This window comes from Gracilinanus agilis, chromosome 3, assembly GCF_016433145.1.
Source record: "Gracilinanus agilis isolate LMUSP501 chromosome 3, AgileGrace, whole genome shotgun sequence".
Classification (NCBI taxonomy): domain Eukaryota; kingdom Metazoa; phylum Chordata; class Mammalia; order Didelphimorphia; family Didelphidae; genus Gracilinanus; species Gracilinanus agilis.
The window spans coordinates 139,108,851-139,180,939 of record NC_058132.1 but is presented as its reverse complement, the minus strand read 5'-3'; the positions used below and the strand labels follow the sequence as shown (position 1 = coordinate 139,180,939).

General features: G+C 37.2%; 2 protein-coding genes across 2 annotated transcripts; one reads left to right on the top strand and one right to left on the bottom strand.

The window, feature by feature from the left end:
• The first annotated feature begins 20,772 nt into the window (after positions 1 to 20,772).
• LOC123238864 (proteasome maturation protein) lies at positions 20,773 to 33,914 on the top strand. Its single transcript, XM_044666110.1, has 6 exons — positions 20,773 to 20,847; positions 22,120 to 22,217; positions 23,029 to 23,089; positions 30,018 to 30,119; positions 32,026 to 32,119; positions 33,811 to 33,914. Exons 1-6 carry the CDS (start codon positions 20,845 to 20,847, stop codon positions 33,876 to 33,878), a joined length of 426 nt encoding a protein of 141 aa, XP_044522045.1. The 5' UTR covers positions 20,773 to 20,844; the 3' UTR covers positions 33,879 to 33,914.
• An 8,441-nt stretch (positions 33,915 to 42,355) lies between these two features.
• Positions 42,356 to 60,556, bottom strand: SLC46A3 (solute carrier family 46 member 3). Its single transcript, XM_044666109.1, has 7 exons — positions 60,330 to 60,556; positions 59,794 to 59,980; positions 58,737 to 58,947; positions 51,498 to 52,368; positions 50,185 to 50,268; positions 47,179 to 47,335; positions 42,356 to 43,401 (listed from the first exon to the last, which is right to left on the bottom strand). Exons 3-7 carry the CDS (start codon positions 58,923 to 58,925, stop codon positions 43,329 to 43,331), a joined length of 1,374 nt encoding a protein of 457 aa, XP_044522044.1. The 5' UTR covers positions 58,926 to 58,947; positions 59,794 to 59,980; positions 60,330 to 60,556; the 3' UTR covers positions 42,356 to 43,328.
• Positions 60,557 to 72,089: the final 11,533 nt, after the last annotated feature.

The window sequence follows — 72,089 nt, the reverse complement described above, 5'->3', positions numbered from 1 at the left end:
AATTGCCTATCCCCTTGGAACTGATACTTAGTAAGGATTCTAAGACAGAAGGTAAAAGTTAAAAAAAAAAAAGTCTTAGGGGCCATCTTTGCATAAGAAGTTTTAAAAAAATATTTTGATAACTATGTTTCAATATATTTCCTTGGTAATCCTATGTATTTTACTTTGTGAATTTATAATTATTCTGATAGGGGGCCATAGGATAACTGAGACACAAAAAAAATTAAGCAACAACTCCTTCCACCCTCTGCCAACTCCCAAACTTGAGTCAGCCCCTAAGGACAATATTTTCTCAATTTCTCCTTGCAATGGGAACTTCTCCCATTATTTAGGGCATTATTTACCAAGGCTGATGAACTCCACAACAGGGTTACACAGCTAGGTAGTGTCTGACACCAGATTTGAAAGCAAGATCTCCTGTTTCTAAGTCTGGTTCTCCATCCACTAAGCCACTTAGTTTCTTCACAGACCCCCTTCCCCTCCCAATCTAGTTTTTTCTTGAAGGGGAAGGCAGCCCATTCCATTTTGGAAAACTCAAATCATTACATCAAGCTTAAATATAATTTTTTGTAACTTTGTTCTGTGCTTCTGATTCTAACCCTAACCCTAACATGAACATTCCTCAGATACTTGAAGATTTTTATTATATTCCCTCTAAGTTTTTTCAAGTTAATCAATTTATAATTAATGAACAATTATTAAATGCTTTTTATGTGCCAGGTACTCTAGGGTTAATAAATTTTCATCATCTATCCATCTGCTTCCATATCTGGAGTCTCTACCCCTTATTAACCATCTTTCTTCTATTCTTGTGTAGTGGAAGAACCACTGGTTCTGGAGTCAGAAAACCTGGCAGTAAATTCTGCTTAGAATGATTTCTACTTGTATGACCTTGGACAAGGTACTTACCTAAAATGGGCCTATTTCTTCATCTACAAAATGGGAATGTTGGGGCTCTTTTCCTTTCTCCTTGATTTAGATTTTTAAAATATTTTTCCTCTCCTTAGCATCTATTGCCAGCCTCAACTCATTTTTACTTCAGTGCTCCTAACAGTAGTTCTATGAGACTTTACCTGTGCAAAAAGTAACCCTTTTGTATTTATTCTCAGTTATTTGCTTTATTATCTTTTACGTGTCCTCTTTATGTATGAGTTAGTCCATAAATTTCCTTCAGGTCCACACAGATATCTTTAGGCTCCTCTCTCTTTTCATTGTTACTAAAATTATTTCTGCCTTGCTCTTTAGAATTTCTTTCTAGAGAGCTTTTTAACCCTCCTAGGCTGATTTTCCCTACAAAATATTAGTCCATTTAATCCTACTTGTCCTTTGTCTGAACCCTTTGAAGTTTGTTCCCTCAGAATCTAAGTAATGTTAGACTGTCCCTTCCTCTCATCTTTCTCAAACTTTATACTGGGTTAGTCACTTTTCCCATTGCGCCATTTCAACTTCAGCAATCAGTTCCTTCTTGTTGGTCTGAACCTGCCCCAGAAAACAGATTCTTTTAGTCATTTCCCCTACCTCTTAAAAGGATAAAATTATTTTAGAGGAAGTCACAAATTTATCAGATGCCTATTTTGGGGAGAGAACTACAGTGGAAGTCTAGATAGTTGAATTTCCTCAAAACTATAATTTTATACTTCTCTTCCATGATTATGGTGTTTCTTGAACTCATTTATTTATTCCTTCTGTCCAGGTGCTCTTTCCAGTATGCCCCCACAATACAATAATTTTCTTTACTAGTTGAGATTTACCTTGGTATTCTCCACCATTTCTCCTATTCTGGAGAATTTCTTAGATAAGTATATCTTAATGTTCTTTAAAAGTTATATCAAGGGGGGGTGGGCAGCTGGGTAGCTCAGTGGATTGAGAGCCAGACCTAGAGACAGGAGGTCCTAGGTTCAAATCTGGCCTCAGACACTTCCCAGCTGTGTGACCCTGGGCAAGTCATTTGACCCTCTTTGCCTACCCTTATCACTCTTCTGCCTTGGAGCCAATACACAGTATTGACTCCAAGACATAAGGTAAAGGTTTTAATTAAAAAACAAAAAGTTATATCAAGGGCAGCTAGGTGACACAGTGGACTTGAGAAGCAGGCCTAGAGACAAGTTCAAATTTGGCCTCAGACACTTCCTAGTTGTGAGACCTTGAGTGAGTTACTTAACCCAATTGCCTAGCTCTTCTCTGTCTTAGAGTTATTACTAAGATATAAAGGGTTTTTTAAAAAGTTATATTGACATATTTTGTTTATACATCATTTTTTTCCTCCATATATTCTTCTACCTTCCCACACTAAAGAACCATCCTTTATAACAAAGAAAAAAAAAGTGAGAAAAAAATCAGGTCCACATAACGAACACATTAACAATCTGACAGTATATATACCCAATGTTCCATATCCATAATTTTCCACCTCTGCAAGGAAGTGCATTTTCTTCTCTCTGCCTTAGGGTCAAGCTTGGTGATTATAATCATATAGCATTCAATTTCATTTGTTCTATTTTTATCATTGTAGCCATTGTGTATATTGTAAGAATTAAATTTTAATGGTTTGACTAAAACATATGAAAATTAAAAATAATATGATAGTTTCCAATTTAAAGCATTATTGCTCAAAGACAAAATTACTTTTAATAGTTTTTATTTACAAAAGAGGTGGAAAGAGTGAAAGCAGAGACATACAAAAGGGTAGAGAAGATATTAGCCTACCTAACTGAATATTGCTCTGGTACTCGACTCAGCCAGGACTTGTTGACCTTCAACTAGAATTAAACTCTCTCCAGAAGTCAGGAAGGGAAAACCAGCTATTCATTCACTCAAGTTCCCTCCAAGAGGCAGGTCAAGACCATGACTTGAGGTGAAGGTGTCTCCTGAGGCAGATTTTCTTCCTTGAGCTGACATTTCTTCTTGAAGCTGACTTCCTTCTTGAAATTGAACTCCTTCTTGAAGTCGACTTTCCTAGCCCCAGGAATTCATAGCCTTTTATAGTGGTTTCTTGTCCCTTCCCATCTTCACAAATGCCAATTACAGCATCCAAATTGTCCAGCACTGCCCAGGGGGCAGTGTTTGTGGGAACCACTTCTCACCTTCTGGAGAGGTGAATACTCATCAAAAGAGTTCACAGATTCCTGGCTGATTGAGGTGTGAATTCTCATTTCCTGACTGACTGAGTTGAAAGGGTGGAGAGCTCCTCTGCCTAGTGCTAAGTAGGGTGTTCAAGCTTTTGTTGATTTAATTCAAAAGTAGACAAAGGAGTGTTAATCCTATCTTCACAACCTGGTGAGGTACTAAGTAGGGGGAGTTGTTATTGTTAACCAAAGTGTTAACTCCAACTAGGCAAAGAGAATAAAGGATTCCTTTTTCACAAGTGTAAACTCAGAATAGACAAAGAGAACCAAAAATTCCTTTCACACTATTATGATATGATATTTGGCCACATTAAGGGAAATACAGGGAAATAATCATCCCTAATCAGACCATATTGGGAATAATGTGCTTGTTGCCTTTTGAGAAGGGTATTGACAAACTGAAGTGTAATTCTAAATCAATGGTACAAGGTACTGTAGGAGCCTTTTTCCTACAGAGTAAAGCCACAGTTTTTGCAACAATTATTTTTCACAATATTCAAATGCATTTCTTTGGTTAACTTTTGGCAGGATAAATCCTATACAAAACTATGAAGTTTATTGTTTGAAGAATTTAAAGGCACCCATTCTTTATTTCCAATATGGTAAATATCAATAGATAGAGACTATATAAACAAAAGTTCTTTGGGGTCATCTATAATCTTTGAGAGAGGGGCAGCTAGATGGTTCAGTGAATTGAGAGCCAGGCCTGGAGACGGGAGGTCCTGGGTTCAAATTTGGCCTCAGATACTTCCTAGATGTGTGTCCCTGGGCAAGTCATCTAATCCCCATTTCCTAACCTTTACTGTTCTTCTGTCTTAGAACCAATAAATAATATTGATTCTAAGATGGAAGGAAAGGGTTTAAAAATAGTGATAATCTTTAAGACAATGAAAGAATTTTTGATGATTTTTAAACTATTCAAGAGATTCTGAGACCAAAAAGTTTGAGAATTACTGATCTAGTCTAACCATCGTATCTTATATAAGAAGTAAGAAAGGAAGGAAACAAACATTTTTAAAGCACACCCTATGTGCCAGACACTGTGCTAAGCACCTTACAAATGTTATATCATTTGATTCTGACAACTGTGGGAGGTGGGTGCTATTCTAATCCCCATTTTACAGTTGAAGAAACTGGAGCAAACAGAGATTAAATTAAATATAGCTAGAAAATGTCTGAGATCAGATCTGAACATAGCAATTCTAATTCTAAGCCCAGTGCTCTACCTACCACACCATTTGTCATTTACATGATCTTGGACAATTTACCTAAAATCTCTGAGATTTAGATCCCTCACCTATCAAATGAGAAGCATGGTAAGCATTAGTCTCTGAGGCTTTTTCTAGCTGCAAAGCTCTATGATAGTCTATTTTTGGAATTCCAGAATGAGTCTAAAAATAGATGAGAATTATATTTTTAAGCAACAGGACTAGACTAGTTTAACTCACTAATGGCTTAGTTAGGCTCTTTTGAAATTATAAAATGGGCATTTTGCCTTCTCACATATGGGAAATGTGTGTACCCTTCCTGGGTTAAAGACTGATTTACAAATAATTTAGGTTGCTAACAATCTGAAGAAGAGGTAAGTGGGGGGGGGGGACAGATGGGGGGGCTCAATGGATTCAGAGCCAGGCCTAGAGACGGGAGGTCCTAGGTTCAAATTTGGCCTCAGATACTTCCTAGCTATGTGACCCTGGGCAAGTCACTTAACCCCCATTGCCTAGCCCTTACCACTCTTCTGCCTTAGAGCCAATACACAGTATTGATTCCAAGATGGAAGGTAAAGGTTTTAATAAAAAAATTAAATTTAATTAAATTTTAAAAAGAAGAGGTAAGTGGAATGGTGCTATTCTTTCTTGTTACTCTACTTTCTCACATAGCTTTTTAAACTTTTTTTAAACAGTTCATTTTTTAAAATTATTTGTTACAATACCCAGTTAACTCCCTCCCCACTCCCCTCCACTAGAGAAAGAATTATGTGACAAAAAGATATATTTACATATAAAACTGTCTTACTTATTTTTATTTATCAGTTGTTTGTCAGGAGGTAGACATATACAAGTCATTTTTCAAACAATTGTTTTTTCTGTATATAATGTTCTCCTGGTTCTACTCATTTCACTCTTCATAATTTCATATAGGTCTTTCCATGTTTATTATTATTTTTGCAGGCTTCTGAAGCTTTCTGCTTTCTACCTAAGAGAACTTAAGAAATAGTTTTATTTTCCTCTCTAGGTTTATTTGGTTTGGCTGGTCATCAGATATATATCTTTAACTTTCTTTTTTATGTCAGAAATTTTCTTTTTTCCCTTTTTTATTTAGAATATTTTTCCATGGTTACATGATTCATGATTCCCACCTCCTCCTCCCCATCCCTGCTCTTTCCTCCCCGCTCCCAGAGCTGACAAGCAATTTCACTGGGTTATACATTCTCCTTGTTCAAAACCTATTTCCATGTTGTTCATATTTGCAGTAGAGTGATCTTATCAAAACCCTAATCATATCCCCATCTAATTATGTGACTGATCATATGCTTTTCTTCTGTGTTTCTGCTCCCACAGTTCTTTCTCATAAGTTACTCTTTATTGTCTTGGGTCATTGAATTGCTGCTAGTAGAGAAGTCTGTTACATTTGATTGTGCCACAATGTATTGGTCTGTGTACAATGTTCTCCTGATTCTGCTCCTTTCACTCTGCATCAGTTTCTGGAGGTCTTTCCAGTTCACATGGAATTCCTCCAGTTCATGATTCCTTTCAGCAGAATAGTATTCCATCACCATCAGATACCACAATTTGTTCAGCCATTCCCCAATTGACGGACCCCCCCCATCCCATTTTCCAATTTTTTGTCACCACGTAGAGTGAAGATAAATATTTTTGTACAAGTCTTTTTCCTTATTATCTCTTTGGGGTACAAATAACTTTGCATTTTTTGTGAATTTTTTGCCAATGTGGTTGATATGATTGAAGATCACTGTTTGATAAAATGTTTTGTTTTCTTAAAATGTATAATCGAAAGATCAAATACTACATTCATATACATCTGAAAGAAAGCTTGGATCATGAGCTGGGGTAAAATGTTTTAAGATTGGCATCATTTGGGGAATAAAGTTTTTTGGGGTATATGGACGTAATAGAATACAATTATGTTACTGTTAAGGGAGAAACCAGAGAAAGGTGCCTTAAACAGTAAATATGGGTCCAGGTGGGTGTGAGAGACAGGAATGACAGGAAGGGGCCCACAAGTAGGGAGACTAAAGTTTAACAGCAAAGGGGTGTCTGTTACTGAATTGGCTGTTAGGTCCAACTGCCACTCTGAAGCACCAAGACTAGGCCTATGGTAATCAGCAAAGTAAAGGCAGGAGTTTATAAGTTAAGGCAACACATTTAATCAAGGACAAACTAAGATTAAGGATGGGAATAGGGTTTACTACACTTAAAAGCTAAGGGCAAACCACAGAGGCAGGAGAAGGACTTGACTACACTCTCCTATGATCTAAGCAAGACAGGGCCCAAAGAAAGCTGTACTGGAGTCACAAGGGAAAAGTTCCTCCCAACCTGGTTCCAGCCAGGTTTGATTAGCTTAGCTGAGGACCTGAGGGTGGCTTTACTTGGGATCTCACTGCTAATCCAGGGACAGTTTCAGGATTCCAGGAGTCAATTCCACCAGAACAGGTGATCCAAGGTATCCAGGTAGGGAGAGAAAGTTTGCAATGCTGTCCAGTAGATCACAAACCACTTCCCTACTAGGTGCTACTCTGTGGGTCTCATGTCCTCTGCTGTAAGCCTTCACCACTCTCAGGATCCCAGGGAATCTGGATACAACTCCCCTAGCTCTGAGATCTCCCAGGGTCAGCAACAGTTTGTGCCAACCACCATGGAGTCCTTCTCAGGCACAAGCCACTTCCTGCTTCCCCATTCCATGTGGAATTCTCCAGCCCTTCCTGCTAGGTCCACATTAACTGTATATAAACTAAAACCTAAATAATCCTCACAACATTACAGAATCATTGAGCATTAAAGTTCAAAACAAAACAAACAGCAAAAAATACTAGAGAACTTCTGATCTAAACTTTTCATTTTATTTAGATTTAAAAAATTTTAATGATATCTAAAAATATTATTTCCTAATAATTCCACCACCCCCAGCTTATCCCCATTGAATTCTCTCTTGTTACAAAGAAAACTTGTAATGCATAAGAATTCATAGAAATGTGAGAAAACTTGTATAAGCCAATGAAGTAAACAGAAACAGAGCAATATGCTCAATGACTGGAACAACATAAAAACAAAACTAAAAGTCAACCAAATTCAAATTAATTACAATGATGATGTCTCAGAAAATAGATAATGAATTATTTTCCTCTACTTGGTAGAGAAGTAGGGCACTATGGCAGGGTAATGTTGAACATATGTTCAATCACAGGCACTATATGTTAATTTAGTTCAAGTTGTTTTTCTTTATAACATGGGAGAATTTAGTCAAGGTGGGAATAGTGGTAGTGAAAATATTTGGATATGCCTGTTTTAGAAAACTTCAATAAAACTTTTAAAATATTAACAAAAAGGTATGGGATTAAAGGATCTCTAGCATTTTTATTGTTTTGTTTTGTTTTGAGCTCCAGTATGCAATGATTCCATGAATCTATGATTGGTTCTTATACCCTATGAAGAGACTAATTCCTTGCCCCCAACAGTGTTATGGCATTGGTATTCTACCATGTTTATTCAACTAATCCGGGTACCCCATTACCCAATGATGCCAACTTACTGTGGTATTCCTAAAATTTCATTAATCATTCAGCCTGATGCCAAAACAGCATATTCATTTGGCCATGAACGGGTGGGGGGTGGGGGGTGCGGGAGGCCCCGAGGGTGGTGTCTTTTTTTTTTTTTTTCTAAAGCCCATTGTGCACAATTAGTTCCACCCTGTAACCTAATTAATGGAGTGAAGAAGAATAGCTTCTGGCATCAGTCCCTGATCCTGAAGCAGTGAAAAAACATTAACAAAACTTGGAACATCCACAAATCCAACTGTATGGCTGAGTCCATGTGACATTGTAAGAGGTAGGATTTTCCTTGTCAAAGAAACAGAATCTATATTTTCAGGACATATTTGAGAGCTTGTTTGGCATGTAACTATGCTGACAATGAAAAATATTAAAAGCCGCCTATGTGTATCGTGGCATTTCTGGAGAAGTCAAGGAAGGATGTACTTTAAGGCTCCAATGTTATGTTGACAACAGACAGATAAAGCCAAAAGAGTAAACTGTACTGTTTGTATGGAAACAAGGCAGACCAATACCAGAATTAGATAGTTTGGGTCTATTTCCATCAGCTTTTTGCTTCTGATCAGGATACATCTTAGACATAATTGGCATTTGCCATCATTCAGTAATAGAAAGTTGAACTCTGAGTGATTGCAAACTAGTAATGGCTCCAGAGAACATATCTCCTTCCTCCTAGCAGATAGGACTACAAGGACAAAGAAGTTGAATACTGTCAGACTGGGTCACCATATCTGTTGTCTTTGGTTTGCCTGTTTTTCTTTGTTACAAGAGATAATGTTGGGAAGTATCCAGTTGGGAAGTATAGTTAGGGTAGAAAGTATCCAGAAATGACTATGATATAAAAATAAAAAGCATCAATAAAACATTAAAAATCTTAAATCATAACTATTTTCTCCTTCAGTGAGCATTTCCAAAATTTTTCCTCTCCAGCTATTAAATTTCTTTAGGGCACAACAAACATTTGAAAAACACAGGAAATTAAACTCTTAGTTTTTCATGCTAATGGATAGCAACAGCGACACTGATGGTCTAAAACAGTGGGTAATACAAACATAATTTGTATTGGACTTTACCCCTTACATTGACATTTCCCTGGACTGATGTTAAGTCTATAGTTCATGTTCCCATGTAAGGTCTAGGAGATGAAGAAAGATGGTTTGGGAGTGTACTAAGATAAGAGAGGCTAGTCTTGTCTTAAAAGTTCACGAAATATTTTCTAAAAAGTAGATAATCCACATGTAGATAAGTTGAGAGCTTGAGAAAATGTAAGCTGTCATTAAAGTCCAGACAAACTCATGAACAAGGTCTCTGTAGTGTGGAATACAGAATGTTACTTTGGCTGTGCCTAATGCAATAATAAAAAAAAGTAAAACAAATCACTTCCTGCTCTAAATCCTATGATCCTATGATTCTATGACTTTTGGATTCACAATAACTAGCCTCCTATACACTAGTCCCAGCTTAGCTTTTCATCACTGGGATAAAAGAAATAAATCAAGCTGGCTCCCTTACAGTATCAAGTTCAAAGAAAACTGACTTATCAAGAAGACACTTTTAAAAAGCAGTTCCATTTAAAATCAAGCTCTGGAAAATGTTTCAGAGGAAGCATGTAAGACTTGTCCCCTAGAGTCCAGAGAAAGGGTGTGCCAAAGAAATCTGACATAATAGGATTTCTCCATCCTTTAACACTTATGAGGGGATTTAGAATGAAAGAGGTCAATTATGCTTTATCTTGAGCTAAAAGCCTTGGAACTTCCCTAAAGCCATAGAAATGCAGATTGGTTTAATAGTTAAAATCCTGGTGCATCATCTATAGACTGGACTTTTGGGCCCTCTGAAATTAATAGCTGCAAATTTACTATCATTTAAAAAATATTCTTTGGTTCCATAGGTTTTTGCAGATAAATTCTCCTTCTTAACAGATCAAATTATTCCATTGCTTAAAACCCTTTTATAGGAACAAAATCCAAACTCTTTAGCTTGATCTTCAAAGCCCTCTACAGAATAAAGTCAAATTAGCTTTGCTTCCGTATCTTGCACTATTCCTCTCCCTTAAATTCTATGCTCCAGTCAAATTGGATTGTTCCATGAACACAGTGTGTGCTTTTTATTGTCTATACCTTAGCCTCACAGTTTTTAGGAATGGAACCTCCACATCACCATAAATATAGCTATGGCAGAGTAGAAGAAACTCAGGACTTGGAAACCTAAGATCTGGATCTACCACACCTGTGTGACCTTGGGGAAATCATTTAACTTCTCAGAGCATCAAGTTAGAAAAATAAGGAAAATGAAACCTATATAGGATTCTAAAAAAACAACAACAAAAACCCACTTAAAACCATAAAGCACCCTATGAATGAGTTATTATTTATGCTTGTTGAAATCCCACCCATCCTTTAAGACTAAGCTCAATGACATCTCCTCTATGGACTTTTCCTGTTTCTAAAAGTCAGAAGTTGTCTTTCCTTCCTTGTAACTCTATTAAACTTATTTTGGTACCTCCCACGCACTTACTACGTTTATTGTGTGTAGTTATTTTTGTAACTGTCTTACCTCCACACTAGCTTTTCAGGGTAGTGTCTTATTTAACTTTATAAATTACTTAGCATGGTGCTTTGCTCTATTACAAGTACTTAATGTTTGTTGAGTTAAATGGGGGAACTGAATAATGCTTTTCACTCTAGTAGCCATATAGTACTATTAAACTAGAAGGTTATCAAGATAAAAATTCTTAACATTTTTTTTTTTTTTTTACATCATGGACCTCTTTAGAAGTCTTGGGGGAAACCTATAGACCCTATTCTCAGAATAATGTTTTTAAAAGCATAAAATAAATTACATGAGATTGTAAAGGAAACCAATTATACTGAAATATATATATCTTTTCCCCCCTCCATTCAAGTTCACAGACTTCCTTCAGTTTATCCACGAACCCCAGGTTAAGGACCTCTATTTTAAGTATAACAAATCATTCAAAGTGGGAATTATCTCCTATCCTTAAAAATCTCTGATAAAAAATTCTAATATAGCCCACTTAGATTGCACCATTATATATGTTTTCTCAATAAATGGATGTTGAAATTGAATTTTCAAGCTGCAAAGCATTTTTGGAGAAAAAAAATGAAGAAATGATAACTAGGACTCCCAAAATTTATCTTCTCTAACCATAAATTGAGTCCTCACTACAGCTAGACAATTCTTTTATTCAACTCTTGGAGACTTTCTGCCAACTTCTTTAGAGTGACTTTTCCAAACTTTTCCCATTCTCCTCAGGACCATAATCTCACCCCTTTGGCATTCATTCTTGACCTTATTTTAACCAAAATTAATTCCATTCCGTCCAATTTCTCTCTTTTCCACTTCAAAATGTCTTTGTGTTCACCCATCCTCTCTTTCCCAAAGAGCTGAAAGAAGAAAAAAAGAGGATTGTTTCTATCAATAGTTTTTTTATTAGAACTGTGAATATTATTCTCTCACTTCTTCCTAGATTATTCTCATTTAGATTTTCAGTCTTTCTTCTCTATTGGCTTCTTTCAATTTTACCTACAAATAGACTGAAATTTTGTGGAATCTCAGAATTGGAAAGGACCTTTGAGGTCATTTAACCCAACTTCCTATTCAATGGGCATACCTGGCAAGTGGTCATTTAGCCTCAGCTCAAGCATCTCCAAAAGGGTGTACTGGCATGAATGGGTCTCAATTTTTCTTATTCAGATAGCCATTACTCTAAAAAATCCTCTTTCTCAGTGTTTATCTCCTCAGGCTAACTTCTTCTTCTTTTGTCTACAAGCTCTCCTTCTGAGGAGTCTACACTGACTCCATTTCCTCACAAATCATTTACAACTTTAGAATCTGGCTTTCCACCCATCATGATGGGGGGAGATATATCCTTTCAAAGTTTACCAGTGTCATCCTAATTACCAAGCTCAATATTCTTTTTTCATTCTTTTTCTTGACCTCCTTGTAGTACTTAAAAGTACTAACATTGACCATCCTTTATCCTATCCTGGATTAGGTGATATTGCTCATCTTCCTACAACTGACAACTCCTTTTACCTCCCTCAGTGGCTCTGATAACTACTTCTACTTCCTAAATTTGGGAATTTCTAAAGGTTCTCTTCTTGGCCCTATTTTCTATATTGTCCTTTCAATGATCTCATCTATACCAAGGGCTCAGTTATCATGTCATGGTGGATGACTTTCAAATATCCTCAATCCTAACTTATCTCTTACAAGCTGGTTCTGAATATTCAATTGCTCATTAGACATTTCTTCCTGGATGTTGCATTGGCACTTCATACTCAGCATGTCTAAATAACACATCCTTCCTACTCTACTCCCTCTGGTCTCTCCAATACTATTAATGGTACTATTTCCAAGATAGCATTTATATCAAAGATTTATTCTGGTCATTAGCAGAAACTGATGGAGAGGTAGTTATATCTAATTATAATAATGATTGGAATGATTTGATTTTCATACAGATAATGCAACTAACCATCATGGCTTTATCTTGTCTGTTTTTGTTACTTAAATTATGATTCCTCCTTGACTCCTTCCTTTCTTGCATCTATATCTAACACTTACTCCAATCCTGTTAATTTCAAGGCCTAATAATCTCACACCTGAACTACTGTTATAGCTTCGTAAAATCATCTCAAAGTATCCATTTCTTAACTGCCAATACATCTTGCAACTACTACATTTAAATTTCTATAGCACCTTGATGGTTTTGGGACAATGTTTTAAAAGCTTCAGTGGCTCCCTATTAAATAAAATCCAAGTTCTCTTGCTTGCTATCCAAGAACCATCAGAATCTTACTCAAATTTACCTTTCAAGATTTGTCTTCTATTAATCCTATATATAAACTCAACTCTTTAGTCAAATTGTTTTTTGCTGTTCCTTATATGTGTCCTTGTTCATTCTGGTCCCTCTACACAGAATGCTATCCCATCATTCCTACCTTTGAAATACTACCCCTTGTTTATTGTTATTGGGACTTCTCATTTTTAAAGAAAATGAGTATTTTGTTGAATCTTAGATTTTTAGATTTATATTTTCCAATTGTTTTAGTCACATTACTAATTTTGCCTTAATTTTCACTTTGACATTTCAGTGAATCTATGATCATATTTGATGTGAGAATCTCTTCTTCTATTAGAGAATCATAACTCATCCATACCTTCTCATTTCATGACTCTTGTCAATAACATCTTATAAACTCTCTGGAGGACCTTGCCATGACATCTTTTAATATTTTGTGGGTACCAGTGTAGCATTAGGCTGCCCATTTGTTATCCCTTACTCAATATGACCTTTTCAATCACACATTTTTATGGTATTTTTAGTTTACTTGTTTTATTTATAATTATACTTTAGCTTACTTCTATTTGCATTATCCATGCTAGTTATATAGCATAGCCGGGGAAAAATTATTATTAAAAATGTGGGGAAAGGAATATATAATGGGGTTGCTAAAATTATTACACAATCTCCCAAAAGCAATTCACACTAATCTACTCCTCTTACTCACTTTGGGCAATCCAAACCATTCCTCATTGCCCATTTGCAGGGCCTATTCAATATATATGTACTGATAATCTAACTCAGTTATTGAACTTTATTTTGTAATATCAGTAATAGATAGGGACAGCTAGGTGGTGCAGTGGATAAAGCCCAAGAATCAAAAAGATCTGAGTTCAAATCTAGCCACAGTTACTTACCAGCTGTGTGATTCCTGAGCAAGTCCCTTAACCTCTAATTTCCTTAGTTTCCATCTGTAAAATTGAGACACAATGGAGGATGGCAAACTATTCCAGTATCTTGGCCAAGAAAATTCCAAGGATATCCATGGAATCATGAAAATTCTTCAAAGATTTTTCTTCTGTTCATATTGTTACGCCAATTGCTTTTGAGTGGCTCTTGCTCCCACTGAGGAGTCTGCTATATTCTGGAATTTGAAGCAACTATTTCAGTATAATCAAATAAGAACATACAGAATATGTTGCCTTCTATAGGGAATTATTGTACAGTGTGTAGGACATTCTACATTACAATGGTAAATATTTAGCAAGCATGGTGTTTTGTAACTTGATACTGATAATCATAGGGTTGTTGAATGGTTACATCTTCATGTTACATCTTTTAAGTAATTCTGTGACCTTAATATAAGTTGAGGAAACCAGCATCTAGAAAAATGCCAGTAAAAGCCTTCTTCCCCTCTTATATTTTTATGTGAAAAGAAAATTCTGACCAAGATAATATAGATAAAAGTAGGCATCTGAATCATCAGCTGCCATTATTTTCTTAGTAGCTCTTATTAGGTAATAATATCATCTATGATCTTTCCAATTCTTTGCCTCAGCAATTTAAAAATCATGTTATCTTCAGTATAACTTTTATTCCATCTTGGTCTAGCCTAATTATTCTTCCTAATTTCATCTTTCAGGTGCCCTTTCTATTTTCTCATGTAGCACATTAGCCAAATAAGGTGGATTAATTGATCAACAAGCATTTATTAAGCACCTACTATATGCCAGGCACAGAGTTAGTGACTGAGGATACAAATAAATACAAATATAAAGGTAAAATAATCCTTCCTCTCAAGGATCTTATGCTCAACTAAGGGAGGGAAGTAAATGTTCACAGACTGGTAAATACAGGATATATACAAAAATACACAGTAATGGGGAACAGCAACAACTGAAGAGAATCAGGAAAGGCCTTTTGAAAGAGGTGGCACTTGTGTTGAACACTGAATGGAAGAAGAGTTTCCAAGAGATCAAGGAGAGGAAGGCATGGCAGTCATTGATATCAATGAAAAGTCTGAGCCAGCTCTGAGACACAGTAGGTAGAATGCCATACTTGTAATCAAATGTGAAGTCCAAATGTAGCTGTAGGCACTTTATAATCCTAAGAAAATCACTTATCTTCTTTCAGCCTCAGACTTTTCAGCTGTAAAATGGGGATAATAATAGCAGTCTGGGGTTATATTTGAACTTGAGTCTTCCTGATACTAGTCCTAGCACTCAATCCATCATATTGCCAGCTACCTCTGCTGGGAAAACTGTCTTTCTTACTGTTTTCCCATCTTCAAAATAGGGATAACAATAATATCTATACAATAATTTATTTAGAGTTGGAATGGATTTCAGAGGCATAAAATTATTCAGAAAATTCTTTGCAAACTTTAAGGCACCATATAATTAATATGTTTGTGTGAATAAATATAATGTATTATGCCTAGAATATCTGTATATTGATGATCTTTACATATAAAGTATGTGAAATGCTTTCCATACACAACTTCATTTGATACAATAACCATGTTAATATTGATACTACTTGTATTATTAAATCTATCTTATAGAAGAGGAAACAAGAAACTCAAAGCAGCCAAGTAGCTAATGTTAGGGTCAAAAATTATAGGTTGGACTAAATTTATGAGAAATATGGTTGCTGAAATTAATTACTCAAGTCAGAATGACTTTTTATGGTAGTTTATTTACAAAAGGAGAGAGAGTGAAAGTAAGGGAAACTGAAAAAGTTTAGAGTAAGATATCCAACCTAACACACTAAGTATTTTGCTTGGACCCCTGGCTCAACCCAAACAGGGTTAATTAGTCCTCAGCTGGAGATACCTCAGCCTTTAGCCAAGGGCCTGGTGATGAATAAAGCAAGGGCTCCAGCCATGAAGCCTCTTCCAAGACAGGGGCCTCTCTGGAGGCTAGTCCTTCCAGAAAGCCAGGAAACAGAGTCAGCCTTTTTACTCATCCACATGGTAGTCCTAAGGGAAGGTCCAAGAGCTACTTCACCAATGTCAGAGTCTCAGGTCCATGAAGCAAATCCTTCACCAGCCTCCAACTGGAACTCAAACTCCAAAGAACTCCCTCTCACAGGAAGTTACAACTGCTTTTAAAGACGCTTCTTTGCATCACTTCCTGTGCCTTCCTCCACTTTATGTGGACCAATCAGTCTTAGAATTTTCTTAGGACTGCCCAGAGGGCAGACATTTCTGATTTGTCACCCACTTTTAGCACACATGGGTTATAGACTTCCCCCAGCTCAAGCATAAAATGGTGTGTATATGCTTCTGGTGATTAAATCTAAAAGTGAGCAGGGGAAGAGTTAAATCCATCTTCACACTAGCATAATGTCACACAACTGACAAATGTGACCTCCCACTATACTACATCTTACACTCTCTCTCTTTATATATATTTGTAGGTAGTACAGAGCATAAAGTATTAGATCTAGAGCCAGGAAGATCTGAGTTTAAATCTGATATCAGACACTCACTAGCTATGTAATCCTAGGCAAGTCATTTTGTTTGCCTGAATTTCTTTACCTGTAAAATGGGAATAAAAGCACTTATTCCACAGTTGAGGATCAAACTAGGTAATAATTGTGTAGTTCTTAGCATAATATCTGGAATATTTTGTTGTTTTTCAGTCATTTCAGTAGTGTCTGACTCTTCATGACCCCATTTGGAGTTTTCTTGGCAAAGATTTGGAGTAGTTTGCCATTTCCTTTTCTGGGTCATTTTTTTAAAACCCTTGCCTTCCATCTTAGAAGCAATACTATATAGTGGTTCAAAGGCAGGAGAGCAGTAGGGTTAGGCAATGGAATTAAGTAACTTGCCCAGGGTCACACAGGTAGGAAGTGTCCGAGGTCATATTTGAACCCAGCTCCTCCGGATTTTGGGCTTGGTGCTCTATCTACTGCAGCTCCCCCCTTCTCTAGTTCATTTTATCAGTGAAGAAATTGAGGTCAACAGTTAAGTTGGTTAGTTATTTGATGTTAAGTGATTTGCCTAGGGCAGTGATTCCCAAAGAGGGTGCTACCGCCCCTTGGTGGGTGCTGCAGCCATCCAGGGGAGCGGTGATGGCCACATTTTTTTTGTATTACATTCTATTCTGAGTTCAATAAATAGTTCCATAATTTCCAGGGGGCGCTAAGTAATATTTTTTCTGGAAAGGGGGCAGTAGGCCAAAAAAGTTTGGGAACCACTGGCCTAGGGTCATATAGCCAGTTAAAGTATCTGATGTTAGATTTGAACTTAGGAAGATGAGTCCTCATATGTGTCTATATTGTGAGAGGCAGTATAATGGAAAGTGTCTGGCACATTAAGTGATACATATATCTTGTTACCTTCCCCTTTACAATGTTTTTCTATCCAAATTGGATGATCCTCCTTTTGTTCTTTAAATAGGTCCTATACATTTGGGTCAGCTAGTTGGTGAAGTGGATAGAGCACTGGACCTGAAGTCAGGAAGATCTAAGCTCAAATCCAGTCAGACATTTATTAGCTGTGTGTTCCTATGCAAGCCATTTAACCTTTATTTATCTCAGTTCATCATCTATAAAATGGGGACATACCGGAAAAGGAAATGGCAAACCACTCCAGTATCTTTGCCAAGAAAAGCTCATGGAACATGCCCATGGGGGTCAGGTAAAGAGGACTGAACAATAATACACATAGTAAATAAGAATCAATAAACATTAAGTAGCTTCTATCTTGACCTTAAGGAACTTAAAATCTTTTTTTTGATTCATTTTTATATTTTTTCCCAGATTACATATAGATACAATTTTAACAATTGTTTTTCTGACATTTTGTGATCCATGTTCTCTCCCTCCTCTCCAAGATGAGAGGTAATATAAGTTGTACATGTTCATCATGTTGTGGAAGAATATACATATATTACTTAAGCTAGAGAAAATTTCATGGAGAAAATAAAGTGAAGAAAAGTATGCTTCAATCTGAGCTCAAACTCCATCAGTTCCTTCCATGGAGGTGAATTGTCTTTTTGTCTTGTCTTTTGAAGGTGTCCTGGTTCCTTGCATTGCTAATAGTAGTTGTCATTCACAGTTGATTATTGTACATTATTGCTGGTAATGTATACAGCATTCTCCAGATAGGAACTTACAATCTAACAGGGAAAGTCAGTGCACAAAAAGAAGGCTAAAGAGGAGAAGGGTCGGAGTACTCAAAAATATATGGAGTCAAAATCAAGCAGGGCAGTTGATTGGAAGTGAAATTAGCTGGAAAATTCTGAGCTCTTTATAAAGGGAGGCATTTATTGTTCCACCCTCCCGTCCCCCAAGCAGAGGGGAGAAACAACACGGGGTGCAGAGGTGTTAAATATCAAAGTTGAATCAATCTCCATGATGATGAAATACAATACATATACACCTGTAGAAACTTTTCTATTTTCTAGGAACATAGCTCAATGATATATAGCTCAATGCTTGACAAATAAGAGAATAAATTTTTCTTTCTTAGAGTAAATGAGTTTTCCTCCAAATTTTAAGGTAAATGTACTATATGCTGAAATCCTAAAATGGAAATTGAGAAGGCTCCACATGAATATTTTCCTTTACATTCATTAGTAGATTGATGGAACCACTGTACAAAGGCTACACAGAGACACAATGATAGGTAAAGCTTTTCTTTAAACAAAGGAGGTATAGTATCTATTAAAAGCTTGATGTAATGGAAAGAAAATTGTTATCAGAACCTTGACTGACAGATGAGATGACTGTGGGTCATTCACTTTTTTCCTTAGAACAATAGAGATGAAAGAATCCTTAGAAACCATCCATTCCAACCCAAATGTGAAAAATCCCTTCTGGCCAAACCACCCTGGCCAAAGCTTTTGCCTGTAAATCTCCAACAAGGGGAAGGTCACTAATTTGGGGGGCAGTCCTTTTTACTTTTGCCTAAATTTGCCTTATTGCAAACTTTCATCCCTTGATACTAGTCCTTGCCAAAAGTCATGACCATTCTCCTTTCCTTCCTTTTCCTAAGTCTTTTCTTCTCTAGGCTAAACATTCTCTCTCCCTTTAACAGATCCCCATATAACATGATCTAGAAGTTAAACCACTCTAGACCTTACAATGGTACTATCTTTCTTAGTCCTAGATAGTATGCCTTAATGCAGCCTAAAACAGCAGCTTAAAACAAATTTTTTTTTTGTTACATCAAACTGTCGACTCATTGAGCCTGTAATATGCACAAGTTCTTTTTCACATGGCCTAACCTTGCTTCTCTCATCCTATACTTATGGGAAAGTAGATTTTTATTTCTTCTTCTTGTTCAATCATTTCAGTTATGTCTAAATCTTAAACTAAGGCAAATAAGGTTAAATGACTTGCCCAAGGTCACACAGTTAATGTGTCTGAGGTCAAATTTCAACTCACAAAGATGTATCTTCCTGATTCCAGGTCCTACAACATTTTATCTTATTTGGTTCAGCCCAGTGTTCTAGCCTGTTTTTAGTCGTTTTGAATCCTATTATACAGTATACTACTTCTCCTCAGCTTTTTACCCACTATAGATTTAAGCACAAAAATTGTACCTTGATTTAAGTGATTAATAAAAGTTAAATAGCACAGGGACAAACAAAGATCCTTAAAGCACTCCACTGGAAACATGCAAATTGACTCTGTTTCCTCATCTAGTAAATGAGGTTAATATAATTTACATAATCCAGCTTTGGACTGTATTCTGGGTAAAGAGCTAGTGGCATAAAAATATTTACTGTTACTAGTAGTAAGAAAAATAAAGGCATTAATTTTGTGTTATCTATGCTACAGGATATTTTTCCCTACAATAAATAGTGCAGTGAAAAGCAGCCGGGTCAGTATAGATTGATTAGTCTTGAAGCCTAGAAGATCCTGGCTCAAATGCTGGCACATAGTAGTGGTGGCCTTGGTTAAGTTACTGAATCTACCTAAGACTTTTTACAAACTCCAGGTCTTGAGTGGAAGGCGTTTCCACATCAGGAGATTCCTATTGTGATGAAATCACAGGTTAGGACAAAATCAAACAAAAGGTAGAGGAACTCTGTCACTGTCAGAAGAAAAAGAGAGTTTGATCATAAACAGTTCTATCACCCCCCCCCCCCCCAACTTAACCAAGGTAGTACTATCAAGCTCTCTCCATTCTTCTCCTTTTGAAACCCATTCTTGAGAAATCCTGAGCTTAAAAATGATTCCTTCCAAGCTGTAAAGGTCTAATAAAAAAAGTAGGGCATGAATTTTTTTTTTTAAATTGTATCCTTAGAGGCAAGCACAGTGCCTAGCACACAGTAGAGATTTGATGTTTGTTTACAAACTGACCAATAAAAAAAATTCTGAATTGTCACTTTTTGGAAGATGCTTAGCTAGATCTCCAAAGAATGCCAGGCCCTGAAATATCTGTGGGGTACTGTCTTAACTGAATTATATTATAGCTAGTGTAAATGGAGCTTTTAATCTTTCTAAAGCCCTTCACAACCCTGGAAGGTAGAAACTATTATTATACTATTTTACTAATAAGGAAATTGAGGCTGAGATTCGTCAAGTTACTTTGCCTAGGGCCAATACTATGAAGGCTGAATTTGAACTCAAGATCTTTACTTCAAGTCCAACGTCCTACCCACGGCGCCACCTAGCTGCCTTAAATCAAAACCAAATCTACTTCTACAATTCACTCCCATCCTTCTACCCCCGCTTCCTCCACCCACTGGCGGGCTCATTCCCCAGGGCTCCCAGTTTTCTCAGGCTTCGTCTACACGTAGCACGCGACTAGTTTAAATATAGTTACGAAAGGTTATGGAAAGGTCATAAGCCTCAGCCGCCCGGCCCTCCCTTCCACAGATGCGCAGGACACATGCCCGCTTCGGAACACGCCTCAGGCCCAGGAGAGCCTCCGGCCCCCTCCCCACGGTCCCTGGGAAGAGATAGGCGTGGGAGCCTCCAATCTCAGAATCTCCCTCAGAACGCTCCGAACCTCTTCTTCCTTCCTGGCCCGGTCTGACGCATTTCCGGCGGATGCCGGGCGGGGGGGAAGGGGGAGACGGGCTCTCAGCGGAAACGGAAGTGGACGCGGAGCGGACTGGAACCGAGGTTTAGGTCTGTGGCGGCTGGCGGTCGTATCGAAGATGGTGAGTGTAGCGGCTGCCGCACGCTGGAGCGGGCCCTGATCCTCCCGAGTAGCTTGGGACAATGGTCTTGACCGCTCGGTGCTGGAGCGGCCCGCTTGGTGGCTCTGCTTTTCGTGTCCTCCCCGAAGGATCGCGGGATGGGGCCGGGACTCTGCCGAGTCATATCGGGAAGGAGGAGGAGCAGCGGCTGCCTTGGCCTTGGCCTCCGCACCGACACGGCCTGCGCCCTCCTTTCCCCAGCGGGCCTCCCTTTTGGCGACTTCAAGCTGGGAAGGCAAAAATGAAAGTGAAATGTGAGGTGGCGCAGTAGGTAGAACTCTGGGCCTGGAGTCAGGAAGGCCTGAGTTCAAGTGTAGCCACAGACAACTTAGTAACTGCATGATTCAGGGCATATCACTTGATTTCTATTTGCTTCAGTTTCCCCATCTGTAAAATGAAAATAATAAGAGCATCTACCTCCCAGGATGATCTTGGGCAAGTCACTTAACCTCTATTTGCATCAGTTTCCTTATTTGTAAAATGAAGATAATAATAGCACTAACTCAGTGATGTTGCAAGAATCAAATAAGATAATCTCTTGTGAAGTACCCAGATTTAGCACTGTGCCTGGCCTAGTAAATTTTATAGGAATGTTAGCTGCAGCATTATTATTATTAAATGTTCTGTCCATTTTCTGGGGGGTTGGAGGGTGGGGAAGAGAACCTTCTTTCAAACTCTTCCTCCTTTGTGACAATAGGAAGGGGAATTTGAAAGAGATAAAATAATAGGATTTGATGCCTAGTTAGATATGAAAAATGAAAGGGGGGGGGAATCAACTCAATTTCAGTCCTAGGTAATGGGAAAAGAATGTCATGGAAAGAGGACCTGGACTACTCCAGGCAATGGAGAGCCATTGAAGGTTGTTAAGCAGGATATCCATTAAAAAGGTTACCTGGGGACAGTTAGGTGGCTCAATGGTATGAGAGCCAGGCCTAGAAATGGGGAATCCTAGGTTCAAATTTGGCTTCAGGTACTTCCTTGCTGTATGACCTTGGACAAGTCACTTAATCCCCATTGCCTAGCCCTCAAAAATCAGTATTGATTCCAAGCCCAAAGGTAAGGGTTAAAAAAAAATTTCTTATAATGAAAATTAATTATATTTTATAGTATGTTTTACACTACCATATGGCTTCTAATCATTTTTAACAGTTAACACCATCACCTTTTTAGAAACCGAACACATAAATTTACTTATTGCTCATTTAATAACAACTTACCATTTTCATTTTGCAGAATACCAGAGGACTTGGATCTCAGCTAAAGGACAGTATTCCAGTATCTGAACTTTCAGCTAGTGGTCCTTTTGAAAACCATGATATTCTTCGGAGAGGGTATGTCAGTAGTATTAAAGTTGGTTTTATTGTAATGAAATTATTAAAATAGAGCCTCAACAAGAAGTTTGGAGTTCAGGTAAAGAGAAAGTGGAAAGAAATAAATGGCCAAGAGAGACATTTGTAGGAAAGATTTTAAAGGGTTTTTGGATTAATTGAATGGATATAGTAGAAGAATGAAAGATAACCCCAAAGTTTTGAACTTGGTTGTTTGGAAGAATGATGGCACTTCAAATGGGAAAGTATAAGGAGGTCAAAAAAGCAGGTTAGCTATTCATTCAGAGCTCAGATTTAAATGAGTCTTATGTCTCCTCATTGCAGTTATCGTTTGATTCTCCATATTGGTGGAAAGAAAATGTAAAAATTACATGGTGTAGGTGATTGGAGATGCCTGTTATCTAGTAATGTAGCTAGCTATAGCTTTGTTCTAGCAAGAAATAATTGTTGAGCAAATAATACATCTAAAACTATATAGACCTTTTTATAGAATTTTAGTTTGCCTAATACCACATTAAAAAAAGAATTAAAAGCTTAATCAGTTTCTTATTTAAAATAATGTTATAACTCAGTACTTTTTTGGCAAGATATCAAATCATGGGTAGTTGAAAAGTGTATTATGCATTCATATTAAATACGTCTTCTTATTACAAGTGGTGGGGAAGTCTTGTATCAATTTTTCAGTTTAAGTTGTTTTCTTGAAGTGAATATGTTTAACCTTCAGAAATGCATCCTAAAAATAGTAAGAGTTAAAATGTTAATTTTTAATTTTGCATGCTCTGACTGCTTTAATCTTTTCTATATCTGTTTTCAGTTTCTCTTGTGTCAAAAATGAACTTTTGCCTAGTCATCCTCTTGAATTATCAGAAAAAAATGTAAGTATATAAATGAATTCTTGATTCTCTTATTCTTCTTATAAAATTCACCTATTATCATTTAATTTATTATATAATTGTGTTAAAGCATCTCCACAGCTAAAGAATGGTTAAAAATATTTATTAAGTACTTAACAATACTGGTGATTCAGAAAAAGGCAAAACACAGTCACTGGACTCAAAGAACCCACATTCAGTGGAGGGTAAAGGCAGGGGGTGGGGTTTGGGGCAGAATGTATATAACTATATGTAAGATATATAGATATATACAGAGTAGATGGAAAGTATTGGCAGAAAGCACTGTGGGGGAAGTGATGGAAGGATGGGAAAGCCTCTTCTTCCTTCCTTCCTTCCTTCCTTCCTTCCTTCNAGGAGTTAAAATTTTAGTTATTTTAAGAAGAAACAACGTCATTTCTACAATAAAGTAAGTTCGTAAAACCTTTCGACTCTTCGAAATGGCTGGGGCAAAGATCTTTGTATTTATTTTACAGATGAGGACACAAACTCCAGAGGTTCAATGGATTCTCTTAATCATATCAGATAGGCATCGTCCATGACCCCATTACCCTAAAGGCGAGCCCAGTTGGGGGTAGGCTTGGATGTGGGTGAACATACACTCAGAACTGTACTCCCAAGTCCCAGCTGCTGATTTTCTTTTTCTAGACAACCAGAAGACATATTAGTTCCAAAAAGACACTGAAATATAATAATACCGAAAGGGCTAGTGACTTCAGGCCTTTTTTTGGTACCAAACAAAATCCTTCCTTTTGTGCCTGCATTTCTGTCTCTTTACAGCCTGCCTTCTTTCTTCCATTCTGAACTATTTATTCTGCTCCACGCACCAAGCCATCCTGGCCTCCCCACTTCTGCGAAGGCAGAGCATTCTGTCTTCTGCTGCATGGACATGGGCTGGAGTCTATTTGCATGGACTCTTTCCTCTGCCTGGAAGACCCTCCTTCCTTACATCCAGCTCTCCACATTTGGACTTCCTTTGAGCTTCAATTCCAGGACTCCCTTCTACATGAATTTTTTCCTGATTTGCCCTCTCACCTTCTAATGCATTTCCTCAAAAAACTGTTTGTATTTATCATGTAGACACACATAGAACACAAGTGTACAAATCTATCTGTCTAGCTATCTCTATCATCTGTCTTTTTCTCTGTCCATCCATCCCTCTCTCCCTCCCTCCCTCCCTCCATCCATCCATTTGTCCATCTGTTATCTCTCTCTCTCTCTCCATCATTAGAATGTGGTCTCAAGGGATGGACGCTTTCACTTTTAACTTTATATTATCGCATTTAACTTTTCGCATTGCTTGGCACATAGTAGGCATACAACAAATGCTTATTGTTTGATTGTTCCCATAGTTTGGCTAGCATAAAAGTTCTGCTCTCTCCTAGCTGAGTGATGGGGAATATTTTCCCATACATACAATAATAACTACTCCCACCATTTACTCCATATTCCAGCATGGAAAAGACCCAAAAGAGAATACCTATAACTAGGACACATGCACGGCAAGGTATACGTGTATGGAGTATATGTATCCTGAGTGTATTGGCATCAAGGTAGTTCATAAGTTTGGTAATATAGAATTACTGCAGTTGTGAGGTCTTAAAAAACAAACTTAAAATCAATACTAAGTATCAGTTCCAAGGCAGAAGGGCAGTCTAGCTTGTGCAAGGGCATGACATGACACAGACCCTACTCTAATGAGTCACGATTGACCTTCAAACTACAGGATAGGAGGGGACAGACAGATACATGGGGAAGAGAAAAGGAAAAGGAAAAAGAANGCATGGACTCTTTCCTCTGCCTGGAAGACCCTCCTTCCTTACATCCAGCTCTCCACATTTGGACTTCCTTTGAGCTTCAATTCCAGGACTCCCTTCTACATGAATTTTTTCCTGATTTGCCCTCTCACCTTCTAATGCATTTCCTCACAAAACTGTTTGTATTTGTCATGTAGACACACATAGAACACAAGTGTACAAATCTGTCTAGCTATCTATATCATCTGTCTTTTTCTCTGTCCATCCCTCCCTCCCTCCCTCCATCCATCCATCCATCCATCCATCCATCCATCCATCTATCTATCTATCTATCTATCTATCTATCTATCTATCTATCTATCTATCTATCTATCTATCTATCTAATTCAATTTCATCTGGGTCTTCAAGAAGCCAGAATAGCTAAGAGGCAGAATTGAAAAGGCAGAGCATTCCAGACCTTAGGGGACACCATAGAGGTGGGAATTAGTGTTATATGTGAGAAGCAAGTAGGCCAAAATAGATGTTTTGTAATGTACATGGGGGCGGGGGTGGGGGATGATTGGAAGTTTAGGAAGAAGTCAGGTTTAGAAGAGCTTTAAATGCCAAACAAGGTTATATTTAACCCTGAAGGTACCAGAGAATTATTAGTGCTCATTGAACAAGGGGGTGAGTGACATGGTTAGACCTGTGCTTTAGGAAAATCACTTTGGCAGCAGAATGGTTGATGTTTTGGAGTCAGGAAAGACTTGAGGAAGGAAGACCAATTAGAAGGTAATTGCAGTAGTCTAGGTGAGAGATGATGTGGGCTAGAATGTGAGATCCTGTAGGAGGAGCTGTGTGAGTGAAGAGAAAATGTGAAAGTCAAGAGATCACCCCATGTTGCCATTGGTCCTCTTGGAAAATGAAGGAAGAACAATAGGAAGAGAAAACAATATGTATAAGAGTCGTTATAAAGGTGAAAATGACAAGATCTAACAACATTGGATATGTGGGGTGAAAGAGTAGAGTTGAAGATGATGTGAAAGTTGTGATCCCAGATGCTTGGGAAATGGTGATTCTGTTGACAATAATGGTAATGTGTAGAAAGAATGTTGGAAAGGAGTAGTTCAGGGAGAAAGATAATATTTTGAACATGTTTAGGTTTTTTGAGGTTCATATGGACTCTTAGTTCAAGATATTCAAAAGGCAGCTGGTAATGTGGGAAAGGAACTCAGGAAAGAGGGGGCTGAATATATAGATCTGGGAACCTAATGCATAGAAATGATCACTAATATTACTGAAGCTAATGAAATTACCAAATGAGACAGTGTAGAGAAAGAAGAAAAGAGCCCTAGGTAAGAACCTTGAGGGACACCTATGATAAGTAGATATGACTTGAATGAATATCTAGTAAAGTAGCTTGAAAAGATATTGTCAAAGTAAATTAGGAAAAAAACAGTGTTGTAGAAACCTAGAGAATAGAATATCCAGGAAGGGTGATAAGTGAGTTTATCAGGTGAATTGACAAATTTTCTGAATTGTTAAAACAATATTGCATTGATGCTCACTTTCTACTGACTTATTCTTTGCTAACTTCACTTTAATAATCATCTTTTAATTTATTCAATAACATTAAGTGCCTATTTTGGAATTGGAATAGGAATAAAAACTAAATCTGATTATTGATCTAGGAAATACTTAGAAAAATTTTTCTAACCTGCAAATTGGTATTTTACCTGAAACTTAATTTTAGAGAGTTGCCTAGAGCAGTGATGGGTAAACTATTGTCAGCAGGCCAGATTGGGGGGGGGGGGGGCGCTGCAACATTATTCCTAATCTGACGAATACAATTAGTAGGATACAATACAATGAAACTTTGAAAAAGTTGCCTTAGAAACAGACTGACAGATGAGCATTTCCTTTCCTTTGGTCCCCCCTTTAAAAAGTTTGCCCATCACTGGCCTAGAGCATTGAAAGTTTAAATGATTTTCCCAAGGTCTCATAGTCAGTCCACAGGTATATACAGTGTTCCCTCACCTATTTGTGGGAGTTACTTTCCAGAGACCCCTGTGCTGTGATAGGTGAAAATCTGCAAAGTAGCAGGAGAGCAAACAGACTGATGCTATAGCCACTGAGCCCTAGGATACAGACCACAGCACTGTGGTTGGTCGCTTTTCATTCCATCAGCCAATAGTTGGTAAACTTGTGCAAGCAGTAGTGATATACTACATCTACATATCCATTGTGTACAGTATGGTTTTTATCTGCAAAATCCCATGACATAGCGAAAACTCTGTAATACAAAATTAGATTTTTTTTTCTCAAAACCCCATGATACAATGAAACCACAATAAATGAACTACAATATAGTGAGGGACGACTGTATGCCAGATTGCCCATGTTAAAGGTGAGCAAGAATCTAGGTTTTCTGGCTACAAGACCAGCTCTCTTATTACCTTTGTTATCCTGCTTTTCTGGAATTGCAAAGTTAAAAAAATGTAACAACTTCTGCATTTGAGAAGCTTATATTGGAAGGTAGTCAGGGTTTAGGTCTGCTCTTATATTTTTTTCTCCTCACAGAGCTTAATCTACCATCCCAACTTTAACCATAATTTTTTTTATTGAGTAATCTCTCTACCCATTTTTTTCTATTGAGCTCCTCTCTTAACTCTGCAGCTACCTGCTGGATATAACCACATGCTATCATCTCAAAACCAGCATGTCTGAAGTTAAAATCATACCCCCTCTCCCCCCCCAACCAAATCAATATTTGATGGCCAACACTGTAGCAAAAAAAAAGTCTTTCTGAATTTAGATAGTTTGGTTCAATATTCCAGCTTTGTAGCAAGCTATTTGCGTTTGTACTATTTTGAGACAGCCCTTAAGAACTCAGGGCCATCTTCATGCCACAATGAGACTTTTGAATGGAACAGTATGATTTAACAGTGCCTGGCATATATCATACACTTAATAAATAGCTATAAAAAGACAATCATTTCAAACAATAGAAATATAATGGCTTGATAAAGGCAAGTCCCTCTGCTTTTCAGACCACACATCTGGAGTATTGGGGAGTTTTGGTAACCACATTTTACAAACTCAAGAATAAAACCAAAAGGAAGTAATTAGTAAGATGAAGGAATTGGAAGCCATCACATAAAAAATAGCTGAAAGAACTTGAGAGATTTAATTAGGAAAAAAAGAAGACTAAGGTGGTAATGTGATAACTATCTTCAACTATGTGAAGGACTATCATATGACAGAGGAAGTAGACTGGCTTATTTCAGAAATAAGAATTGAAACTTTCAGCAGGAAGGTCTGGGGAATCTTTAATTCAAATTGTCCAACCATGGAAAAAAATAACTTGAAATTACTTAACTTCCTTCACCAAGAGTGCTTGGCTAGAGGGAGGGTGATCATTTATTAAGACTGCTGAGGGAAAGATTTCTTAATTAGGTAGATTATGTTAGATAACTGTCTGGTCCCTTCAAACTTTGATTCTATAATTCATGCCTCCTGGATTTTGGCATCTCATCATTTGAATTCATGATGCTTAGTGTAGGGACTCTTTCCACTAGCACAAAAAGGAACTTTTCTATGACTCATAAAGTTCTAGGTAGTTGCCTGAGGCAAAGAAGTTAAATGACTTGTCCAGAATCATATAGCTAGTGTCAGAGGTGATATTTGAACCTGACTGTTCCTGATTCTGAGCCTAGGCATTGTTTACTATATCAAAACACTGCTGCTTAATGCATATTTACACACAATATGAGAGATTGCATTTTTGTTAAATGTTTTTTACTCTTCTCAATTTTATTATAAGATCTTGAGGACAGATACTCTATATGTCCTCTCTTCATCACTTAGCATAATATTACATATATTAGGTTCTCAGTAAATATATGCCATTAACATCATTTGCTAACCTTTCAATGGTAGATGTAATCCTGAAAAAATTTGTGTGAAACAAAGTTTTCAGAATAAAAGCCTATAAATATACTATCAAGAAAAGTTTTGTGTTTTAAGGAATCTAGTGATTGGCTTATTTTAAAATTTGATTCCCTTAAATTAAAACCTGTGACCTTGATTATTAGATTCCAAAGATTCCCTTTAGAACCATCTTTCACAATTGTGATATATCCAGTTTTAGAATTCTAAAGACCACCTATTGTTTTGGCCTTTACTGCATTTCTATGGAATCACAAGGGATTTTCCAAGAAGGCAATAATCTTTGTGATTATATTTTTTCATAGAAATTCTTTGTCCAGGACACCGATTATTATTTGGGTACAAAATTTTCCTAATGTTATTGTAGATTCAAAATGGATAACATTTGCAAAATGTTTTTTGACCAATTTTATTTTTCCAAAATTCATCTGAAACTATAATCCATTCCCAGGTGTATGAAATACTTCTAATTCAATGACTACATGTCTAGAACCAAAACTAGAGACCCCCCCCCATATTAACTTTTACTCTATTAGTTTGTTTCTATTTTGTCTTTACAGTACAATACCTGGCACATAGTAGGTATTTAACAGTTGGTTGTTGAGTTGTTAAAGGAATAAATGAATGTTTCTGAAAGTAGTAGAAATTTCTTTATGTAATTCTAATTTGTATTTGTTCAAGAAAAGAAGTTACTATTTGGAAAAGACATGCATAGTCATTTTGCACAAGTTCAAAAATTAGCTGTAATTTAGACACAGTTAAATAGATATGAAGGTATATCCTTTTGTGAAATTGCAATTTATTTATTACCTAAAAACTCATTTTTTCCCTCCCAAATTAACTTGCTAAATATCAAATATTTCATAATACTTCAGACGGGGGGGAGAAGGGGGTTAGGGGTGTTATGGCCTTTGGGCAACAGTCCTCACTTGCTGATGAAAATAACTTCATAATGTGAACAAAAAACCAAATTTTATTATCTTTGTAGATCACAGGTTCATCTAATGCTTTTGTCTAAAGTGAGACTGTAACTACATTTCTGCCAATTAAATATACCTATTTGTGTGTGTGTGTGTGTATAAATTTCAAATTTTTTTAAAGGATTAAATAATTATTTAGCAATTTAATTTATGATGAATGATATATTTAATTCAAATAGGATTTCACATTCACTGATGTCTCTTGGAAGCATACTCAGGCAATGTTTTAAAATGCTTGTCTTTGATAGTTCCAGCTCAATCAAGATAAAATGAATTTTTCCACACTGAGAAATATCCAAGGTCTATATGCTCCCCTGAAGTTGCAGATGGAATTCAAGGCAGTGAAGCAGGTAGGTTTGTTTTTCTCAGATGTGGATGTTCTGCCCTGGTTATTCTTTAAAAGAGTTAAAAATTAAGTTATTTTATATCCAACATGTATTTCTTCCCTGAGTAGTACAAGTTGCTTAACTATTGAAAATAGTTATACCTGAATTTTTAATGCACCTTCTCCTACGGATAAGTGTTGCAGTTCATTCATTGAAGGAGCTTCCATTTATGAGAGAGACAACTGATAGATAGATAGATAGATAGATAGATAGATAGATAGATAGATAGATAGATAGATAGATAGATAGATAGATAGATAGATAGATAGATAAAAAGAAACAAACAAGAGAGGCACAGGCTGACAGGGAAGAGTGGCATTAGCAGATTCATATAGCTGAGGAATTGAGTCAAGGAAACACCAGAGATTCTAGAAGTGGGGTGAGGAAAGCTCTGTCCATTGAACCAAAGAGCTATCCCTTATTTCCTCTCTTGTGACATTATATTCCTTGATTCCTATTTTCCTTACCATTTCTGTTTCCTATCACCAAAGTTTGGTGCTCATATTTATAAGCAGCCCATGTTGAGGCACCCATAGTTTCTGTTGTCTTCAGCCCTTTGCCACTAAGGATACTCTAGAGCAGTGGTTCCCAAACTTTTTTGGCCTACCGCCCTCTTTCCAGAAAAAATATTACTTAGCCCCCTGGAAATTAAATTTTTTTTTTTTAAATTTTAACAGCAATTAATAGGAAAGATAAATGCACCTGTGGCCATCACCACTCCCCCTGGATTGCTGCAGCACCCACCAGGGGGGCGGTAGCGCCCACTTTGGGAATCACTGCTCTAGAGTAAAGGGAATGGAGTGGTATTAAAAGTTGATGGGAGGGGGCAGCTGGGTAGCTCAGTGGAGTGAGAGTCAGGCCTAGAGACAGGAGGTCCTAGGTTCAAACCCGGCCTCAGCCACTTCCCAGCTGTGTGACCCTGGGCAAGTCACTTGACCCCCATTGCCCACCCTTACCAATCTTACACCTATGAGACAATACACCGAAGTACAAGGGTTTAAAAAAAAAAAAAAAGTTGATGGGATCTTAGAGACACCTAGTCATATGTATTTTTGTTTAATAGTTAAAAGGTGCATAGTATCTTAGAAAATTGTCAACATCCATTCTTATCAAATATAATAGGGAGCTAACAAAGAAAGGAGGAAAATTGCGGGGGGAATTGATTTTGCTACGTTTAAAAATTAGTCATTTTTTCCTAGCAAATAGCCATTTGCTATTTATGCCTAATTGCCAAATTGCACAGTAATAATTTGTAAATTATTAAATATGCCTGTTTAATTTTTCTCTTAATTACAAACATGAACCAAGTTCATGCATGTTTATTCATCCTTCATTATTTTTTTTGTGGTTGTTCACAAATTAAATAGTAACAAGATCATTAGTTCTAAGCTGCAACATCTCTTAAAGGGTTATACCTTTTATACATTTAAGGGTGCAAAACAACATGCCTATTAGCAAGTGACATTTTGACTAAAGATAATAGCATTTGCATACACTTGTTTTTCTTAGAATTTGCATGATAACATAACATGTTTTATGACTTTTATCCTGTTGTCAAAGTATAATCATGAAATTTTTTAAAGACTTGATTTTTCTTAACTGTTTTCTCAAGTCTTCATTTTAGAAACAATTTGCCATATTTTAGCTTTTATTTATTTAACAAAATTAAGCACCAATGATGTCGAGTGAGTTGCCATGAATTATGGTGAGACAGTGTACCTTAAGTCAATTCAATATTTTACTTGACGGGTTATAGAACTTTTCAAATGTATTATGAAGAATAGGAACATTTAATGTATAACTGAATTTTTCCTTGTGTTGGAATAATTTTTGTTTTATATTTTTCCTCTTCACACTGTGACTTTTACAGGTCCAGCGTCTTCCATTTCTTCAGAGCTCAAACCTCTCCCTGGATATTTTGAGGGGTAATGATGAGAGTATTGGATTTGAAGATATTCTTAATGGTCAGTATATTGTGATATAGACCTGAGATTAAAAAACTAAATGAACTTTTACTGTTTTTAAATCAGTTATTAAGTCCGTGTTCATTTCTGTCATGGGCATTTTCATTGTAATAATCATTGTTGTACTCTTACCTATATCATGTGGCTAGCAACAGAGTTAGTGAATGTTAACAAGTAAAACAACACAGGAATAAATGCATAAAATTTTTTAAAAAACAAAAGCTTTTATTCTTAAAAGGTTTTCTGAAATTCTATAGACATGATATGAAGTACAGGGTATGTCATTTTTGCCAAAATTCTCCATTGTTAGTGCACTTGAGTGTCTTTTGTCTAAGAACAATATAGGCAGCATCCTCTGCTGTTTCTGGACCCAAGGAGAATAAACAAATATGATTACAACCATACTCCTGTGCACTGTGCCCCCAGTGGTTCTATAGAAATAGACAAAATGAATTCTAATTGGATTGCATCACTTTTGCTTTGCTGCTGATATCCGGTGAGGAAGTGCTGTGGACACAACAGCAGCATGGTTAATGATCCTTCTCTTTGAGAATCTTCCCTACAGGAATTTCTTAAATGCAAGAAAAACTAAGGTCTCAGACTCTGTTAAGCTTCCTATTACAATGAAGGAAGAGATTTTAGTTCTACTTCTCTAATGATTTCCTTAATTACATGAGTATTTTTTTTAAAGATTATGAGAGTATTTAAAACTTCAATTTATTGTCACTTGTAGTCTGATTACTATTAGTAGCCATGTAACTAAGACTTATTTCCATTAGCCCAAATACAATGTAAAATGTGTAAGTTATTATGAATAATTTTATAGGAAACAAATGTAGAGTTTTTCTGCAGCGTCTGTAGTCATACTTCAGAGCTTTTGTATGGAAGTGACACCAGGTTTATGAAGGTTTCTGACAGTAATGTGGTATGGTAGAAGGAGTATTAGATTGGAAGTCAGAAGACCCAGGCTTAAATTCCACTTCTTATATTCACCAGCTGTGTGACATTGGGCAAGTGCTCCAGACATTATTGTCCACTTGAGGGAATTGGAAAGAATGCTGCATTTGAAGTCAGAAGACTTGAATACAAATCTTGACTCTTGGACAATTACCCTCTCTGGGGCTTTGTTTTCTTCATCTATAAAGTGAGGGAGTATGTTGGATTAGATGTCCTCTGGTCTCAGTTATAACATGCAGTGCAAGTTCAACTTTATATCTCTGGGATATAATGATATTCAATTTGAAGTTCTTTAGTTATGTGAGAACTCAGGTTTTCACATGGTAGTTGATAAATAATATATGTTAAGTTCCTCATTTTTAGGGTATTTAAGTAGAAATCATGGAAATATTAAGAGCCCTTCCAGCTCTAAATCTCTTGCACACTTACTTTCACAACATGATTTACAATTTAGTAAATGCCTTCCAGTATTGACCCTTAGCAGAGAGTTTACTATTTCATTGGGGAAATAGGACATTCACTTGTAACAAGAAATAGTGTTTTAAAAAATTCTCAACAAGAAGCTCAACAAATGCTGGGTGTCTGTTATAATGGAAGACAGTCATACTGAGTAGTGTTCAGTGTTTAGATTTGTAGAGAAAAATTTGGGAAGTAGCATGAGAAAGCATGTGTGAATGTTTCATTTCAGTGCTTTTTGAGGCTACATTAATGATTCATTTTTCATTGTTTTTTAGATCCATCGCAGAGTGAAATAATGGGAGAACCACACATGATGGTGGAATACAAACTTGGTTTACTGTAACAGAAATATGTTGCTAATTAAAATGGAAGAATGGCATCCTGTTTATAATTATCTTTTTATTATGATTTGATGTGTATAACATTAAAAATACTGATATTTACATAATTCTTATGGTTAATATTAGCAATTTGAATTTGGGTCCATGGTTGTACTGTTATGTAACTATATTTTAAACCCTCACCTTCTGTCTTAGAATCAATTTTGTGTATTGTTTCCAAAACAGAAGAGTGGCACGGACTAGGCAATGGGGTTTTGAATGACTTACCCAAGGGCACACAGCTAGGAAGTATCTGAGGCCAGAGTTGAACCCAGGATCTTTTGTATCTAGAGGCTTGGCTCTCAATCCACTGAGGCACCTAGCTGCCTCTAATATATATACGCACACACACACACACATATATACACATATATAATTTTAAGGAATTGAACATCATAAAGCTTGAACTTTAGTTCTTAAATGTGAACAATAAATTTTTGTTGTGCTTTTTAGAGAGGCATCTTCAGAAGGTTCTGCCATAAAAACGTTCCAATTAATTTCTTTTGGTATATCTTTAGCATTGAATGATGTACCCACTGGTTTGAACATAGGCCACACTCATCTCTTAAGAGAAAAAAGTACATTAGCTACACAACACTAAAACAATCAGTGTACCTTTTTGGAGGCAAACTAAAGCAGATTTTTCTCAAGCAGAGGAAGAGACCAACACCATTACCCCCTCTTATGGTACATTTTTAATGCAACAAAATTGCTAGGTCCAACCCAGACCTGAGTAGAGTTGCAGTTCCTGTTTGAATTAGTACAGTTTAAATTTTTTAGCCTAAAATATTTTTACTAGCTTTTACCATATTGACACAATGTATGAAAGTAGGCATAGCTCTTTAGTTGCAAAATTATCTATATTTTCTGCCTGTTCCAGATGAGAGCTGCCTTAAAAAGGTCTATTTTCAAGTATTTTGCTCTAGTGATGGCAGTTACCCCTCCTAACCAGTAGAGGGTGCTGTCTAACGAACTTACTGTCAACAGAAAATGAAATGAGTGGGTTTCATTATCTCTAGACAGGACTATGTTAGCTTAAATCCTCAGTCCAGGAGTTGGAAGTCATGAGTAGCTTTTGACCATTATTAATGGTCTTTTCATCTCTAATTCTTTAATATTTTTTTTCCAATTTTCCCCTTAATTCTATTGTTATTTTTTTTTATTTTGCACCTCTCCTGACTTAGCATTGGTTAATATTAGGTGGAAGAGACACTAGAGGTCAGATACATCAATGGTATTGAACTGAGATTAAAAAAAGGTCACTAAATAAGGATCCATGCAGGGTTCTTATTAACTTAGAAAACTCAATATTAGGGGGCAGCTGGGTAGCTCAGTGCATTGAGAGCCAGGCCTAGAGACAGGAGGTCCTAGGTTCAAATCTGGCCTCAGACACTTCCTAGCTGTGTGACCCTGGGCAAGTCACTTGACCCCCATCGCCTACTCTTACCGTTCTTCTGCCTTGGAGCCAATATACAGTATTGACTCCAAGATGGAAGGCAAGGGTTTAAAAAAAAAAAAAAAGAAAACTCAACATTACTTACTTTCTTCTGCATTTTTAAAAAAAATTGTTAAATATTTCCCAGTTATATTTTAATCTAGTTCCATCATCTGGATGCCAGCCACCCTGTGTTTGACGTCTCTGATCTACATCATATTCATTTCATACACCAAGAAACACCCAATGAGATTCTCTTGCCAGATTCACACAGCCATTCATGTCAACAGTACTGAGCACCTACTATGCACAAGACACTGGGGATTCAAAGACAAAAAATGAACAACTACTTTGACCTCAAGGAACCTAGCAGACGGTTAAAGAGGTAGTGAGTGTTGGTCTCTCCAGTTCACAGATGGTGCTTGCCAATCACGTGACTTGACTCTGGGTTCAACCTTTGCTAATGGAGCTAGGTGGTAGAAGGAGGAGAAGAGTTGGAATAGTGTCTGCCATAGGTCAGGCCTTTATCAGCTCTCATTATTTGAAGAACCTCCCGATTGGCTTCTGCCACAGGTTTCTCACCACTCCGGTCTATCCAACATACTGCTGCCTAAGTCATTTCCTTAAGCACAGATAAGATCATGCAATCTCCATACTCGGCCAACTCCGATGGCTTCCTATTGGCTCAAGAATAAAATATAAACTCTTTGCCTTTTAGATCCCTATACAACAAACCTAGCTCACTTTTCCAGCCTCATTGGAAGTGACTCCCTCTCCCCCCACAGTGATCCAGCCAAACTGCCCTTTGCTGTTACTCAATCAAAAGACTTGACTTTCCACTGACTACCCTTCCCCCAGGCCTAGAATGCTTTCTCTTCTTTAAGATGCCTTTGGCCACCCCTTTTTGTATGAAGCTTTTCTGATTTCCCCCAACTGTTTGTGCCCTCATGCCTTACCTATCTTGTGTATTGAACCTCTTTGTGTGTTTATATAAACTGCTATAAACACATGTTTATATGTGCTTGTTGCCCCCTGGCCCCGACAGTATCCAAGTTCATTAAGAACAAAGATTATTTCAGTCTTTGGTCTTGTATCCCCAGAGCCTAGTATAATGTCAGGCATGTAGTAGGTGTTAATGAATACTTTATGATCAGAGTTCAGGAGAATGATAAGTGGCTTTATATACAGATATGGGAATTAATTGCATTGATAAAATAATTGAACCCACAGGAAATGAAAAGTGTGGAGAGAGAAGAGCCTTGGGAGATACATCCTTAGAAGGGAAGGGAAAAGATTATCCAACAAAAGAGATTGAAAAGAAGCCATCAGGTAGGTAGAACCAAGACACTGCATTATCATGGAAACCAAAGGAAAAAATCTAGGAGAAAGGCATAAAGGATAAAAAACCATTTGCGGGGAGTTCAACAAAATATGGTTGAGAAAAAATCATGGGTTCCAGGATTCCTTTCACCAAAGCTAGGCTCTCTCTGTAGCATTATGCTACTACACCGTTTATTGTGATGTTTGAAGTCTGAAGTAACTAAAGAAACAAAGACTGGACCCTGAATACAGGGGATATAGATTTTTATGCATTTAAAAAACAAAACAAGGGTCAGCCAGGTGGGTAGAGAGCTAGGTCTCTAGACAAGGTCCTGGTTTCAAATCCAGTCTTAGACACTTCCTAGCTGTGCCCTTTACTTGGGCAAATAAATTAACCCCCTTTGCCTAGCCTTTACCACTCTTCTACTTTGGAACTGATACCGTCTATTGATTCCAAGACTGAAAGTAAGGGTTAAAAAAAAAACAGTATAGAAACTAAAAGTACAACACTGGTAATCTGATTTCTAATTGGAGAAAAGATTAGTGAACTTCCAAGTTGGATGGGAGAGAGCAAATAGGTGCAATTCCATGAAATCAGAAAAAAGAGGTGCCCCAACACTCTTCACCTCACCTCTGCCCCAAGTATATTCAATGAAAGGAAGAAGGAAACAATAACTGATTGACTAGAATTGGGCCAGTTTTCAAATCAGACAGGTTGCTTGAGATGTATAATTGAGAGAAAATCTGCATCAGTCTTTGGATCTGACTGGGTTTCTGGTCAGTGTAACCTAAGCCCTTAGTTAAGCATCTCTAAGCATCAAGTAGATGTGGACCAGCTTCCTGGCCATGCAGGATTAGGTTCAATCAATAAAATAAAGTCTCACAGTTCCTATAATTAAATGAAGTTTTCTCACAAGATAGAAATTGAACTAGACCCATAATTGAATAGAAAGGGAACTGAACTGGACAGAATTGCGTCACGATGGAGCACATTTTATCCTTATTAAAAAGCCTACAAAAACTTTGATATTAAAGCAGTGACCATAACCATTGCACAATGCAATTCTTATGTAATTTAAAACTTTAAAACATTTATATTAACATTTGCAAAATAAACAAGGTGTAAAGTGGATTTGCTGCTTTGTGGGGAATTAGGCACATTTATCATGGGCCAAAAAACAGAACTAATAATGTAAAAAGTAACCTAAAATAATAGAAAAGGGCATAATTGAAAGGCAGTGATGGGCAGACTTTTTAAGGAGGGGGCCAAAGGAAAGGAAATGCTTATCTGTCAGTTTGTTTCTAAGGCAACTCTTTTGAAATTTCATTGTATTGTATCCTACTCATTGTATTCATCAGATTAGGAATAATGTTGCTGGGCCAGATAGAACATTTCAGGGGGCCACATCTGCCCTAAGGGCCCTAGTTTGCCCATCACTGACTTTAGCCCATGGGCTGATTTAATTCAGTGGTTGAACTGAATTGAATTAAGTCAAATGGCATTTTCTAAATTGTTTATTAGGTAAGGGAAAATGAATAGCTTTTACTGTTTCATCTGACAGAATCAGTACTTAAATTTTGAGTTCTGTCCACAGTTCAGATTCTTAAAGCTAGGCAGCTGGGAACACAGTGGAAATAGAGTGGGACCTATAATTAGGAAGACTTGAATTCAAATCCACCCTCAGATACTAGTTGTTTGACTCTGGGCAAGTCATGCTATCTGCCTTACTTTCCTCACCTACAAAACACCTGCAAAAAACTGCCCCTACCTCACAAAGTTAAAGCACTTTGCCAACACCAAAGTGTTATATGACAACTAGATTGTGCAGTGGATAGAGTTAAATGGATGTGCTTTGTCAGTTGTACTTTGTCCTTTGAGGGTCATAACCTAGTGGAATTAGGACAAGGAGCTATAATGTTCATCTGTGATGAAGAACAGTTCCCAAGGTCTTGGAGAGACTATGGCTTATTTCAGCAGAGCGTGGAAGTCAGGTATAAACTGATTTAAGTCTACCTGGTATTATTTACCTTTAGAATAATAATTGTATTCTAACCTTCTAAGGTGTACTATGACCTAAAGATGTTCAGAGTATGAAATCACAAAATTTTAGAGCAAGTTAGAAATCATCCAACTTTATGACTCTTTTTTGAACTCCAGAGTCTACTTAATTCCAGAGGCATGGCTTTTGCTTTAGGATTTGAAAATTTGCTAGCTACAAAACAAGGGCAACTAGACGGTGCAGTGGATGGAGTGCCAGGCAAGTCACTTATTCTTGTTTGCCTCCATTTCTTTCTCTATAAAATGAACTGGAAAAAGAAATGGCAAACCACTCCAATATCTTTGCCAAGAAAATCCCAAATGGAGTCATGAAGAGATCGACATGACAAATGAACAAAAGTCAGCAAAAGATACAAAACAAATCATTTAAAAAAAAAAAAAGGAAATCTGAAGTTCTCTCCTACAATGCACTCTCATTTTGGCTCAGGAGAAGAGTAGAATGGAAGAAAAACAAGAAGAAATAGATCTAAAGATCACAAAATTGCTCCATTTATTGTGATGATCAATCAATCACATCCCCCCATTCCAAGACTTAAGGAAAACTTAAAAGATCCTGGGTGGGAGGGAGAGGGCAGAAATAAAACCTCAATGTAATTCTGCTGTAATTTGTAATGTTGGCAACTGGGACAAGCAATATAATATGTGCCCTCAAATCAACTTTGTGATTCTTGATGTAAGGCAAAAAGTAATTAAGGCAAATTCCCTTGAGCAAGATTGAAGACTAATGTCTAGTGACTTTAGTGCTGCAGGTGCAGTACTTGCATCTTCTAAATTTTGGTGACATGAGACAAAACCCCAGTTGTTAGAGCCCTCATTACTAGCCAAGCATTATCTTACTCTCTTCTGCAGAATAATAGACAATGCAAGTATCTGCTCTTAAGGAGCTAACAATCTAGCCTTGTATAAAAGCAAGTACATATTCAGCATTCCGATAGTATACTGTTAGATGATGTATGGCTTGATATAACTATGACAATAACCAAGGCAGCTAAGGTAGTGCAATGGATGGAGTATGGCCTGGAGTCAGGAAGGCTGATTTTTGTGAATTCTAAATTCTGAATTCAAATCTGGCCTCAGACACTTATTAGCAGTGTGACTTTAGACAAGTCACTTAACCCCTATTTGCCTGTCCCTCATCTGGAAAATGAGCTGGAGAAGGAAATGGTAAGCCATTCTTGTATCTTTACCAAGAAAACCCCAAATGGGTTCACAAAGAATCAGACATAACTGAACAACAATAATAGACAGTACACAAATATATACCCCAATAGATTTTTTAAAAAGAGTATTTAATAAGTTTTATTTAATAGTTTCTGCATAGTTATAATGTGTAAAAGTCCTATACAGCATAATAAACATCATTAAAGGAAGCTTATCCCTAAGGGACTACTCTATGGCAGTGATGGCGAACCTATGCCACGGGTGCCAAAGATGGCACACAGTGTGCTCTCTGTGAGCACAAGGCCATCCTCCCTGCCCCCTGAACACCCTGAGTTTGTTACTAGAAAGGTAGAGGAATTCAGGTGGAGCTGCTCCCCTCCCCCTCTCCACTGTGCTTGACATTTTTTCACATGACCTGCCCCAAAACCCCAAAGCCCTCCCCTGTGTGGGGTAAGGGGGTGAGGCAGGGCATGCCTGGCACTTGGTGGGGAAAGGGGCATAGCACACAGTCTGAGCGGGGAGGGGAGGAACACAGCATTCTATCTCTAAAAGGTTTGCTGTCACTGCTCTATGGGATGTCCCAAAATCTCAGTGAAGTTTTAAGCTTCAGTAACTTCAGAAGAATATGTGCCACCACTTAAAAAAAAATCAGTTGAAAATTTAATTATATAAAATTTTTTTTACATTTAGTTTTGTCAATTTTTGATAATTTCTTTTAATTTTAACAAGACAATTCATCTTGCCATTATGCATTGCATGTGCAATAGTTTGTGAATGCTAATTTTTCAAACCAATGGATTGGTAGTAAAGGTACTCCCATTTGGACATTTCAGTCACTTTCTTGTGAGGTCATATCAAAATCGTCACAAAGGCATCAAAACCTCATTCTCTGGATGATCTTAAGGCTAGGATTCCAAGTGCATCCTTTCAATCACTGAGCAGCAATGAATAAGTTTTACAAAATTCAAAAATAATAAGGGGGCAGCTGGGTAGCTCAGTGGAGTGAGAGTCAGGCCTAGAGACAGGAGGTCCTAGGTTCAAACCCAGCCTCAGCCACTTCCCAGCTGTGTGACCCTGGGCAAGTCACTTGACCCCCATTGCCCACCCTTACCAATCTTACACCTATGAGACAATACACCGAAGTACAAGGGTTTAAAAAAAAATAATAATAATAAGACTACAGTGATTTGTAAAACAAGACAGTGATTATGTTGAATTAAGAAACATGCCAATATTTTTAAAATTTTATACCTTTCACATGTTTTTTGTAAATGTGTAGCATGTATATTTCATGTAATTTAAAGCTTAAAATAACGCTAAAACTTTTGGGACACCCTCTTCTTTAGTCAGCCAAGCAGCAAACATTTATTTGTTAAGTATTTAGTCTGGTCTTTGTTTATTGTTATGTGGGTAATTTGAGGAAAGGTGGGGTATAAGGGAGTTTGAAAGGAGGATGTTGGAGACTTGATAAATGGGTGATCTCAGTTATAGGTAGGCTGGGATTAAAGGAGATTCAGGGTATAATAGGACTGAAGTCAGGAGTATAACACAGAAGGGAAACAGAGATCTTTTAGAGAGAAGAGAAATTAAACTAAACAGACAAACACAGCAGGCTTACAGACTGGGACTTCAATTCAAACACAAGCTGAGGGAAATAGACTAGACTGAAATTAACAAACAGGCTTTAGTTAATTTCACAGGAAGGGACTTGTTTTGAAGTAACACCTTCCTTCAAGATGGATGCCCCAGCTTCCCTCTAAGCCCAGAGTATGTTGTCTCTTTCCCTCTTCTTCCCACTTGATAACTAACAGACAAATTACACTAATAGGGCTATTGAAACACAAAAGGATTTATTTTGTTTGAAGGATGTTTGTTAGGAAGGTGGATCAAAGGAAAGCCCTATCAGTTGTCTCAGGAACCTCAGGTGGGGGAAGGGAAGTAAAGATGGAGTCTGAGTAAGGACTTGCCTTTTTAAACTCAGCTTTACAAAATGCTATGGCTATCTAAAGGTAATAAATGATGACTGTCTAACTATAACTAGTGCTGTCAATTAGATAACTCTTCACAGATTTAATTCCTCTCTAATTACTCTCCTTATTAACTCCACAAACATATAAGATAAGGGAGGAAAGGCAGGGGTGGTATTAGGAAAGGAAGATATAAAGGGTTTATCTAAATAATAATTTCTTAAGTAAATATATCAAAGCTAGGCTAAATTTCAATATTAAAGTTGGGTAATCCAACAGCTCAGCTCATTCACAACCTCCCTCCATGGAAGATCCAGTCAACTGCCCTTTTCTCAAGATTCCAAAAGCCTAACAGCTTTTGGAACTCAGCCAAAGCTAGAAAAAACTATATGACCCCAATTCTGTATACTACATTATACAATTAAAATTGTTTGGATTATATAGTGTGAACATCTTTTTCTTGCAAAAAAGAATAGCTTAAAAATCATACAAAACAAGTTGATTCACATTGTTTTTGATTTATTTTTATAACACTTAAAAATGGATTTTATAAGCCCACATTCCCATTTTCAAGCCATCGCTATATGCAAAAATAGAAATATTATCAAGATTAACTTTGATAAAATAAACTAGAAAAAATTTTTAATGATATAGGGCATCATCTAGGTGGAACATCTAGATAGAATGCCAGACCTAACATCAGAAAGTCAAGAAGACTCGTCTTCATATAAATTTCTTTTCCTGTAAAAAAATTTATGATTAAAAAAGCCCATGGTACTCAAGTCTTTTGGAGGTTCATAATTTTGGACTTCTCAACCAAATTTGGGTTAGCCATCACACAAAGAAAGGCAGCTAATATTAGGGGTGATCCTCTTCCAAATGGTGGTAACTGCCAATAAAGATAATAAATACATTAAGACCTCTTTAAGTGCAAAGCATCATTCCAGGCACTGGATGCTGCTACATCAGTTTTTTTTTTTTTTAATTTCTCTTAATTATTCATCGTAAACATCCCTGAGAGGTAGGGCTGGTTGCCTTATGAGCTACAACATATATTAAGTCCAAGTTAGAGAGATGGCATGTATTTTGTTCAGGAGGTGAACACTGACACCAAAGATTTGGAATTCACAGCTTCTGGGTTTTGGTGGCTTCTCTGGGCCCTTCTATTTTGTACCCCTTTTATTAAATGTTAAGAAAGAAAAGTAGCATTTTGAAAAATTCCATCTCCATATTGGTATTACTGTATCATTATGAACATCACCACTCTAACACTAAGTGTTCAATATGCATAGATAGCATTCTATAGAAGTTAGTGCAAAAAGAAAACATGGTCCCTGGTCAGCAGGGACTTATTTCTAGTTAACAGTGAATTAGTTAATAGTGTGATAGAAGCCATATGCTCCATCATTTCATTTGGCAAGAGGCAGAGCATACCACAGTGCTAATAAGTAAAACATAATGGCTCAGTTGTCTATATGTCTTCTCTGGATTCTTCATGTATGAGGAGAGCATGGTCTTCATTCCATTTAGTAAACATTATAATACTGTAAAAGAAAGAATGAAAAATAAATGAATGAAATGTTTTCAAAGAGATGAAGCAAACCACTGAGTCCATCCATAATTTATATTCTTAACCTTATCAAATTATGCCGTTTAGGGGCATATGTCGTGTTATTTTGAATAAAATGCAATTAAGTGAAAGAAGGCTCATCTGTGCAAGAGAAAGGAGGAAAGTAGGGGAGCAAAGTGGACAAGGCCTAGATTCAAATCCTACCCCCGTGAGTGACCTAATAGCCTTATGACCCTGGGGTTTAGTTTCCTTTCCTGAAAAATGAAGTGTTTGGACTCAATGATTTCTAAGATCCTTTCAAACTTTAAATCTAAGATCTCCTGTTCCTTTCTCCTCTTTTTCATTGCCTTATGTCCCTTATAGCCTCAGAAGGAAGACTTAGTGTGGAAGAACAAGAGAGCCAAGAATGAACTGAAGATCTATTTCAGCTTCATCGTCGGACTGAGACCAGGTCCCTAAAACTTTGGAGATGATTTCAAGCCATTTGTTTGACTTTGTTGTCACTGGCCAGAGGGTCTAGCAATATTCTTATTTTAATAAGCACATTTTTGCTTTGTAGGGATTAAAAGATTTCAGGAAACCTTTTCACTGACCTTTTCTTTAGATAAGTAAGACTCTACATAAGCCATTAATACCAGTCGCTTCTGTTTTCATTCTAATTGTTCATTCATTTTAGTTGTGTCTGACTTAATTATTCCATTATTCTTGACAAAGATAGTGGTGTGGTTTGCTATTTCCTGCTATAGTCCATTTGAAAAGTGAGGAAACTGAGACAAACAGAATTTAGTGATATTGCCCATGATCACGTAGCTATTGAGTATCAGAGGTTCAGCTTTAAACTCAGGAAAATGAGTCTTCTGGACTTCCTGACTCTAGGCCTAGCATGCTATCTACTGATTCATCTAGCTGGATTTAAAGATAAAAAAAATATATATATATACACACACACATATATATGCTCTTAAAAATATGTATGTACATACCTATATATATACATATATAATGTATTTAAAGGTTTCTAACATGGCTAATATAGAAATGTTTTGCATGACTGCACATGTATAACATATATCAAATTGCTTGCCTTCTCAAGGATCAGGGTAGGAAAGGGAGAGAAGAAAAGAATATGGAACTCAAAATTTAGAAAAACAAATGTAAAAAATTTTTGTTTACATGTAATTGAAAAAAACTAAAATTAAATATAAAAAAATCACCCAAAAATGTAATTGGAAAATATTTAGCAAAACAAAAATACAATACAACATAAAAAATAATAAAGATTTCTAATGAGAATTATTTTTTTCAATGAATGAAGAGAACTTCAAATTCTATTAAATCAGTATAATATATCAATTGAGCAGTTAGGTGGCATAGTGCATAGGGCATGGAGTCCAGAGGATATCTTTTTTGAGTTCAAATCTGGCCTCAGACACTTACTAGCTATGTGACCTTGGACAAGTCATTTAACCCTGTTTGCCTCAGTTTCCTCATCTGAAAAAGTGAACTGGGGAAGGAAATGGCAAACAACTCCAGTAACTTTGCAAAACAACAACAAAATAAACAAATGGGGTCACAGAGTCAGACACAATACAACTACTAAACAACAAAACCAAAACCAAAAATTTAATTATCAAGATGTCCAGAGCACAGGCTTTTTGTTTGCATTTATCTGATAAACCAGAAGACAAGCATTTTGCCTGCCCCCTAAAAACCATGGCACCTCAGTACTTAGGGGAAAGCTGACAAAGCCCTAGAACATGACTATGACACTTCCTTTTCCTGTTGGCTTCCACCCAAGTACATTTCCAGTGGAGTTGAGATAGATAGCTGAGTATTTAGTTCAATTTCTTGAATATAATATGATAAAAATATATATATGCACATATAATTATAGCACTACATATATCTATTGATTTATTAATGCTCATATAACTGATTTGCTAGGTCTGAAGTAGAGTGTGTGTTATTGGAAATTTGAGGATCCTTGAACTACATTTCCCATGAGTCCACTGGCTTCCTGTTGTTACGCAATGATGTAGACAGAGGGATAAAACTTAAGGGCTGGCATTTCACTTTCTCTTTGCTTTCTATCTACCATGGTGAGAGCTGGGAACAGCAGGACTTTTAAATAGCCTTAGCTGGCATGGCACGTGGCTTTATTTTCTAGTGGCTACTAATAAACCTTATAAAAACCATAACATTTTTAAAGTTATCTATATATACATAAAATTTTATTTTTACAAGTGATGTTATTATATCTGCTTTTAAGTTTTATTGAATAGCATTAATACTATAGGTAGTTCCTCATTTTTCTAGCTGTCAGTTACCTAGATAAAGATGATTGGGGTATCTGGAAAAGAAAGGGAAATATAAACATATTTTTTGTGTTCATGTTTCTGATTCTGATTCTTCAACACTTTCTCATAATGTTGGATTGTATCCATGGCGCAGCAGATAGGATAGATTAGGAATCAGGGAGACCTGACCTTCAAATCTCACCTCCAACCCTTACTAGCTGTGGGACCAGAGGGGAGACCCTTAATGGCTTTGTTACCTCTATTTCTTCATGTATAACTTAAGGGAGTTGGATTCAATGGTCTCTATTAGTCTTCCAGCTTTAAATCTATTCTTTTTGTAGTTTCAAATATAAAGATAAGGTCACATAGGCATCCACTAGCACTTGATGTAGGAAAACAAAAACAAAAACAAAAAAAACCTCTGTTCTCCTGACAGCCCATCCAGCAAACTATCTAGTTTTAGAAATTTAGCCAACAATTGAGGCTGCATAGGCTTAGCCTCTTAGGGGAAATCCTTTGAAAGAAATTATTTTCTAGGAAATCAGTATCCTCAATTGTCCAAACTGGAAGAAAAGGTTCAACCTTCTTATTTCATAGATGGGAAATCGAGGTGATAAGAATTTAAAAAACATCTCAAAGTATCTTCCTGTGCTTTTAAAAATATATTTCTAGGGGGGCAGCTGGGTGGCTCAGTGGATTGAGAACCAGACCTAGAGACAGGCAGTCCTTGGTTCAAATCTGGCCTCAGACACTTCCCAGCTGTGTGACCCTGGGCAAGTCACTTAACCCCCTTTGCCTAGCCCTTACCACTCTTCTGCCTTGGAGTCAACTCCAAGACAGAAGGTAAGGGTTTAAAAAAAAAAAAAAAAATATATATATATATATATATATATATATGTATATATATTTCTCTTCTCATGTGCTAATCAAGTAATTTTACTATATTCAAGTTGATAATAGCTAATACCTTTGCATTTCCCTAGGAATCACTATTTTTTTCTTTGTACTTTGTACTATTATTTCTGACCATTTATGTCTTCATCTCTCCACCCACTTTAAGATTGTTATTATTTTTAAAACTCTTACCTTCTGTCTTAGAATCAATACAGTGTATTGGTTCCAAGACAGAAGAGCGGTAAGGGTTGGCAATGGGGGTTAAGTGACTTGCCCAGGGTCACACAGCTGGGAAGTGTCTGAGACCAGATTTGAACCCAGGAACTCATCTCCAGGCCTGGCTCTCAATCCACTGAGCCACCCAGCTGCCCTCCACCCTCCCCCACTTTAAGATTATTGACAAATTTCAGAAGTCTAAAAGTTCTGGAGAAGGGCACATATTGATGTGTAAGGTGTGCAAATTCTGTGAATTGACTGGTAGGTTAGCTCAAGAGGCTTTTTCACCTGGTTATGCTGACTCTCATATTCTTAAATTCAGTGATTCTAAAATGTTGACATACCTTAGACTGATTGCTGGAATTAACAAAAGACCAGCTGAGAGCAGAAACGTGAAGCCCGAAAACCAAGCAACGGTAGCTGAATAAATGCCATTGAAGGCAGAAACTGCAGTGATTCCAATGAGCGTCTCTAAGAAAGCAATGCAGGCAAACAGGGTCCCTGGTGGGGGAAGCAGAGGAATGAGCTGAAAGATCAGGACTTGGAGGGTGACGCCGTGCAGACACAGGGGATCCCGGGACCTCCTGAACGCCAGAGCTGGGCAGTAGCTTCCAGAATACTGATAAAGCTTTGTAAAAAGTCGGGGAAATTCTGTGAAGTCATTTTTTACTACATTTTCTCTGTAGTTAAAGGACTTCAGTGCTGGACTGCTAGAGAGACCCTGAGAAGCCAGGAAATCCACCACGGTTGACGCTAGACCGGGGAAGCCTGCTTAAGAGTTTCTCTTTGCCGGTCATCCCCCAGCAATCCCATTGAGCCCATCATGGCCAGTTTTCTGATGTTCTTTTTCCCTTTAAGAGGATAGCGATCCAGGAAGTCCTGGGGATAGACTGAGAGCACGAACCTCCCTGTAAGATCTCCCCTCCCTGACGATGAATGGAAAGCCCACAACAATGTCACAAAAAGTAACTCTTATAAATAAAGAGGAAGGGAACAAGCATTTGTTAATGACTACCATGTGCCAGGCACTGCGCTAAGTGCTTTACAAATATCTCATTGGATCCCCACCACAGCCCGGGGAGGGAGGTGCTGTTGTGATCTCCATTTTATGTTAGGCAGACAAGTTAAACGATTTATAGTATATATTACATATGAATTATATGTAAATTATATAATTATATATAACATTATAGGTAATATATAAAATTACTTCTAATATAATATATTAAAAATAAATAGTATAAGGTGACCTTATACTAATTTCTACCACCAAATCCTATGTGTTTTGTAACAGAAGTTTAATTACATAGAAATGGATAAACTCATGAGAGATTTAATTTATAAGAGAAAATGCTATGTGTTCTTACAGAGTGTTTTATATATATATATATATATATAATATATTGTATAATCCCAGGGTCACATAGCAAATAAGTGACTGAAGCTGGATTTCAACTAGAGTCTTTCCTGACTCCATGCTAAGGCTCCATTCTAGCTACCTCAATAGTGGCTATAAGAATTTGGAGGAATCTAAGGATTTTGGTTTGAATTTATTACCCAGAACAAGCTGACAATGGAGATTATTCTAGAATTTTCTTAGACTATTCACAAAGCCATATAAAAACTTTCTTTTAAACGAGACCAATGATATAATCAATTCATAGAGCTTAACTCTAGTGAATCACTTCTCTCCTTGGACACTTATGACCTTAGACGGTTGCTTCGGGGCTCTGAGAAGCAATTTATCCATTGGGCTCATGCGGCTAATATGTGTCAAAGCCGGGGCACAAAGGCAGGTTTTGCTGATTCAAAGTCAGGTTTCTCTCCACGATATCACATTATTTCTCATAAATACATAAAATAATGAAGTTAAAAGTATCAGTTGTAGATTTAAAACCCCAGTCCCCAAAAGTAAAACACAGTGGGATCACTTCTACTTGTCACCTTACACTGATTTCTGCCACCAAATCCTGTCTGTTTTGCAAGAGAAACATTCGTGGTTTAATTACATAGAAATGGGTAAATAAACTCATGAGAGATTTAATTTATGGGAGAAAATGCTATGTGTTCTTACAGAGTTTTAGTTATTGGTTTTCCTCTTTCCAAGTAGTTTGAAGAAGACTTTTTAGGCTGATTTTTACCACCCAGTATTTAGCTGAGATTCCACATAAAGATGAATAAAGACTATACATGCTACTTTTCTCTGGTATTAAAATATATTTTTTTCAAAATAACATATATAATGACAAGTGAATGGATGCAACAATCTATGTACATGTCAGAGCTAATGCATAATTTATTAAGGATGCCGCTTGGGACACTGGAGAGAGCACTAGATTTGGAATCTGCAGACCTAGTCCCATGTGACCTTGTTTCTTAAATTCCTTAGGTGTCAGCCTGTTCATTTTCAAATCAGTCTGGGGAGGCAAGATAGTTTCTTAGTTAGGTCCCTTCCAGCTCTAAGCTGATGAACCTATGACAATTAAATATCATTTCTGCTTTTTTTCTTTATTATGAAGTATACTTACTTATATATACATATATTATAAATGTAAATTTATTATAATTTAAATTAAACATGAATAAGAGGACATAAAAATCTTAAGTCTAAGAAATGCAGGTTTATGAAAATGCACATTAAGAAAATGATATTCAGGAGAAAAAAATGCTTAAGATTTGATGTCCTCTTTAGAGTCGTTATTTTTGTTTTCCAGTGTACCTTTCATGAAAGGCAGTGTGGTATAAGGGGTAGAGAGCTGTCCTTAAGAGTCACAAAGACCTGGGTTCAAGTGCCCTCTGAAGCACATTCTGTCTATTGGATTCTAGACAAATCACTTTATCTCCGAGTTCCCCAGGCAATTATTTTTTTTTTTAAACTCTTACCTTCTGTCTTAAAATCAATACTAAGTATTGGTTATAAGGCAGAAAAGCAATAAGGGCTAGGCAATGGGGGTTAAGTGACTTGCCCAATGCCACATAGCAAGGAAGACTAAGGCCAAATTTGAACCCAGGGCCTCCTGTCTCCTACTGAGCCACCTCGCTGCCCTTCTCCAGGCAACTCTGATTATAAGTTATAGGATAATTGAGGAACAGTAATAGTAGAGGGATTTTTTTTCATGGAAAGGTTTTCTAAACCAGTGAAATGACAAACTCTCTCCTCATTTCTCCCCTAATGGGGACTCTCATGCCTCTTCCTAACAGTTTCTCACTTGATTCGATGGAACTCTGTGAGAAAAAAAAGCAAAAAGCTTTGGGCACAATGAGGAAATAGAAACTGATCCTCTGAGATTTGGAATCCAGGCTCTCCTAACAGCGAGAACAATACCATCTCTTTCATATAGTCAACTCACCTTGTTCAGTAGGAGGAACCACTTTGGATAACATGGACCGAAGGACAGACAAAGGCATGAAGGTAAAAAGGAAAGGGATCCTCGCTAGGAGAAAAAAAATCATTAAAAAGTCAGGTATTTATTAAGGAAACTGAAGACTGTAGATAGAAATACGAAACGAGACTTTTCCCCTTCCAAAAGCATTTCATTCTGCAGACCTTAAGGTCTGAGCTGATTTAGCCAGTGGTAAATCTCTGGTGAATAATTAAAAGCAACCATCCCTCTCTGCCTGCTGCCCCTGGCTGCAGGGTTTATTCCAAGACTGTTATTCTGTTGCTTTACAGAACTAGAGCTAAATCAGGGTATACTTGAAGCTCATGTGAATCAATCATCAAACCTTGATGTACCCGGCATTATTCTTGTTTGTCTGGTTTGGGAAGAAAATGCTACGTATAATAGCCACTTGTTATTTCATGTTAAAATAAGCAATCTGGTCCAACCCTTCATCTGACAGATGGCGAACTTAAGGATCAGGGAAGTTAAATAATTTGTCCAAAGTCATACAAATAAGAATCAGCAGGGAAAGTTTTCATTTAATGCAGGTCCACTGACTCTAAATCTTGTGCTCTTTTAACTGCACTGGGCCTTCTAAGCATGGGTATTTTAAACATCAGCTAAGATGTGTATATATGTCCTTATATACAGAAATTTAAGAAAATTAAATTTTTTTTTTCAAATCAGAAGAAAAAATATAGTGGCTGGCACATAGCAAATGTTTACATATTTGGTACCTTGCTTGTGAGGCATAAGACTTATATTGGTCTGCAAAGCACTACAATAGGAATTTTGGAACAAACCTCTTACTGGCATGGACTGGTCTACAAGGATTGTTTTATTTTAATATACACTAATAGTTTCAAAACAAGCATTCATAAAAGGTTGAGGATTGAATGTAAACCATGATTAATTAATGTATTTACATTTCTTCAGTTAATCCTCTTGAGATTTTCAATGGATGATAAATTGGGCCTCCTCTTTTCTTTCTTAAATTCTGGGTTAGCATACACTTTTTTTTTTAAACCTTTCCTTCTGTCTTGGAATCAATACTGTATATTGGTTGAAGAGTGGTAAGGGCTAGACAATGGGGATTAAGTGACTTGCCCAGGGTCACACAGCTAGGAAGTGTCTAAGGTCATATTCGAACCCAGGACCTCCCTGTCTCTGAGCATGACTCTCAAACAACTGAGCCACTTAATTGCCTCCTGGACATCTTTTAATAAATGTTTTTTTTTCCTTCCAGTGTGTTGCATCAAAGGGCGGAGTTTTGAACTCACCTAACAACATCATCAGTGTGTTTCTGGCAAAAGTGACCAATACCATTCCTCCAGTGGTGGTACAAATTCCAATGAAGACAATGTAAATATCTTTAAGATAGTAAGAAAAAAGCCATATCCCTAGAAAACTAGTCAAGAAAGATACACTTGCTAAGGCTGAGCCATAACCTATGAAGACTTCATCCCAGCAGAGAGGTGAATTCAGCTCATAAAGGATAAATATAGGAGATGAACCAATTACTACAAAGAAATAAGTGGTCATTGTAAAAAGTAGCAAACAGAGCAAAGCCCTTTGTTTGTAAGAAACATTTTTAAAGAGCGTATAAGCTCTCAAAAATAATTTTTTAAATTTTTTACCCCATGACAAGGAAGAATCCTTAGATGAAGAATCGCTAATTGAATCCTCAAGAAAAAATACAATATATATCAAGTTAGTGGCTAGAGCCAGTGAAATAATAAAAAATGACCACACGAAACCAACTTCTCGGATGAAGTAGCCAGAAGACAGTCCTGTTAGACCAGTAACAAGTCCAAGTATTAAGTCAATGATGGCTATCCTTAAAGTTTTCTGTTTCTCTTCTTTACATTGGTCAACTATGTAAGCAAAGCATCCTCCCAAAAAGGTTGTTGTATTACCACAAAATGCAGTAATAAAGGAGGATACTATCAGAAATTCGATAGGTAAGTCCAAATATGAGAGCAAACAAAGCCAAATGTTGCTTGAAAGAGCACCTATAGAAGGCAAAATCAGAGGCCCTTTGCGTCCTTTTTGATCACTGTTGGATAAAAGAATGAAGGTAACCACAATGCCAGGAATCAATCCACTTAAGTCTATTTGAAGACTAAATAAAGAGGTTTTTTTTTGAACTTCCTGCAAAGAAAGAAAAAAGAAATCAATATAATTATGTAATCAATCAATATTATCAATGTGCTTTAAAATGTAAAGGAGCCATAATTTCGTTCCCTTGGGTTAATGCAGTGATTCCCAAAGTGGGCGCCACTGCCCCCTGGTGGGTGCTGCAGCGATCCAGGAGGGCAGTGATGGCCACACTTTTTTGTATTACATTCTATTCTGAGTTCAATAAATAGTTTCATAATTTCCGGGGGGCGCTAAGTAATATTTTTTTTCTGGAAAGGGGGCGGTAGGCCCTTTGGGAATCACTGGTTTAATGCAAACAACCACCACTTGGTTGATGGACTTCTAAGGCCAAAAGACTCATCCTATGGTGACCAACTCCTGGTGCTGAACCATTCTGAATCTGGTGAGTCCTGGCCTCAGATGGCAGACATCATAGGGCCAATATCTGAATCCTTTAGATCAGTGATTCCCAAAGTGGGTGCTACCGCCCCTTGGTGGGTGCTTTAGTGATCTAGGGGAGCAGTGATGGCCACAGGTGCATTTATCTTTTCTATTAATTGCTATTAAAATTTAAAAAAAATTAATTTCCAAGGGGCTAACTAATATTTTTTTCTGGAAAGGGGACACTGGCCAAAAAAGTTTGGGATCCACTGCTTTAGAACCTGGTAGGGCCTTGGCCAAAAATCAGCAAATCAATAAGCATATTAATTGATGACTACATTTCAGGTACTGTGCTAAAAGCAAGGACACAAAAAAAAAGTGAAAAATAATGATATCTATTGCCCTTAAGGAGCTTCCGTGAGGTACATGTAAGATATATAAAGAGAAGCTTGAAGTTCATCTCAGAAGGGAAAGAGGCTGGGAAAGTGGGGGGAACAGGAAAGACCTTCTGTAGAGGGATGGGTTTGAACTACATCTGGAAGGAAGCCAAGACGTGGGAGAGGAAGAAGAGCATTCTAGGTAGGGGAGACAAAATTCATGCTACACTACCAGGTTCTTAAAAATCCATGACCCACTCCATGATACAATGTGACATCCAATGAATATTTCACTGAAAAAATACAGGTTTGGAAAGAATACAATCAGCCTGCCTTTCATGCCACAAATCAGCTTCCACTTACCATTGAAAAAGCATAAAAATGGGTTGTTTTTTGTTTGTTTGTTTTGTTCAAATCTAGAATTTCTTTGGTATAGAGAACTCCCTTGAGGAAACTCCATTAACCAATGTACATCAGCAGCTGTTATGGATGTGTAGTTACCCAGGGCACGGAGAGTGACTTGCCCAGGGTCCTACAGCTGGTTATCTCAGAGATTCACTGAATCCAAGACTCCCTGCCTCAGAGGCAGGCTCTCTCTCTCCTTTATACCAAAATGCTTCTCTGGAGTGGGGAACATGCCTATAATTGTGGAAATGCCACTTGGCTTGGAAAGTTTTTCATGGTGATAAGAAAAAATATAAATATGCAAAATAGCTCAGTGTAAATAGGTATGTGTGTATCTCTCTGTGTGTGTGTGTTCTCTCTGTTTCTGTCTGGGTCCTTTAAGGTGAAGCCTTCTCTATTATTTTCTAAGTTTCTGCCTGCTTTTCTGTCCCTACTAGGCCTCTTAAACCACCTTTCTCTTTCTGCCTCTGGCTCTGTGTATGTGTTTTTGTTCTTTTTATCTTTCTCATCTTTGCTCTTCCCTCTGCCTCTCCCACTCCCCTAACTGTATTTTCCCTTTAACTGATAGAGGGAAAGCAAGAAGAGATAAAAAAGATGCTTTGGTCAACCTTCCCGAAAACTGATAATTAAAAACACTAAATTCAAAACCTCTCAGGTATAGGTTAGGTACAACAGTCAGTCAATTAATTGAGAACTATGTAGAATTAATTGAGTTAATTGAATTAATTGAAAACTATGTAGAATATTTTCCAAGCCAATAAGGATCTTCAGAACTGAAAGACAGAGTATCTGGCACCGATTTCTAAGGGAGCTATTACAGTCAGTTCTGTCCTCTTGTCATCAGGTCTTTCTGCAGATTTATAGTGCAGTTTAAGTCTCTGGGAAGAGTAAATAAACTATAAATCTGTGTTTGGGAAATTGGCTGTAGACCTAATTAAGAAATGTTTCTTATCGTACCAGCTTTTCATGAATAAGACAAACAATTAGAGGAAAGCCTACCTGCATGAGGGCTGCTTTTCATTTTTTATATTTTTTTTCTAATACAGAAACTGCTGAAGTAGGCGGGGGGATGAAAGCAGAAAAAGTGTGGCAAGTTTAAGTGGGAGAGTATTTTTTTTTTCTTGGCATTATCCTTCATATTGAAGAGGATCAAAATGACATCACTGTGTTGAGGTCAATGTACAGTGTGTCCAGCTGTTGCTGATAAGACCAGGAGGAACCCAGATGGCATTTATCACAAGTCATACAGACATTTGGAATGGAGATGTCTCTAAATTTGAGCATCTCACATTTCTTTTAAAATACTGCAATTCAGCTTTGTTCTGAGAGCACAGTGCCATCTTTGATGTGGGCGTCCTATCCTGGAGGGTCTTGTGCCAGAGTCACCCGGGTATCCCAATCTGCATCTAAAGTTCTTCAGAGAGACCTTCAGAATGTCTTTGTAGGGGCTGCTAAGTGGCTCAGGAGATCGAGAGCCCGGCTCTAATCTGGCCTCAGACACTTCCTAGCTGTGTGATCCTGAACAAGTCATTTAACTCCTATTGCCTAGTCCATACCACTCTTCTGTCTTGAAAAAAAAATACTCAGTATTGATTCTAAGACAGAAGAAAAAAGGTTTTTTAAAAAAGAATGTCTTTGTACCACTTCATTTGAACTTCCCGTGAGTGTTTGCTTTGTATGAGTTCTCTGTAAAGGAGTCTCTTAGACAAAGGCACATTTGGCAATGGAATTGAATGCTTAGCTGTGCAGTTTGAGAAAAGATTTGTCTTGCCAGGTGATTTTCAGACTCTTCCCAAGATTCCACTCCTTTCAAATAGAAGTCATTCAATTTCCTGGCCTGGTGGAGGTTTCAAAAGCATGCAGCCATGAGACCTTTAGTCTGGAAAGTAGCTAATAACTTCTCCTTCCCATACTTTCTTTTGGAGCCTCCCAAATACTGAGCCAGTTCTGGCAATGCATGTATGGGGCGTTCAGGGGAGAACAGCACCTCTGCTAAGGGGAGTGTGTGCTGAGCCCTTTGCTGTCCTCTTGCCACCCAGATCTCTGGTGACTCCAAGAAGCTCTGGCATGCACAGCAGCCACACCCTGTAAAACCATCCCAGCAGATAAGCTCAACCAGGGTGAGGGTAACCAAGAGAGTGAGTGAGGTAGGAGGAGGTCTACCTCTATATAGCTGTATTTTCAGAACAATGGAGAGAGAGAGAGAGAGAGAGAGAGAGAGAGAGAGAGAGAGAGAGAGAAACAGAGACAGAGAGAATGGGAGAGAGAGGAGGGGGAATGAGGGGAGAGGGAGAGAGAGAGAAAGGAAGAAAAGAATAAAGAAGACATTTCTATAGTAACTACTATACGCTAGTACTGCATTGTTTTAAAATTATTATCTCATTTGATCCTCACAATGACCCTGAAGGGTAAGTTGTTATTATCCTCATTTGATAGTTGAGGAAACCAAGAGAAACAGAGGTTAAAAGACCTTTCCAGTGTCTAAGACCAAATTTGAAATCAGGTTTTCCTGACCCTAGGCTTAGCACTTTATCCTCTGTGCCACCTAGCTGTCCTATACTATTATATCCAAAATAATAAATCACATATGCAGGAACATCAAGGGTTTTCCAAATAATTTTAATTATTTTCTATTCTATTTTTCTAATTTTATAAGATAAAGGACAATTTTCTACTTCTTTAAGAAAAATACCCTAAGTTAAGCTGTTTTATATTTATGTGGCTCATATTACCTTTTCTTTTTTTTTTTCCTTTGGGTCAATAGCTCTTAATTGAAAAATTATGTGTAAAAGCCCTTTCCCCAGTCTTGATAGCTATCTTTCCATAGATGACTCCCAGATCTAAATATCTAACCCTCAGCTATTTCCTAAGCTGAAACCACAGAGCTCCCACTGCCAGTGGGACATTTGCCCCTGAATATATGCCCATAGGCATCTCAAACAAAATTCATTTCTTCTCCCACTCCAAACCAACTCCTTTTCCTAACTTCCCCTATTGTTGTTATTTCTATATGCTCATATCACATATGCCCGGTTTAGAATAACTCTCCACTAACGGCTATAAAGAAAGATATGACAAAGAAAGCTGAATACTTTGGGGAAAATATCTAACTGCTCCAATGTTAAGTTCCTTGGGGGCTGGGGCTATATTTCATCTCTTTGTGTCCCCAGCACTTAGCCCAAGACCTGATACACACATGCAGTAGGCACTTGATGTTTACTGGGGTCATCACCAACCTTCCAATTTAAAACCTAAGAAGAATCCTTAATTTTTACTCTAACTTTCCCTTCCCCTCCAACCAATCAAGTCTTGCTGATTTTACCTCTCCATCTCTTTATCCATCCCTTTGATCACAAAGCCTGAATCACCTCTCACCCGGACTATTAGGAGTCTTCTATTCTTTAGTTTTTCCTAGCTTCAGTCCCTCTCTAACATAACTGCCTAGCACAGTGTCTGACACATAGTAGTCAATGCTTGCTCAGTTGAGTTGGGATGTTATCTAATGTGCTAGCTTTATTTATAAATTTTTTAATTTTTTTAGCTTTTTTATAGCTTTTTCATATATATATATATAATATATATTTTATAGCTTTATTTATAAACATGCTTGTATTATAAACTTTAAATGATGTTTCCACCTAAGATTCCATGAAGATAATATTCAGGAAATGATCCAAGCAGCTGACATGAAAATAATAATGCTAACTTACATTTACTTAGCACTTCAAGGTTTCATCATATGTTTCACTTTCATTATTGCATTTGTGCAATCCTGTGATGCAGTTGCTATTATCAACCTCATTTTATATATGAGGAAACTGATGATAAGAGAGAGGGAGTAGCTGATTTAGAATTGCATTATTTAAAGTTGGAAGGAACCTTTAAGATCATCTAGCCCAAATTCCTCAATTTACAGATGGAGAAAGAAGGGCTCTGAAAAATAAAGTGCCAGAAATGAAGGTCACAGGGGTGGTAGTTAAGCAACAGAGTTAGGATTCAAACACATCCTCTGGCATTAAAGCCAGCTCTCTTTCTATTGTGCCAACTTATTTAAGGTAACCCAACTATTATGTGTCTGGGACAGGATCTAAAATTGGACCTTCCCAGTATGAGTCCAAGTTTATGAGTCCAGGATGAATGTCAACTATTAAATTTAAATTTTATTTTAATTTAATTTATATATACATGACAAATAAAAATTCTAATTTTAATTGAATTTAAATAATTGAGTATCACTCTTAACTATAGGCCCAAGGACCATTTATTAGATACCAACTATAGGCATATAGGAAGTGCTAGGCATGATTTCCCAACACTTTGAAATTTTTCTATTGAGACATTTCTGAAACAGATTTGAGGAGAGAACCTTTGAGACCTGGTTTGTAGCTGTTGTTTATTTTGACAATGGCCCAGGACTGTGATGGCAAACCTATGGCATGCGTGCCAAAGATGGCACACAGAGACCTCCCTGTGGGCACATGCCCCAGGCTGTCCCCAGCAGAGTTGCTCCCCCTCTCTACCGAAGCTCAGACCACTCCCTTCACTTTATCCCTCCCCTGTCTGGGGCTAGGGACTGCAGTGGGGAGTTGGGGGAGTCTCCTCTCCCACCACTGGGCCCAGCCCATAAAAGATCTCTACTTTCTTCCTTCCTTCCCTATCAGCTGCCAGTCTGGGGTGGGGGGTGACCCTGCCCTGCAAAGGCTGTGATCCCTCCACCTCCTGCTCCCACCCCCATGTAGGTTGCTGCCCAGTAGGCAGGTGGATCTGGATTCAGGGGCAGTTCTCATAGCAGTTGGAGGCAGCTTCCCTCTAGTGCAAGCCTGCTGGGAGCCTGACCCCTACAACATGGCAGGGCACTGCACACAGTCTGAGAGTGTAAGTGGGGCATGGCACAAGGTCCCTAAAAAGTTCTAAAAGGTTCACCATCACTGGCCTAGTTCTGCTAATTGCCTAACTCCCTCTCTCTGCTTTGGTTTCAGATAATGCAGTGTCATCAGGTTTAGATGGGAGACCTGTTTCTGGAATATAAAATTCCAACAAAAAGATCATGCATAGAGTCAACCTCTCCGTCTTTCTAACTTCTGGTCTTCACTTTCCCAAATATTTGATGATAATGGGAAATACATAGTTAAATTTTCTCATTCCTTACATGTTAATTTACAATTATAGATGGCTTTCATTATTACTTTTTATCCTATCTTTTTATTTCTTTCTTACCTTTTGGAGTCCATAAATTGGATTGCTTTTGTTTGTTTCACATTCAGAAATATTGCTACTTTCTATATAGCTATAGTTGCTTGTCTCTTTCCATATTCTCTGATAAATATATTGTGTTGTCAATGGGCTGGTCAAAGTAAAAGCAAATGCACTAAGGAAAATAGCAGGTTCTATGAATAAAATCTTCATGTTGAAGGTCTGGTTTAATTCTCTGAAAACAAAAAAGGAAAAAATCCATGAATCAAAAATGTTTCAATATCATGGTATATCTTTTTTTAAACCTTTACCTTCTGTCTTAGAATCAATACTGTGTATTGGTTTCAAGGCGGAAAAGCAATAATGGCTAGGCAATGGTGTTAAGTGATTTGCCCAGGATCACACAGCTAGGAAATGTCTGAAACTAGATATGAATCCCAATTCCAGGCCTGGCACTCTATCCACTAGTTGCCCCCTCAATATCACAATATACTTTTAAAAAAAAAAGAAAATGTGAAGTTAAGTAAGTTTTGTGGAGCAAAAGGGAAAAATTAAGGAAGTAGCAGGGAGTTTACACTTTACCTAAGGAGGAATTATTATATCTAGCAGCAAGCTTCTCAGTCAGATGGAAGATTTCAGATTTTCTGTTTTTAAGAGGAAGTACTTTTTTTAAACTAGAGTTTGAAAACACTATTAAATTACAACACTAGTTCTGGCCACTTATCATGTTGTTATAAATCTCTGCTGCTTTAAAATCTTTTAACTTAATTTTAATCAATTAATTTGACTAAAGTTGTTGATGGTGTAAACAACAAGGGCCCTTCAGGACACTGCTATTGCCTAAGAGAAGATTATTTATCTTGGCATATTTGCCATTCCCACAAAGGAGTATTTTTTAAAATCTTTATTTAATTAATTAAATTAGAATATTTTTACGTAGTTACAAGATTCACAGTACTTTTCCTCCCCTTCCCCCACCCCCTCCCGTAGCTGACACGCAATTCCACTGGGTTTTACACCACAAAGGAGTATTTTTAAAGGACGAATCCATCAGGAAAGCTAAAAGATTTTTGAGTCTCACCTAGAGGTTAAATCTTTCTGTTGCTCAGGCAGAGCAGGAGTCTAGGAGTTTTAGGGTCCCAGTTTCATCCTCTGTTCTCAGGCACTGCTGCTTCCTGGAGTTTTCCTGGCTCCGGTTCTGGGAGCAAGAAAGACTCACCTGTCCCTTGGAGTGAGCTGGGCTGTGAGCATGTCCTTGTCATGGGCAACTACAGGCGGAAAAAAAAAATAATAAAGAGGAGAAGAAAGGGGAGGAGGAGGAGGAGGAGGAAGAGGAGGATACGATTTGCCTCAGGAGGGGCCGGCTAGTCTGTGTGGCCAGATGCATTTATTTGAAGCAGTCAGTGAGTGTAGTCAAAAGTAAAATTAGCAAGGCCTCGATTTCTGCCCATTAAATCTATATGGGATACTCGGGGCCACTCTAGATTCACAAACGAACGGAATGCCACTTGAATGCGCATATTTACAAGGAAAGGGGGAGGGGGTGGCTTTGGGGGGGCCGTCTGATTACTCAGCCCTAGATTGGAGTTTCCCCTGCGGTGTAGACCTGGCACCTACCGCCTCGCTGGGGAAGGGGTCCCGGATCCAGGGGTCTTCCTAAGTGAGGTCAGGACCCATGCACCTGCCCTTGGGATCGTCCTCTAGATCTCTCTGGCCCCCAACTTGAGTGGGCCCCCTCCGGCTCCCTTTCTCTGGCGCTCTCCACCCTTCTCTGCGCGTTTCACTTCCTTTTCCCCCAGCGACAGCGGCTCCGCGGTCACTTATTCCACCCCAGTTCCACCAGAGCCAGGTAGAGAGCCTCCCCTGTCCCCTTCCGTTTTCACTCACTAGACAGTGACAATGACCGTGACGTCCGCTCCGCGGGTCGGCCCAATCGGATCCTCGCCCGCCTACCTCTGGTGCCCCGCCAGAGAACAAGAGATGCCGAGAGAGGAGGCAACACTGAGCCCCGGGGACCAGAACGGGGAGCGTAGCTGGGGGAGGGAAGGAGTGTGGAGTGTCATCAGGGAGGACTTTGTTTCTTTCAGAGCCCGATCTTTTCATTGTTGGCTCGTGGTGCGCCCGACCCAGCCATTGGTCTGGGCCAATGTCATTCACTCGCCCGGCCCCGCCCTGCTGTCAAATAGCTTGCCTGTGTGTGTTCTCTCTCTGGTGAGGTTTTAGCAGAGCAGGGAAGGGACTGAGTTACTCAAGTGTCCAGGGTTGTAAAGCCTAGGGGTCTTGTAGATTGCGAACTGTAAGTCAAAATGTTTTTGTTTTGTTTTGTGAGTCAGATTTGCTTCAGCACCAAATACCTTAGTCATACGAGATGACTCATCTCAGTCCCAGGTCAGGTCCTACCTAAGGCGGTCCCAGGCTATTTCAGAAATATAGAAGGGAAAATTGGTGTCCTCTCCAGAAGTATTTAAATTCTGGGACTTTCTATGCAACCTTTCCTGCCTGACATATCCTTAGATAAACTACCCAATAGATCTGCCACTAGGCCAATACCAACAGAATTAACCCAGATAAACAAATTCTCATTAAAACAAGTAAGTTAAAAATAGAAGACTATGTCAGGATCATTTTTTTTTCCTTCATGTATCAGGGTTTTTGCATCTATATTCATCTTCCTCTACTGCTTTTGCTAGATTCCATTGGTTTTGGTTATGTTTTCTCATTGTTAAAATTTTCTTTAATAAAATTATTTATTGCTTCTATGACTTGTTCTTTCACCTACTAATTCTTCAAGTCTAAATTAATTTTAAATTAATTTTATTGTGTTTATATGGCCCCTTATTAAATAATTATTGTATTATGATCTGGAAAAGACGCATTTAATTAATATTCCTGCTTTTCTGCATTCGACTATAAGATTTTTGTGTCTTAATATATAGTCAGTTTTTGTAAGGGTACCATGTACTGCTGAGAGAAAGGTATATTCTTTTCCATTCCCATTCAGTTCTTTCCAGATAGCTATCATATTTAGCTTATTTAAGATTTTATTTTTCTCTCTGACTTCTTATTTATTTTTTGTTAGATTTATCTAGTTCAGAGAGGAGAAAGTTATAGTCTCCCACTATTATTGTTTTTTTTAAATCTATTTCCATCTGTAAGCCATTTAACTTCTCCTTTAAAAATTTGGATGCTATAATATTTGGTGCATATAGGCTTAGTAATGATAATGCTTCAATATCTTTGATACCTTTTAACATAGCATAATTTCCCTGCTTATTTCTTTTAATTAGATCTATTTTAGCTTTAACTTTTGTCTGAGATTATTTTTGCTACACTTTTTTTGTCAGCTGAAGTGTAATATATTTTATTTCATCCCTTTATTTTTACTCTATGTGTATACCTCATTTTTAAATGTGTTTCTTGTAAGCAACATATTCTTAGGTTTGGAGTTTTGATCCATTATGTTGTTCATTTCTATTTTATGGGGGAATTTATCCCATCCACATTCAACATAATAATTATTAGTTGTGTATTACCCTCCATTCTATTTTTCCTCACTATTTTCACTTCTCTGCCTTATTCATCTATCTATCTATCTATCTATCTATCTATCTATCTATCTATCTATCTATCTATCTATCTGTCTGTTTGTTTTTTTAAACCCTTCCCTTCCATCTTGGAGTCAATACTGTATATTGGCTCCAAGGCAAAACAGTGGTAAGGGCTAGGCAATGGGGGTTAAGTGACTTGCCCAGGGTCACACAACTGGGAAATGTCTGAGGCCAGTTTGAACCTAGGACCTACTGTCTCTAGGCCTGGCTCTCAGTCCACTGAGCTACCCAGATGCCCCCTCTGCCTTTTTTTAAATCTTATTCCCTCTCAGAAGTTTAATTTTCTTCTAACCAGTACCTCCCTATTCTCTATCCCTTCTAAAAGTTCGTCTCTTATTTTCTTCTCCTGTTCACTTCATTCTAAATCAGGGGTCGGCAACGTATGGCTCTTGAGCTATATCTGGCTCTTTTGAGGGCCAGATATGGCTCTTTCTACAGGAGCCATAAAATCAATTTTTTTCAGGTGCTGTATTATTTTCTCATTAATCTGGGAGTTACCAAACTAATCTATAATGTTCCTGTGAGTTTTCCTTTTGGGGTCTTTTACAGGTGGAAATTGATGAATTCTCTCAGGTTCTACTTTATCTTCCAAAATTTCAGGTCAATTTTCTTTAATCATTTCTTGATTGACCTAGATGCCGCCTGGCCTATTTATTTATTTATTTATTCATTCATTCATTTATTTATTTATTTGTTTATTCATTCATTCATTCATTCATTCATTTATTTATTTATTTATTTGGTCATTTATTTATTTATTTATTTGGTTGTTTATTTTTGAATATTTTCCACAGTTACATAATTCATGTTCTTTCCCTCCCTTTCCCCCTCCCCCTCCCAGAGCCAAGGAGCAATTCCACTGGGTTTTACATGTATCATTGTTCAAAACCTATTTCCATATCATTATTATTTGCAATAGAGCGATTATTTAAAGTCAACATCTCCAATCATATCCCCATCAAACCATGTGTGGCCTATTTCTTAATAGTTAACTTTATGATAGTTTCAGTCTCTTTCTCCCTGTGTGTGGAGGATAATGTCTCAGGGTTCAGCACTTTTGTTATCATTGTTATTTTCTGAGCTTTCTAGGGGCCTCTGACCTCTTGCTCCTTCTAAATCCTATATTACAGGGTCCCAGGCACTCCTATCACTTTCATTGCTCTTATACCTTGTTGTCTCTCCAAAGGCTACAAGTGTTGTCATACTCTTTTCTTTTGAACCTCCTCCAGGAACTCTGTACTCCCAGGATTCTCATCTCCCTTCAATTGTACTTTCTCATGTTTTCACTCCTGTTCTGCAGCCACAGCTTGAGACATTGTCTAGTCAGCCTACATAGACCCCTACGATTTTCTTCAGCCAGCCACCCAACCCTCCCACAGAACATGAAGGTTCTGAAGTTGAGGCTCTGGCTACATAGCTCCATCCAGGCCTTGTCATCTGTTGAAGGAATTGTCAGACTGATACCTAGCACCCTCCCAGCCTCTTCCTGAGTTGTCCTCCTTCAGACATTTGCTTTTCTCTGACTCTTAACTCTTTTTGCTGCTTTTAAGTTCACTCAGAGGCACTATTTTTAATTATTTGGGGAAGATTTTTAAGAGTGAAATAATCTTCTGTCCTATTGAGCCATCTTTTCATATTGAACTCTTCTATTATCAAGTGCAAGGAGAAAGTGTAGAGAGCACATATGTCCTCATTCTTGCTATCCTTATTTTTCTTTTATTCATCAAAGAAACTATTTTCATACTAAATAGAGCTCTTTTACTCTGAGTATTTGTCTCTAAGGTGAAAACTATATAGAAATTTTTTTTTCATTTTCCATCAAGTAATATTAAAAGGCAGTATTATGGCAGAGTACAGGGAATATTGGACTGGGAATAAAGAAACAAATCCTAATACTGGCTCTGCTCCTAGGGAACCCTGTGACCTTGATTAAGTTGTTTATAAACTTGGTGGATTCTCAGCTTCCACATCTATAAAGGGAGTATAATAATAGCTCCCCAGATTTCAACAGAGGATTATATTGAATATCAAATGATATATTTATGAAAGTTCATTCCAGTTAACAAGTATTTATTGAGATCAATTCATAATCTTTTACCTCATATCCACCCCTCTTCTCTTCCCTATTGCTGTTGAGAAGTGCCACCCTTTCCCCAGTCACCCACACTCTCAACCTAGGTTTTATCCTCCACTTCTTATGTTCTCTTACTCCTCATGTCCAATTGGTGTAATTGGCCTAATATGCTAAATCTTGTTTTTCCTGCCTTCATGACATCTCTCTAGTATCAGTATTCATTTTCCTTCATGAAGCTGTGACAGAAGAAATCTAGGCTCCAGGAAAGTTTGAGATGGGTCAGAACACTAGCAATTGGGAATATTAAAACAAATTATGGAGGAAATGGTATCTAAGTTGGACTTTCAAGGAAGATAAGCATTCTAAAAGGCAGATACCATGTTCATTGAAGTCATAAGAGGTAGCTTCTACAAATGTTCCTATGTGAATGAAGACAACTGCAGCATATGAGTGAATATTAATTTTAGAAAATGAGCAAGTATGCAAAACTTACAAAAAAATTGACAAAACCTTCTGAGAAGAATCTCTCTCTCTCTCTCTCTCTCTCTATATATATATATATACATATACATATATATGTATATATATACATACATACATACATTCGGTGTAATATTAGATATAGGGAGAATAGAGGAAACTATGCTGGAAGATATGGTTCAGCTAAACCAGGGGTCAACAACCTTTTTGGCTGTGAGAGCCATAAACGCCACATTTTTTAAAGTGTAATTTCTTGAGATCTGTACAGTGCTCACAGTGCGCGCTCCTGTAACAGCACCTGAAAAAAAAATTGACTTTATGGCTCCTGCAGAAAGAGCCATATTTGGCCCTCAAAAGAGCCAGATATGGCTCGAGAGCCATACGTTGCTGACCCCTGAGCTAAACCAATATATAAGATCAGTAATTATTCCTCAATGGGTAAGTAGTTAAAAGATATGAAAAAATTATTAATAACTATAAGAAATATTGCTCCAAATAACTATTAATAAGAAAAATGCAAATCAGAAAAACTTTGAGGTTGCATCTTGTATCCAGCTAGTTGACAATGATGATAAAGTGTGAGGATTTGTGAGTGTTGGAAGGGTTATGCAAAGAAAAGCACACTAATTTATCATTGGGAGAAATGTGAATTGATCCAACCATCCTGGAGAGCATTTTGAAATTATACCAAGAAAGTGACCAAAACACTAATTTTTTTTAACAGAGATCCCCCTTCTGGGTAAATACTCCCAGCAAAGCCAAAGTTAGAATAAAGAGTCCTACAAATACCAAAATATTTGTAAAAGCAGTTTTTGTAGTTTCAAGGAACTAGAAATAAAAATCAAATGAAGAATGGCTAAAAAATTGTGGTGCATGAAGATAAAAGAATTTTACTATTATATAAGAAATAATGACAATTAAGGATGCAGAAAAGCATGAGAAAACATGAATGGATGCAAATGAAGTCAGTAGAACCAAGAAAATAGTATATACAATGACTACTTTAATACCGAAAAGGAATGAACAATAAATGAATCTGAATGCTGTATAAGTATAATGATCAAGCTTGACTCAAAAGAAGAGAGGAAATGCACCTCCTTCTCTTCTTATAAGTAGGTAGGTAATGCCACAGTGTACTTAGTGTGAAGCCTGGAGTCAGAAAGACCTGAGTTCAAAGCTAGCCATAGATACTTGCTACCTTGTATCACCTTGGGCAAGTCACTTAATTTTCTGTTCATGGAAATAATAACAACATATATCCAAAGGATTGTTGTGAGGACAAAATGATATATATTTGCAAAGCTCTTAGCACAGTGGTTGGCACATAGTAAGTACTGTATAAATGTTAGCTATTATTCTTTGAAGAAATATGAGACTAGGGTTATGCAACACTAAATACATATATTACAGACTTAACAACACTGCTTTTTTCCCCCCTCTCTTTTTTATTCTTTGTTATAATGAATAGTTCTCTAAACAAGGAAGGTAGGAGTACTATATTTGGGAAATAGTGATTTAAAAACCAAAACCCAAAGAAATTCTGGAACAAAATGCAGTAGGACCTTATTTTATGTGACTATATATATTAGCAAATCCCATTATTTATTGTATCTTACCCAAACATACCTAGACACTATGACTTTTCTAAGGTTTAGTAGAGCTGCCAGCACCATGACTATTGTCCTTTGGGGCCACTATTAATATCTAGGTAGCATTAAGGAAACAGAAAGAAGTATTGTTCTGACAAGGTGAGAAATCCAGACAAAGACAGATTCAGAAGCTAATGCTTTGTCCAAAACAATGACTCACACTAAGGCTTCTCAGAGTAGGAATGAATGTGATTGAGCAAACTACTAGGAGACTTTCCAGTTGGAAAAATGGTATAGATTTAGCAAGTAATTAATAATTTTATTTTATGTATTTCTGCCTTTATTTTTTCAATTGTCAATCACATATGCCTGAATTTGTATATGTTGAGTTCACATAAAATGAAGTCCTACTAATAGTCTTGAAGGATCTTTTAAAACACTGAAGTTATGTAAAGTTCTACGAGAGATGGTTCGTGTAGGGACAAATGATGGTACCAGAATGAAGCTAGAAAGCATGACTAGGGATTATCGAGTACCGGGCAAAAAACTGAAGTTCCTAATCTGAATTTTTCATTGCCTGCTTGTGCCTCCATTCTGACAATGAGTGAAAGGCATTTTTAAAGAACTTACTCTGTGCCAACAATTCTGCTAAGTGCTGGGGATACAAAGAAGTATAAAAACAAAACAAAAATAAAAACAATCCATGCCCTCAAGTTCATATTCTGATGGTTAAGATAACTCGCAAAAATTGCACATATCACGTACCTATGCATATATGTGTGTATGTGTAATATATAATGTTGAATAATATGTCATTTTATTACCTAGTTCAAGCTTGTGTTGATTCTATCAAAAGGAGAGCTAATCCTGTCTTCACAATCTAGTGAGGTGCTTAAGTTAGTGTCAACTCAGTATAGACAATAGACTAAAGCATTCTCTTTCTCAATAAGTAGGTAGGAGAATTATGTTATTGTTGTTTGTCCATCATTTTCAAAGAGGCCAATGACATCATGGGGTAATGTTTTGACTTGTGCATTTGAATTGGATTTAAGTAAGGTAGAGTTGTGCAATGTTGTCAGGCTCACTCTCTCTTCCAGAGACATCTACATTCAGTGGCAAAATACTTTATATATATGTATATACATACATATATATATATATCACTCAAAACCTATTTCCATATTACTCATTTCTGTAATAAAGTAATCTTTTAAAACCAAACCCCCAAATCATAGACCCATATAAACAAATGAGAAATCATGTATTTTCTTCTAGATTTCTACTCCCACAGTTCTTTCTCTAGATATGAATAGCATTCAGAATTGTCCTGGACCATTGATTGCATTGCTTTTAGTAGCAAAGTCAATCACATCGATCGTCCCACAATGTTTCAGTTACTGTGTATAATGTTCTCCTGGTTCTGCTTATTTCACCCCACATCAGTTCATGTAGATCTTTCCAGTTCTTATAGAAGTCCATCAATTCTTATTTCTTATAGCACAAAAGTATTCTATCACCATTGTATACCACAATTTGTTCAGCCATTCCCCAATAGAAGGGCATCCCCTCATTTTCCAATTTTTTTGCCACCACAAAAAGCATGGCTATAAATATTTTTGTACAAACAGATCCTTTCCCTTAAAAAAAATCTCTTTGGGATATAGACTTAGTAGTGGTATTGATGGATTAAAGGGCAGGCATTCTTTTATAGCCCTTTGAGCATGATTCCAAATTGCCTTCCAGAATGGCTGGATCAATTCACAACTCCACCAGCAATGCATTAATGTTCCGATTTTGCCACATCCCCTCCAACATTTATTATTTTCCTTTATTGTCATATTGGCCACTCTGCTAGGTGTAAGGTAGTACCTCAGAGTTGTTTTGATTTGCATTTCTCTAACCAGGAGGGGTTTAGAACATTTTTTCATATGATTATTAATAGTTTTGATTTCTTCATTTGAAAACTGCCTATTCAGATCCCTTGACCATTTGTCAATTGGGGATGATTTGATTCCTTATAAATTTGACTTAGTTCTTTGTATATTTGAGAAATTAGACCTTTGTCAGAGAATTTTGTTATAAAAATTTCCCCCAGTTTGTTGTTTCCCTTCTAATTCTGGTTGCATTGGTTTTGTTGGTACAAAACCTTTTTAATTCAATATAATCAAAGTTATTCATTTTACATCTTATAATGTCCTCTATCTCTTACTTGGATTTAATTCTTTCCTTCTTCATAGATCTGACAGATATACTATTCCACATTCACCTAATTTACTTATAATATCACTTTATATTTAAGTCATATACTTGTTTAAAACTTATCTTGGTATAGGGCATGAGATATTGACCTATACCTAATTTTTGCCATACTGTTTCTCAATTTTCCCAGCAATTTTTGTCAAATAGTGAGTTCTTGTTCCAAAAACTGGGATCTTTGGGTTTATCAAATATAGTCTGAGCTCTTATCCAATACCTACCTGTTCCACTATAGTGATAGACAGGAATCATAAATCAAATAGCAAAGCATTTTATTGAGAAATAAAAATAAATAAATAGGAAAAATCAAACACTAGAGTCATTTTAAACACTCTCCCCTTTCTTCCTCACCATTTCAAATAAATGTCACCTTCTGCAAACATTCTCTGCTAGAGAAAGAAAGATCTAGGACTTCCTTACCAAACAAATGTCTGCAATAGTCTTGCTCTCAGGTTTCAGTGTTGACTGTTTTGTACCATAGTGGAAAGACCTGTGTTAAAGGGATAATTGCAGGATGTCAGAGTTAGAAAAGACCTCAGTAACTATCTAATCTCTCTCTGTCTCTCTCTCTCTCTCTCCATCTACACATATACATATAATATATATTCTTTATATATATATTCATGAATATGTATGTGTATATATTCTTTTGGGGCAATATATATGTGTGTGTGTATAATCTAGTTTCAAATCCATCTAATTGTATTCTCATCTATCCTATACTTCTTCATATATTTCACGAGAATGAGAACATACATATATCTTCCAAAGAACTTGTTTTGTAACAAATATAAATAGCAGTTATCCAGATTTTTTAAAATATATTTTTAATGAGGAGGAATGCACTAGTATCTCAGGAAGCCCATTTCACCTTTCACTAGCTCTAATTATTAGGAAAAATTTCCTTATATTAAACTTAAATTTGCCTCTTAGCAACTTTCTCCCTTTGCTCATAACTCTTTTCTCAGAAGCCAAACAGAAAATATTCTCATCCATCTTCCAGCTGATAGCTCTGTAAATACTGACAGATAGGGGTCAAGTTCCTCTTCTTCGGTCTAAACATCTTTTTTTCCTTTGACCTCTTCATAGTCAGCAGTCACTTGGAGATCCTTAGCCATCCTGATTGCCTCTCCTCTGGTCACTCTCCTGGTTGCCATTATCCTTCTGAAAATGTGATGCTCCAAAATGAATAAAACACTCCAGATTGGTCTGATTAGAGCAGAGTTCAATGGATTTTTTTGTTTCTCTTTTATTTGTTTCTCTTTTCTAAAAGCTAAACTCTCTTAATGCAGCCAAAGATGAAATTAAAATGTTTTCAGCCTTATCACCCTTTTGTCATTTGTGCTTGAATTTCATAAAAATCCCCAGATCCTCTTTTAAGAAAAAAAAACAAACTAACAACCCTTCCCTTCTGTCTTAGTATTAATTCTAAGACAGAGGAGTGGCAAGGGCTAGGTAACTGCAGTTAAGTGACTTGCCTAAAGACACACAGCTAGGAAGTATCTGAGGGCAGATTTGAATCCAGGTCTTTCTGACTTCAGGTCTGGTTCTCTATCCACTGTGCTACCTAGCTGCCCCTCCAGATCCTCTTAAAAAAAAACAAAACTGTGGTCTAACCAGTTACCCTTCATCTTGTACTCATAAAGTCAATATTTTGAATGCATGTGTAAAATTTTACCTTTATCACTATTTTGGATTCAATTCAATGTACAAATCTGTTAAGGCCTTTTGGGATCCTTTATCCTCTAGGCTCCCAGTTTCATCTGCCTAATGAAACAGCACAGGGCCAAGGACAAATCCCTGGAAATCGTCTCCTAAATTGATAATGGACCACCAATGGTTCTTTGGAGATACCAGTTTATCGGTTTCAAATCGATCTAATTGTACTCTCATCTATTTCCCATCCCTCCATTTTTTTTTTCATGAGAATGATTGACCTTATTGAATGTTAGCTAAAACTTAAATAAATTATATTTACAGAATTCCCTTGATTTATTGGTTTGGTAATCCTGTCAAGAATGGAAATAAAATTAATTTGGCCATGTCTAGTTCTTGATGAAACTATAGTAAGTACTGGAAATCATCACTTCCCTTTTTAAAATGTTAATTGATCATCTCTTTAATAATACCTTCTAGTTTTTTGCTAGGTTGGAAGTAAAATTACTGGCCTATAGGATGAAGTTTCCATTCTCTTCACTCTTTTGAAAAGCAGTCTTATATGCCAAAACAATGAAAGGAGGGAAAGTACCCATAAACAAAAAGATATTCATAGAAGTTCTTCCTATGGGGTTAAAAAACTGGAAATTAATGAGGTTCCCATTGACTGGGGAATGACTGAGCAAATTGTGGTATATGATTGTGTCATAATTAAAAGGTTATGATTTCAGAGAAACCTGGGAAGATACGCATGAACTTATACCAGAGTGAAATGAGTAGAACCAGTAGAACATTAATTGATAATGACAAAGTTGTACAGGAAAAAAAATCTTTGAAAAGCTGGAGAACTCTGATTCATGCAATGACCACCTAGGATTCCAGAGAACTCATTATGCAATGTGCTATCTACCTCCTCCAAAAAGATTTATGTGTATTCTTTATGGATATTCAAATATAGCATAAAACATACACAAAAATGGACACTTTAACATTCTGAGATAAAGATGAAAGATTTTGCTTTTTAAATTTTATTTATTCATGGAATAAATATCTTTTTTGGACATAAAATATTAGTAGTAAGATTTTTTTAATGAAAGCAACATAGTTGAATATGCTTTATTATTTTTAGAACATCCTCATGCATTTTTTGCCCAGAGTTCTTTTTCATTATCCCAAATCACTTTCATAATTTCCTTCTTTTCTTTGACCCAGGTCAAATCCTTCCATACAGTTCCTTTTCCTGGCAGCCCCTTGGACATTGACTCTTATTGCTTACCTCCTACAGTTTCATGGTCCCCTTTTCTAGAATTTCTGCCCCTTTGGCAAATCCTCTGACCGCCGTACATTATCTATAACAGATTCCCAGGGAAGCCTTGCGAAGCAGTGAGAGGCACGAGCCAGTCACACTGACCAGTTAGGATCCAATAAGTAGTTTCACCAGTTCCTATACCTCAGTTTTAAGCTTATGGAAAAAGCTGCTTGGATTTTTGTTTTGCATCATAGAACATCTTTTTCTACAGAAAAAGAAAGCACAGAAAGCAGTTTGATTTATTCAAGGAGAGATCTTTTTAAAATATATTGAGTAGGGGGCAGCTGGGTAGCTCAGTGGATTGAGAGCCAGGCCTAGAGATGGGAGATCCTGGGTTCAAATCTGACCTGTTAAGAGAGTTTTTATTAATTTCTCCTTTTTTCTATATAAGAGGATAGGAAGGTT

Coding starts and splice junctions, on each gene's coding strand:
- LOC123238864 (XM_044666110.1), top strand. Junction 22,218..23,028: donor CATGATATTCTTCGGAGAGG/GTATGTCAGTAG, acceptor ATCTGTTTTCAG/TTTCTCTTGTGTCAAAAATG. Junction 32,120..33,810: donor ATTTGAAGATATTCTTAATG/GTCAGTATATTG, acceptor ATTGTTTTTTAG/ATCCATCGCAGAGTGAAATA.
- SLC46A3 (XM_044666109.1), bottom strand. CDS start 58,925: ATGAAGATTTTATTCATAGAACCTGCTATTTTCCTTAGTGCATTTGCT. Junction 52,369..58,736: donor CAATTTATGGACTCCAAAAG/GTAAGAAAGAAA, acceptor CTTTCTTTGCAG/GAAGTTCAAAAAAAAACCTC. Junction 50,269..51,497: donor CACACTGATGATGTTGTTAG/GTGAGTTCAAAA, acceptor TTTTTCTCCTAG/CGAGGATCCCTTTCCTTTTT.